Consider the following 72,089-nt stretch of genomic DNA (forward strand, 5'->3'; position numbering starts at 1 on the left):
CCACACTGGGACACTACAATGTCACAAAATCCCCCGCTGTAAAAACTGCAACATGTGCATTGGGTTAGGGTCATGTTGAACCCAACCCACCCCTTTTGTAAACCTTTTCCCACCCATCATGGAGCATGGTTAATATCAATGCCATAATAACCATGTGAAGCAGTATTTCAGATGCCTGTACAAACTTGGGATCCCTGCAAAGATTTCCAAGGACATAACCTTGCAGGTACAAAAGGAAAATATCACATTTACTAACTCTGAAGTTGAATTTATATTGCAATGAAAATCAAGTGCTAATAATAACAGTACTTTTTTGATTCATTTGTAATATGGTAGGTAAAATTAATCCAGTACTTTCCTGGCTGGCCACCCGACCAGCCTCCACCTTCCGTACAATTCAGCATATGCAAATCTCAGCTGCCCATCTCCTATCCCATTACATTAGCAGGCAGGGGACAGGGTGGGGGCAGTATAAAACCAGGTGGGATGGTGGGGGATGGCACTCATGGGCCTGTTCCCGCTGCTGCTTGTATTTTATCAGCTGCAGATGGGCACTTTATCATCTAGGGAGGCTGCCCAGTTAAACCTGGCAGCGTCCATGGGGGTTGGGGTGGGATCTTTCCTGATTGGATACCCTGTGCCCCACGATGGCCACCCCCAGCAGCACAGGCTGCCCCCACAGGAAGCGCCCCCCCACCCTCCCCCCGCCACGATCAACCAGGGCTGGGGATTGGCCCCAATGAGCGCAGACCCCACTTAGCTTCTTCCTGACCTCCATTGCTGGCTGGGTCTGGGGCCTGCTGCAGTTCCAGCAGTGGCCACCACTCCCAGTGGTGCTGCTGGGACTGAAGAGCAGCCTGATCTCTGATTCACCAGCAGCTTTGAAGGCGGGCATCCTGCCTCAGAAAGGCAGAAGCCACAACTTCAGGCAATTAATTGCCTGAGCCACACAAAATAACGACATGGCTTTCAGGGCTGGTAGAGGTGGGCTCGCCCCCTACTTTCCAGTCAGTGGGTGGGGCCGCCACTTCCTCGTTAAATCCTGGCCATTGATTTTGCAACAACTTGCATTTCAATAGTGTCTTCAATGTAGAAAAATGTACCTGTTGTGAGTACATGTTGGTGACTGCTTGTTGCTACATCTCTCTTTGGCCTCCTTATCTCGAGAGACAATGGATACGTGCCTGGAGGTGGTCAGTGGTTTGTGAAGCAGCGCCTGGACATACATAATAGTATACCTGTTGTTGCGCACCTGTTGATTAGAGGAAGTTTAGTGTGTACTTTTTAAAAAAATCTTTCATTTTATTTTTCATTTTTTTATTACTTTCTTTCATGGCATGTGGACGTCATTGCCCATCCCTCATTGCCCTTGACAATTGAGTGGCTTGCTCGGCCATTTTGGAGGGCACTTAAAAGACAACCACATTGCTGTGGGCCTGGTGTCACATGTAGGCCAGACCAGGTAAGGATTGTAGATTTCCTTCCTAAAGGACATTAGTGAACCTGCTGGTGGATTTATGTTGGTCTGTGATTTGGTGAATACTTATTAATGAGTACCTGTTATTGCCTACCTGTTTTTGTGTACCTTTTGGTTTATACTTGTTCATGAGCACTTGTTCTCACCTGTTAGTGTGTTTGTGTTAGTGTGTATCTGACGTTACTTATTGGTACATACCTGCTCGGGCTTGCCTGTTGGTTGATAGTGAGTAATTGTTGGTGTGTAGGTGAGGACCTGTTACACAGTATTTGTGAGGGAGTAATTGTTCGTGAATTTCTGTTAGTGAGTACATGTTAGTGAGTACACTTTAATTTCTGATTGTTGGTGCATACCTGCTGTTAAGTAACTATTAATTTACCATTTAGTAATACTGAACTGCAGCAAATTCCATTGTTGAATCTGACAGCACTCCTCTTGTAATATCTTTTGTTGATTTGTACTATTTATGGGAGAGATTTATGGACACTGAAGGTATAAACCTTTGCTGTCTGTATCACTTTAATCTGCAACAACTTTTTAAATAAAGACAGAGGTAACAGAAAAACTTGTTTGCCACCATAGAGTTGCTGAAATCTTCCTCCTCCTGTAAAAGTACTAACTCACCAACCTGTAACAGAACTTGCCTAGCAAATGGAAAAAGAAACCCCGTTAGTGTATTGCATGGCAATGTGCCAATTTCTTTAACTGTTCATATATGTCTACCTGTTTGTGTAAACATGATTATCCCCAATAGTTTATTATTTTTCAAACTTTTAATTCTGCTTATGCCTTATCACGGAATCTTGTCGCACTAAAGCTAATTTTTCATTTAAATATATGGTTATTCATATCATTTCCTCATTCTTACTTTTACACATTTAACCTCTGAATTGTTCATGGCAGCTAGTTAATTTAAGATCTCCTTACTGAGTATCATTGTTTCTAGTCAGTCTAATCACATTCTAAGCAGTGCTAAGCTGTCTTATCAATATTAATGGAAAATTGCCTTTGTCGAAATAAATTAATTTTGGATTGATGTATAATTTGATTTCAAAATTGGATTGCTTCTGTTTTAGGACCCAGGGGTCGTGATTTGTGATTGGCCCACACCCAATCCCATTGAAGCTGGCATCATGCAAACTTTGTGCTGCCTCCTCATTTGAGTGCACATCAACCGTGCGCGACCTGAAGAGTCAACAGGGGGCCCAGTTGCATGCATGGCTAGCACATGTTTCAGCTAGCCTGCAACTCTCAAAGGCTGCCTTCACTCCTTAAAGGGGAGCTACGCATTACACAGAAGCTGCTGCTGACCGTCTGGAGTGCAAGAGCTGTAAGGAGAAGGACACCATATGAAACTGCCAAGAGAGAGAGATCTCAGGTTCTTGGATGTAGCGCTGGAGGCATTGGACCAGGAGGCCAACGGGAGTGAGGCTATGCTCCCATGGTTGGCCAGGAGGTTCTCAAGGAATGCCCTCAGGAAGGAATGGTAGCAGGTGGCCGTGGAAGTCAATCCCAAAAGTCTGGCCCTGAGAACCTGGCAGCAGTACCAGAAGAGGTCTAACGATGTCAGTGAATGCATCTTCAAAATACATCTCCTACCCATTGTACCACCTCTCACATTGCTCAATGCACCACACTCACATCACTCATCCAATAGTTGTCCCTAGCAGTCAGGACTCAGGCCGAACATTCAGATGCTCCACTTTACCCTCACACGCCTACCAATGTGGTCAGCCTCACACCCACCTCTCGCAGCTTCCACATATCCTAAGCTATTCAGCTATGGTAGACACATCATCCAAACACATTGCAACAGACTCACTGACATTCTTTCTTCTCTCTTGCAGGACAAAGTGGCCCATAACTGCAGGGAGTAGAGCAGAACTGATGGGAACAGAGACAGTTGCATTACCTAAGCCCATTAGAGAAGACTGTGCTCCACATCACGGAGCCTGCTATGACAGACGCTGTTGCATCCGGTTCTGCCAAGAACATTCAGGATGATGGTATATTCCTGCCTCATGGCTCTTCTTAAATCACACCTCACCCTCATCCTGCTCTGTGGCATCATGAGCAAGCTGCAGATCATATGACCAAAGGCCTCTTGTTTTCCACCTCACCCAACTCTCTTCTTCTGGTATCCTGCTTTCAGATACACAAGACCTGCTACCTGGCCAGCCACTGTAGCCTCATGAGCAACAGTAAGACCTGCGCCGCACCTCTGATGAAGGAGCACCGTCACTTGATCTTACACTCGCAGCCAGTAGCTCAGATACTGGCAGTGTGTGTACCCTAGAGGCTGGTATAGTGCCAGGATCTGCATGTGGTGAGTCCCAGGTAAAAGTGAGTTGCAGCTGGGCCAGGGGAATAGGACCAGCTCTCTGGAGGGTGAAGTTGCAGACAGGTTTGGCTACAGAAGACTCAGTGAGGATGCTTTACAGGAGAACACTGATGAACATGCACGCTGAGATGCTTGGTCATTGGCAGGCCTGCCAGATAGATTGTTTATGACTGACAATGAGCATGGTGGAGTCTAGCTCCAAATTGGCATGGGGCTTCATGCAGAGCTGAGTGGCCACTGTCTCAGCTTCCACTGCAGCACAGGTAGAAGGCATCAAAGGTCTCAGTGCTGCAGTGGAGATGTACCTCTCCACATTTACATAAGGGGATGGCAGAGCCACAAGAATGCAGTCAATGGCTCCCTGCACCATTAGGAATCCCACTACCCTGGTAAAGCCTCATGCCCACTCCTCCTACTTCTCTCTGGTTAGGGAGATGATAATGAAGTCTCCTCTCTTGGCATATGGAGCCTCTGTCACCTCTCAAATGCAGAAATGGCTGGCAAACTGGGAAATGTTGCAATATCTCCTACTTCCACCTGGAAGGATCCAATTGCATAGATGTTGAGAGCAACGGTGACCTTGATGGCCACTGGCAGTGCTGTCCTCACTCTGCTGTGAACCTGTTAGTCCTGTTGAAGAAGATGGCACAGTTTTCTGACCATCTCCTTGGTGAATCACAGGCACCTCAGGCTGAGGTGGAGGTAGGAGAAATGTTTTCTGTAGGGCCTAATGTGGAGGATTATCCTCCTCCTCTTCCCTCTTGGCACAGCTTACACTTTCTGCAGTCTCAGCTCCATTTCCCTGTCATGTTCAAACAGAACTTTCAACCAATAGAGGAATCTACAGACACCTCAGGCCTGCAACAAAAGTGAACTTGACCTCCAAGAGAATTCAACAGGTTTATCGTGAACCCCGAAACCCTACCTCACTTCAAGCCACTTACCTCTTTCACCTCGATGTGTCTTTTCGGGTGTGTGTGTGCATTTATTTTATTAATTCATGGGATGTGGGCGTCGGTGACTAGGCCAGCATTTATTGCCCATCCCTAATTTCCCTTGAGAAGGTGGTGGTGAGCTGCCTTCCTGAACCGCTGCAGTCTATGTGAGGTAGGTACACCCACAGTGCTGTTAGGAAGGGAGTGCCAGAATTTTGACCCAGTGACAGTGAAGGAACGGTGATATAGTTCCAAGTCAGGATGGTGTGTGACTTGGAGGGGAACTTGCAGGTGGTGGTGTTCCTATGCATTTGCTGCCCTTGTCCTTCTAGTTGGTAGAGGTCATGGGTTTGGAAGGTGCTGTCTAAGGAGCCTTGGTGCTTTGCTGCGGTGTATCTTGTAGATGGTACACACTGCTGTCACTGTGCGTCGGTGGTGGAGGGAGTGAATGTTTGTAGATGGGGTGCCTATCAAACGGGCTGCTTTGTCCTGGATGGTGTTGAGCTTCTTGAGTGTTGTTGGAGCTGCACCCATCCAGGCAAGTGGAGAGTATTCCATCACACTCCTGACTTGTGCCTTGTAGATGCTGGACAGGCTTTAGGGAGTCAGGAGGTGAGTTACTTGCCGCAGGATTCCGAGCCTCTGACCTGCTCTTGTAGCCACGGTATTTATATGGCTACTCCAGTTTAGTTTCTGGTCAATGGTGGCCCCTAGAATGTTGATAGTGGGGAATTCAGTGATGGTAATGCCATTGAATGACAAGGGGAGATGGTTAAATCCTCTCTTACTGGAGATGGTCATTGCCTGCCACTTGTGTGGCGCGAATGTTACTTGCCACTTATCAGCCCAAGTCTGGATATTGTCCAGGTCTTGCTACATTTCTACACGGACTGCTTCAGTACCTGAGGAATCGCGAATGGTGCTGAACATTGTGCAATCATCAGCGACCATCCCCACCTCTGACCTAATGATTGAAGGAAGGTCATTGATAAACAGCTGAAGATGGTTGGGCCTAGGACACTACCCTGAGGAACTCCTGCAGTGATGTCCTGGGGCTCAGAAGATTGACATCCAACAACCACAACCATCTTCCTTTGTGCGAGGTATGACTCCAACCAGCGGAGAGTTTTCCCCTTGATTCCCATTGACTTCAGTTTTGCTAGGGCTCCTTGATGCCGTACTCAGTCAAATGCTGCCTTGATGTCAAGGGCAGTCACTCTCACCTCACTTCTTGAGTTTAGCTCTTTTGTCCGTATTTGAACCAAGGATGTAATGAGGTCTGGAGCTGAGTGGCACTGGCAGAACCCAAACTGAGCATCACTGAGCAGGTTATTTCTAAGCAAGTGCTGCTTGATGGCACTGTTAATGACACCTTCCATCACTTTACTGATGATTTAGAGTAGACTGATGGGGCGATAATTGGCCGGGTTGGACTTGTCCTGCTTTTTGTGTACAGGACATACCTGGGCAATTTTCCACATTGCCGGGTAGATGCCAATGTTGTAGCTGTACTGGAACAGCTTGGCTAGGGGCCCGGCAAGTTCCGGAGCACAGGTCTTCAGTACTATTGCCAGAATAGTTTCAGGGCCCATAGCCTTTGCAGCATCCAGTGCCTTCAGTCGTTTCATGATATCACGCGTGAGTGAATGCGTGAGAGGGTGCAGTTGCGACAATTTTGGGATAAGACATATTGCTCAATAAATAATTAATCTTGTTTCAAGCTTACATGAATACCTGTCGTTGTCTGTTTATTTGACAGATAAAACACCAAGGGGTTAAAACCCACTAACAAACATACTTGCTGCAGTCAGGTGGGAGTTGAACAGTGGGAACCACCCACACCCCTCACCATGTGGCTGTAACAATAGCTTCACCTCACCCTCACACACGTAGTACTGCTGCAGGCCTCATACCCACACCTCACAGCTTGCACACACTGCCAACTATTCAACCATGTTAGCCAGATCACCCAAACACACTGCACCACACTCACTGACGCACCTCCCCCCTGTTATAGAACAAGGTGGTGCATAACTGAAGGTAGCAGTATCTGACTGGAGAAGGATAGGCACCTGTGGCATGTTCTCACCCCGATTGAGGAAACGATGCTTATTATCATTGGAGTGGCCAGGGCTGAGGCTGTGGCTAGCAGCAGGACTGAAACCATCAAAGATGGCAATATTCTCACACCTAATCCTCCTTCTCACATCCTATTTATCACTCATCACACGACTTGATTTACAAGCTGCAGATGTTGTACGCGTGCACCTCTTGCTTCCTCCACCCCCTCATCCCTTCCCCTCACCACAACTCTACTGTTATTCCTTTCTTCTTTCATACACCCAAAAACTGTAACCTGGCCAGGCAGTAGTGGAAGACCAAAAGGTGGAAGAGCATTCAGTGATGAAGAAGAAATCCCAGGTGAGACACTGGGCATGAATGACTTGTAGCCAGGGCAGGGGCCAGCGTCCCAAAGAGACCAGCTTGAAAGTGAGCGAGATCGCACATGAGTTCTTTTAAAGAGAACTCAAATGAGGATTTCAATGTGGTGGCCTACAGAAGAAGGCTGATGAGCATGCACACTGAAATGCATGGTGCATTGTCAGGCCTGTCAGAAAGCATGCAGTCAACATCCAGGATCATGGAGGAATCCAATATTAACTTGGCACAGGAGGTTGTGCAGAGCTTGGAGCCTGTCCTTTCCAGCGTGGAAGTGGAAGGCACCTTCATTAGCAATCTTGTGGACCCAACCTTGATGCAGCTTCTGATGGACAATGTCTCAGCTTCAATTGCAGGACAAACAGAAGCCATCCAGTGTCTGGGTATTGCAGTGGAAGCACAGACTTCAGTTATGCAAGATTAGCTTACCTGCGATGCAATCTCAGATTGCTGCCATCACAGCTGTGGGTGCAAGTGTTCAAAAGGGTTTACAGGGTATCACAGCAGTCCAGCAATCTTTTTACAAACAGATTACTATGATTGCTGAGATGCTGCTCCAGAGAAGTGGCAGTGTCACCATGGAATATGACCTAGTCAGCAGTTGTCCTCCTATTACTGTCATTCTGTCAGTGCCCTTGCTATTGCCTGTCAGCCACCCAGCCCAGACTGCTGCCTCCCATGTCAAGCTTTTGCAGTCCAAAGCTGAGCCTTATCGAGCAAGAGCTGCTCAAGGCCATCCTGCAAGGCTATCTGCAGTCTATTCCACCAGCCATGTTGCAGGCACTGTGTAGGAGTACTAGGACAGGCAAATGCACATGGAAGACAGGCAATAAGGGAAAGCGCAAAGTTGATTCATTGATGGCTGTATGCGATATGGCATGGTTTGATTTATAAATTTGGTCTGGATTATTTATTTGTGATGATTTTTATTTTAGCATTGTGACCAAGCGGACACTGTGATGGTCAGTAACACAGGGATGTTAAGGTGTGGGACTGTTGGTGAATGGGGAATTATAGATTCATAGAGAGATACAGAACTGAAACCGTCCCTTCGGCCCACCGACAATCAACCACCCATTTATACTAATCCTACATTAATCCCATATTCCCTACCACATCCCCACAATTCTCCTACCACCTGCCTACACTAGGGGCAATTTACAATGGCCAATTTACCTATCAACCTGCAAGTCTTTGGCTGTGGGAGGAAACCAGAGCACCCGGTAGAAACCCACGCGGTCACAGGGAGAACTTGCAAACTCCACACAGGCAGTACCCAGAACTGAACCCTGGTCACTGGAGCTGTGAGGCTGCGGTGTTAACCACTGCGCCACTGTGTCACCCCAATTGGAGATGTGTTTACTGGTATTGTAGTCAGATGAGTAGGTCAAAGACAGCCAGGCCAGAAAGGGGCTGTGTTCGTTTCCTTTTCCCTTTCTCTTCATCATCCTCTTCCTCCTGTCCTCCTCCTTCTCAACTGATCACCATATGGCTAGTGGCAAGGGCTGTACTATCACGATGGTGAGATTGTGCAGCATGCAGCAGAAGTGATTCTTGACACCCACTCTACCATGTACTACAGGTCTCCTCCAGAGTGGTCCAGGCAGCAGCAGCTTTGTTTAAGCACCCTCTCTATCACATTTCTTGCTGCACCATAACTTTCATTGATGCATGCTGCCTACATGTTTGCAGGTTGCACAAAGGAGTTATGAATCCATAGACACACTCTGGTTTGTTGCAGTGGCTCCAAAGTAGATGATATGAAGATGGAGGGCATCATGACTGCTGCTAGGAAACTAAGCACTGATCTGCATATTATGCAGCATATGGTCGCACAACAACTGGATGTTGAGGGAATGGAATCCCTTTGGGTTGCAGTACATCACAGAGTTGACATGTGCAAAGCAACATACCTGCAAAGCATCATGAGGAAGCCTGCAATCTTCACGAAACTGCGTGCTTGTTCCGCCTGCTTCTTTCTGACAAGATGGGTTGAAATGTATTTAGTTCTCTAGGAATACTGAGACTCAGTAACCTCCCATATGCAACAGTCAATGGCAAACTGCATGATATTGCAAATATTGCCTGTTCTAGTCTGGAAGGAGCTAGACACACATAAAGTTTCATGGCCATGGCCACCTTCACAGCCACTGGCAGTGCCATCTTTGCCCTGCTCTGAGGCTGCAGCACATGTAAGATTTCAGTGAGGACCTCCTTAGTGAAGCAGAGTCACTTGGTACACTTGATCTGAGGTTCAGGTAGGGGAATTACTCCTTGAACACTGGGAGGATAGGGCCCCTTGTTGCGAGCCTTTCTTCCTCTCCTTCTACTCCCTCTTTCAGCAGTTTGTCTGGCTCTGTGTCATGTCTGCTCATTCTCTCTGTCTTGCTGTAGTACAAGGGGATTGCAAATTACTGCACCCATGTCTGGGAGTAGATGGTTTGTACAGAATCGTTGAAGTCAGGAAAACGTCCTTCGGCACTTGCTACACAACTCCCTGTAGCATTTAACAACTTTAAACAACACTGAAAAGCACCAAAGACTTCTACAATAGCATCAAGAGCCTGCAGAAATCAATCAGCAGCTAACCTCTAAGAAAGTACTTGATGTTCCTTTAAATAGCACTGGTGGGCAGTCCCTCCTGCTGCTGAATGCATGTTCAGCTGTGTGAGGCTAAGAAACATAGAAAATAGGAGCAGGAGTAGGCCATTTGGCACTTCGAGCCTGCTCCGCCATTCATTATGATCATGGCTGATCATCCAACTTAGTAGCCTGTTCTGGCTTTCGTCCAATACCGTTTGATCCCTTTAGACCCAAGAGCTATATCTAACTCCTTTTTGAAAACATTCAATGTTTTGGCCTCAACTGCTTTCTGTGGTAGCAAATTCCACAGGCTCACCACTCTCTGGGTGAAGTAATTTCTCCTCACCTCTAAGAGAGGACATTAGCTGGAGAATTGATCTTCAAATGGTAGCATGTTGTCAAACCAGCATTGCACACTGATTGACGTCATGATCTGCCTACTCTGCATACTTCTGGCAGATGCTCCCTGTGTACACACTCGGGCCTTCACCAAAATGGCATCCTCTGCAGTTTGCATCAGAAGTGTGCGCACACGCTGCGGATGCAATTTTGGCAGCAAAACCTCATTTGTTCATTGAAAAGCTGGGCACTAAGGAACTGAATTTTGTGGTCAGAGTTAAAGCATGAAATGAGAAGCACACACTTTAGTTAGCTTCAAGTCCTTTATTTCACATAATGTATGTCAGCTGTGGCTCAGTAGGTAGCACTTTTACCTCTGAATCACAAGGTTCTGGGTTTGAGTCCCATTCCAGGACTTGAGCACAAAAATCACGCTCCAGTGCAGTACTGAGAGAGTGCTGCAATGTCGGGGGATATGTTATTCGGATGAGATGTTAAGCTGAGCCCTCATCTGACCTCTCGGGTGGATGTAAAGGATCCCATGGCACTATTTTGAAGAACAGCTGTGGTGTTAACCCTGGTGTCCTGGCTAATATTTATCCCTCAATCACAATCACAAAAACAGATTATTTGGCCATTACCACATTGCTGTTTGTGGGAGCTTGCTGTGTGCAAATTGGCTGCCACGTTTCTGACATTACAACAGTAATGACACTTCAAAAGTACTTCATTGCCTGTAAAGCTCTTTGAGACATCTGGTGGTCATTAGAGGTGTTATATAAATGCAAGTCTTTCTTGTAATACCTGCTGAATTGTGTGAAAGAGTCTTGGAACATGGTACAGAATTAGCAAATTCTACATTTATTTTTAAATGAATGTTTTTGCTCTGCTTTCTTTCCATTGACAGGCGAGAATTGTGAGTTTGTTTTTAGAATGTTCCTCTCTTTTTTTCTGACAGCCAGGAATGTGGATTTATCTTCAGAATGTCGCTTTTTGTTCTACTTCATTGTGTTGACTTTGTAAGAATTCAGAATTTATCCTTCATTCCGAAGGCCCTGACCAGGATTAATGACTGCTGATCTAAATTTTGGGGGCCCAAGTCTGAAAGAGACAGTTGCGAGATGGTGACAGAGAAGGGAAAAGTCTGTGCGGCAAAACACTTCAAATGATCTCAGTACTGCACCAGGCAGTCCTTAGGGAAAAGTCTGTGCAGCAAAACATATTCCAATGATCTCAATGCTGCGCCAGGCAGTCCTTATGCCAGTCAAACAGGCAGCGATAGAGAGAACAATACTGGTGAGCAAGCTTCAGAATTCCCAACTTGCTGACAACAGGAAAAGTGCTGCAAATTATTGACCAACAGGACACTCTGGAGAGTTTACAGAGCTCAATGAATTCCTGAAGATCAAGAGGCACTCAGCAGAGGTCAGTCACCTAAAGAAGGATTATTTATAAGGAAGCAGGTTGAATCCATACAAAAGGATTTGTTGCAAGAAAAATAAAGCCCAAAATAATGCAAAGAACCTGGAAATAGAGAAGTGATCTTTTTCCTCCTTCTCAGCTTTCCTATAAATTGGGAGTCATAAACACCTTGTGATTCTGGTACAATTATTTTGGAAAACCAATAAAGGACAAAAACGTGGGTTGCAAATGGCCTTGCAATGACTATTGTTTTTTTGTTTTGAAAGATATTCCCTTAGATTCAACTCTAGCATATTGCACATCATTATCATCATCATCATTTAGGCTGTGTTCATCCACTGTAGGATGTCACCCTCATACCTTTTCCATTTATCTCTCATTTGCTGTTCTTGCCCATGTAGTCCCTAAGTGTGACATTATGTCATCTCCCTATCATCTTCTCGGTCTCCCCCTTCTTTTTCCTGCCACTCCACCTGTTATCATTTCTTCGAGTGACATGCCCACCCTATCTACAATTGGCTTCTTTTATCTTCTGAATGATGTTCTTTACTCTGGTTTTCGGGCATATGTCATTACACCTGATTTTATCACGAATGGAGATGTGTAACATTTGCCTTTCCATTGCTGTCTGAGCTGTACGCAGGTTTTGTTCCATATATTTTGTAGTTGTCCAGGATTCGGCCCCATATGTCATGGTCAGTAGCATATATTGATCAAACACACACTCCTTAATGCCAGTGGTATTTTCTTATCACACAGAATATCTCTGTATCTCCTGAAACAACTTCATCCTACCCTAATCCTACTCAGTACCTCTTCATTTGTAAAATCCTCCATCTTAAATATTTGGCCCAGATATTTATATTCAGTCACTTTTTCAATTTCTTGGTCTTCAATTTGTATGGTATCTTCTGCCTTAAATTTCGTCATATACTTTGTTTTTCCTTTGTGCATTTCAGTCCAAAATTTTACTCTTTTTATTCAGGTTATTTAGTTGTACTTCCAAGTCTTCAACAAATAATATCATACACTATAAGGTAAATTTAATGCTGAGAAAGTTGTGATCTCAAACCTGATTCTCCTCATAACTCAAGTGATGAATATCTGAGAGTAAACTGGAAGTTTCTAATCGAATTAAAGGAGACAGCTAATGTTCATATGTGTTATCTGAACCCTGATCTTAGGTTACCTTCTTTAACTCGCTGTCCTTAATTTACATATAACATATACTTTATGCAAAAGCTGATAGTGCCCATTTGGAAAATACCCTGATATGCCAGCATATTCTTAATACTATGAGTTGGCAACATTTTAGACTTCAGCAGAAATTCATCACCTATATATATTGTATATATTATATTTTGTTACAATCAGAAAATATAGAGGATAGATTGCTTCTACACATTGGAGGCTGAATTTTTCTGCACTGTCCTGTGCACAATCCAGTGGTGAAGCCATCTGTAGGCTTCAATGAACTTCAATGTCTCTCCCTCTGGCCAGTCAACCCTTTTCCACCTGCCATATGAAAATGCCAGTGGGTTCCTGTCTGATTTGTATCCTTACCTCTATTAACTCTGTCACTCCCAAAGAATGCCAGGAGAAGGATGGTGATAAGCTCTGGGGCAGTAGCAGTAGGCCATCCAAGTCAGTGCACAGAGGGAGAAAGATTAGTAGCAGCCTCCTCTCCTTTCTTCAGGCCTCAAATGCCCAGCACTGCCGCACTCTCACTCCCACACCTCACAGCTTGGACACATTGCCAGCTATTAATCATGACGGTCACATCACCCAAACACATTGCACCACACTCACTGACACATTTCCCTCTCTTTTGCAGGACAAGGTGGCTCATAAGTGGAGACAGCAGCGCCTAACTGGTCGGGGACAGGCACAACTACATGTCCATAGCCCCAAGGAGAAGATGATGGCCATTATTGGAGTGGCCAAGACTGAGGCCGTGGCCAGAGGTGGGATTGAAATCATGGAAGATGATGGTATGCTTATACCTAATCATCCATCTCACCTCCCACTCCCCCCTTACCCCACAATCTCTTATTTATTTATTTATTTATTTATTTATACAGCACTGAAACAGGCCCTTCGGCCCACCGAGTCTGTGCCGACCATCAACTACCCAGTTATACTAATCCTACATTAATCCCAGATTCCGACCACATCCCCACCTTCCCTCAATTCCCCTACCACCTACCTATACTAGGTACAATTTATAATGGCCAATTTACCTATCAACCTGCAAGTCTTTGGCTGTGGGAGGAAACCGGAGCACCCGGCGAAAACCCACGCAGTCACAGGGAGAACTTGCAAACTCCACACAGGCAGTACCCAGAATTGAACCCGGGTCGCTGGAGCTGTGAGGCTGCGGTGCTAACAAGCTGCAGATGGTGTAGGCATGCACATCTTGCTCTCAACCATCCTCTCACCACAACCCTACCTAGAATCATAGAATGGTTACAGCACAGAAGGAGGCCATCATGTCCATGCTGGCTCTCTGCAAGAGCAACTCAGCTCGTCCCACTCCCCTGCCCTTTCACAGTAGCCGTGCAATTTTTTTTGTTGTCAGATACTGAAGAACTGAGAACTGGCCAGGCAGTGGTGGGAGAGAGAAAAGTCAAAGCTCAGGAAGACAGCGATAAAGAAGAAACACTAATACTCGCTGTCACACTCGCAGTCACCAGCTCAGATACTGACACTGTGTGTAGAAAATAGCATAGAGATGGAATCTGAACTTGGTGAGATACTGGGCACAAGTGGGCTGCAGCCAGACCAGAAGACAAGGGTAGCACAGGTGCCAGCTCACTGCAGTGGGAGGCCACACACGAGTTTTGTTGCAGAGCACTTAGATGAGGACTTCGATGGGGTAGCCTGCAGAAGAAGGCTGATGGGTATGTGTAAATGCTTGGTTATTGGCAAAAAGTGGTTAATGCCAAGGAGCATGGAGGAAATTGGCATCACAGGGCTTTGTGCAGATCTTGGAGCCCACCCTCTCCAATTGCTGAAGTGGTGACCAACGCCATGAGAACACTTGTTGACCCATATCATGCAGCATCAGAAAGCTGAAGTCTCAGATTTCATTACAGTGCAAGCAGAAGCCCATCCACTGTCTAGCTGCTGCAATGGAAGCTCAGACTGTTCTCATGCAAGCTCGGCTTGCTGCCATGAAGGCTCAGACTGCTGCCATCATAGCTGCAGGTACCAGTGTTCAAAGGGCCTTGCAGGATGTTGCAGCAGCCCAGCAATCTGTCATCTAACACATTACTAGGATTGCTGAGATACCGCCCAGAGGAGTGGTAGTGGCTCCATGGAGCATGAATCTGTCCTCCTCTCTCAGGATGGCAGCATTCGGCCTCCCACAATGCCCTTGCCCAGACTGCTGCCACCCATGCCAAACTGGTGCATTCCAAAGTCAGGCATTCTAGGGCCAGAGCTGCTTGAGGTTGTGCTGCAAGGACATTTGCAGCCTCCCGCATTAGAAGTCAGCAGCCTTCCCCCAGCCATGCTGCAACCACTGCTATAGGGTTTATGACACTTACCTTGGATTGTCACATCTTCAAATAAATCAAACATATTCAAAACAGGATCTTCCCTGCTCAAAGACTTGTTGATTGCTGTTTATGAGGTTCTTGTTGTACAGTTAATCCTCAATCTAATCCTGATAAATTCTATTATTTTATATGGAATTGAATTAATTCTAAAAGGCCTACAGTTCCGAAGAAGGGTCACTGACCCGAAACGTTAACTCTGCTTCTCTTTCCACAGATGCTGCCAGACCTGCTGAGTGATTCCAGCATTTCTTGTTTTTGTTTCAGATTTCCAGCATCCGCAGTATTTTGCTTTTACTACAGTTAGCTATGTTTGTTTGTCATCCATTTTCGAATATGCGTACCGCATTAGACTATTTTCAATCCATTGCTGCATCTTCAGTCTCCACTAACACTCTCATAATGACTGTCAGTGCTTTTCAAATCTTCTCGCTAATCTCTTTTAACATAGGGAAGAAATACCATTTAACTGTGGAGGTTCATTTGTTTTGAACCTCTTTAACTTGTCTAGGACTTCAAGGTCATTTATATCAAAGTCTTGAATTTTGTCTTGGTGCTCTTGTTTTGTATTGTTCATGTCTTTCCTTTTGAATATTTCAACAACAACAACTTGTACCAGGCTTCCTTAAAGTATAAAAACATTCCAAGGTGTTTCACAAAAGCGTAATCAGTTAAAACATGACACTGAGCCCAAGAAAGAGATATTAGATGGGGTGACTAAAAATTTGGACAAAGAGGTTCTTAAAGAAGCTTTAAAAGAGTTCAGGGAGAAAGGTTTAGGGAGGGAATTCCAGGGCACAAGGCTGACATGGCTGAAGGTAAGGCTGCCGGTGGTCGGTTGAAAGGAATGGGGAATGCATAAGAGGCCGCGGTTGGAGGCATGCGTTATCGGAGGGTTGTAGAGCTGGAGATAGTTTCAAAGGAAGGGAGGGACAAGCTAATGAAGGGATTTAAACATGAGGGTGAGTATTTTAAATTGAAGGTGTTGGAAATAGGAGACAATGTAGGTGAGTGAGCACATGGGCGGTGGGTGAGCATCATCAGCAGAGCTTTGCATAAGCTAAAGTTTATGTAGGGTGGCAATGGGAGGATGGCCAGGAAAGCACTACTGCAGTTCAAGGTCATTTTAACTTATATCAGCCAGTAAAAAGCGGGGAAAGAAAATTGGGCAAGGTGTAAAATACACTGTCAATTCACTATCATGTGTTTTGCCCAGCAATAACAGTTAAAATAAAGCCCATTGCACCTGAGAGGTGACAATGGCATGAATGAAGGTTTCGGGTTATAGCTGGGCTGAGTTAAAGGCAGAGACTGATGATGTTGTGGAGGTGGAAGTAGGTAGTCTTTGTGACATGGAGGATGTTGAGTTGGGAGTTCAACTCAATGTCAAATAAGACGACAAGGCTGCAAACAGTCTGATTCAATCTGAGAAAGTGGAGGGCGTTGGCATTGATGCACTCACCATTAATTTCAAATCCATTTGCACCTTTAATGGTCTCATCTCTTTTCTGATAGTCCGCTTGCTACTGTTGTACTAAAATAATCTTTTACTGTTATGTTTTGCCTCTGCAGCTGTGCTTCTTTTCTCAGTCTCTCTCTTAGCTCTCCTGATTCCCCTTTTTAAATTGTTTAGAGATCCTATATCCTATATGTAAACTCCTTCGCCTTCCTCCCTGCAAGATTTGTAGTGGACATTTTTCATCATTAATTCACTTTTAGTTTGTTTGTTAATCCATTTAGAGTCACAGTTGTTTAGTCTGAGCTTGCTGATTATGGTATGTACTTGCCTTGTATGTCCAGCATTGTTCTTTTAGAGGTGTTCCACTCTGCTGAGGCGAGCTCCCTACTCATGGCTGGGATCCTACTGAGAGCCTACTCTGCTTACCATGTAACCAACTGACTCTCAAAAATGGCAGCATCAAAGCAGCAGGCAGAAGTCCCGCCCTGCTCTACTCCACGACAAAGAGGGGAATCTAGCCCAATGTGCAATGAAATTGTAAATGCATTCTTTATAGACAGGTTTATTAATTCCTTACACATAACCCACAGGGGAAATCTTCCCCCTTAGTTACTTTTCACATTTGGCTGTAGATCAACATTTTCTGTAACGTTCAGTAAAAAAAAAACATGGCTGCTATTAGGTAATGTAGGCCGAGAAAGCTGGAGTTAACAAAATTGGCGGGTGCATATCTATGGCCTGTTCCGGTGTAGTCCACCAAGCCTGCCATCCTGGTAAGAGCGCTAACGTGAGCATGCTGTGTGTGTGCACTGGAAGCTTTGACAGTGGGCAGACTGTGGCGTCAAACAGCCTCTTAGGCTAAAATCAGAACAGAAAATTCTGGAAATACTCAGCAGGTCAGGCAGCATCTGTGGAGAAAGAAACAGTTAACGTTTCAGATCGATGACCTTTCATCAGGTTCTGCAGCAGAACTCATCAGTGACCTCACCATCTGGGGAGCTGGTACATGTGCTATCCTTTCCCCCTGGTCTGGCTGCAGCCCACTCGTGCCCGGTGACTAACCATGTGCAGATCCTGACTCTTTACTACGCACTGTGCCAGTATCTGAGCTGGGGCTGTGATTGTCAGATAAGTGATGGTGCTGCTTCTATAGAGTTCTGTAGCAGCTCTCACACTTCCTCAACAGGCTGCATTGGTTGGCCAAGTGGTAGTTCTTGGGTATCTGAAAGCATAAATGCAGAAGGGAAGGATTGGGGTAAGAGAAGGGTGTGGGGTGGAATAGAAGAAGTCCATGGTGATACCAGCTGCAGCTTCCATTTCATGCCAAATAGCAGGATGAGGGTGAGGTGGAATTTGAGAAGGTGCATAAAGCAGGAACAATCTGTCACCCTGAATATGCTTAGTGACGGCAGATGCAATGGGATCTGTCAATGCTGGCCCCATGATGCAGAGCACTGACTCCTCCAGAGGGCTTAGGTGATGCAGTTGTGCCCATCCCTCTCTAGTTCTACTTTCTCTTCCCTCTGTTGTAGGCCACCTTGACCTGCAAGAAAGAAAGAAGCATGTCAGTAATTGGGTTGGGTGATATACCTGACATAGCTAAATAGCTAGTAGTACGTGGAAGCAACAAGAGGCGACTGTGAGGCTGGCAGCATTGGAAGGTGTGTTAGGATGAGTTGGAGTATCTGAATGTTAGGCCTGAGGCCTAATTGCTAGTGATGGCTGTTGGGTGAGTGATGGGGGTGTGATGCACTGAGCAGCATTAGAGGTTGGTGATGTGGTAGATAGGAGATGTCATGTGAACATGCGTTCACTGACCTTGATCACCCATTTGAGATCATTGAACTTTTTGCAGCACTGCTGCCAGATCCTCGGGGCCAGATTCCGGGAATTGACCTCCCTGCCCACCTGCTCCCATTCCCTTCTCAGGGTTTGCCTTGAGGGCCTCCTAGCCCCCTGCAGAAACTTCTCTCCTTCTTTCCACCTCCTGCACTAATGCCTCCAGCACTGCATTGGAAAACCTAACAGCTCTCTCTTTTGATCCATTTAGGGTGGTTCTCCATGCAGCGAATTCCAGTCAGCAGCAGCTTCCTTACATGACTGTAGCTGCCTTTTAAGAGGTGCAGGTTAGCTGAAATATGTGCAAGCCACGCACGCTGCTGGGTCCCCTGTTGAGCGTGCAACCAACCAGCAGTGCGTTTTAGCCATCACAAATGCTGCAAGGGCATTCGGCATTTAAAGGGATAAAGATTCTTCAAGTTTATCAGTTTTGCACATTTTTCAGGGTTAGCTTTCAGTGTAATTCTTGGGGCTAAATTCAGGTGAAAATAAGCTGTCAATGAAAAATTGGCCTCATTAAAAATGAAATTTTACTTATATGTTTTACATACTGTGACAGAGTCAATGCTTTCAAATTCCTGATCCAAATGAGGTGCTGATGTATTTTTAGCAGTTTTGTTATGTGCAAATAAACATAACCTTTGCCTATATAAATAAAAGATAATGGGGGCTAAATTGGGCTGTGTAGCATCCATATTTTAGGCACCACATGGCCACCTAATGCTCAAAAATGGGGTCCGAGATGTACTCGTACACTTCTGAAGGGATGTGCGCCAGACGCCTGCTTGGAAAAGGGGTTTGCATGTGCTCACATAACAATCGCTGGCAGCATGCGGAGCTGGCAGGTTATGACATCAATCCATGTGTAATACTAATTTGATGCCAGCAATGCATTTTCCAACTTCACACTCCAGCCTACGTCCTGTGTTAACCTCACAAAAACAGAACATGATATTAAAGAATGAAGGTGCTCCCACCAGTGTTATTTAAATGGATCATGAACTACTTACTGGATTGTTTCTTTTGGTTTCTGTCGCAATCTTATGTGTTTTTGGATCTTTTCGATAATTGGCTAACATTTAAACAGTCTGCAGGCTATTGGTGTTGAAATATTTCTGTTAATTTAAAAGTTTGTGCTGAAACAAGAGGCTTACAGACATGGGTGGCCTGATTGGACTGCCTCAGGAAATTCAACATGAGTGGGAGAATGAAGAGAGGCCATGCAGAGGAGGACAAGGTGCTAGAACAGGGAGGAGGAGGATGGGGAGAAGGGCCATCAGCAGGAGGCCATATCTGACATGGATCTTTATAGGGACCAATTCTCTTAGCTCAGCTTCAGCAAGGACCAATGCTCGAAATGTCTTTGCCTCACAAAAGAGGTTGTGACTGAAATCTGCCAAATGCTGCAGCCACAACTGCAACCTCAAAACAGGGCAGGACTACATTGTCGTGGCTGTCAAGGTGACTGTAGCTCTTAACTTTTATGCGCCTGGCTGCTTCCAGGTTGCCACTGGAGATATAAGCAACATGTCTCAGTTTGCAGTACACTGCTGCATAAGGGGATCTCTATGCACAGAGAAATGGCTTCATCTCATTCCCTTTTGCCAGTGACAAGTAGGCAGTGGGAGAACAAGGGTTTGCATGGATTGCAGGATTCCGCATGGTTCAGGGTACAATTGACAACACGCATATTGTGTCGCGTGCGTTGGGTACAGCATGGGTAGTGGACAGCTGCTGACCTTCAATTGAGGAGACTACAGTTAACTTTGGAGGGCAACCTTGAGCAGCTGTGGGCCTGGAAGGCATGACTTCAGACGGCACCAGCTCGGTCTGGGCGGCAGCAATCTGGGTTGGATGATGCTGGTGGAGTGGCACTCTCATGGGGCGGCACCTCAGCAATTCTATTAATCTTTTGGAGAACAGATTGCTATACTGTTGTCATGCCTTGGAAGCCCCCTTTGAACAGTGGTACCCAAAGACACAATGATATGACCAAAAGGAATTTTACTCCCTCAATTTTCAGCTGGTGCACAACCACAGGTAGCGCATCATGCAGGTCAATACCCATTACCCTGGCAGCATTCAGAATTCCTTCATTCTGCAGCAATCCTCTGTGCCAGCTTTACTCAGCAGGAATGTCAAAGGCTTTACTGGGCAATAAGGATTAGCCACTCATGAAATGGCTCAAGACTTCAGTCAGGAACCTATGCACACGTGCACAGCAAACCTACGATGAGAGACATGCTGCTACAAGGAATATTATAGAGCACACCATCGGCATCCTCAAGCAACAGTTCTGCTGCCAGGGTTGCTCTGGAGGAGCCCTGCAGTACTTAGCTGAGTGGGTATCAAGATTTGCAGTATGCTACATGCTGCACATCCTGGGCATTCTGAGGGAACAGCCCTTACTGCCACATTTCAGGCAAGAAGTTGAGCAGCAGGACCAAGAGGAAGAGCAGTAAGTGAGGGTAAAGAAAGTGCCACAGAAAATGAAGGAACAAGAAGAAGAAGGGAGGCTACAAAGTATACAGCCTCTTTCTGTCTCAGCTTTACATGATCAAATATTTCATGAGTGATACCAGTAACCTCAACCATACCTCTCCATTCATCAACAATCTCACGTTCCTTACCATACCTTTATCATTGACCATCACATCACTTACTGACAGCACAAAAATAAACTCCACCACCAAATGGGAATACAAATCCAATTTTATAAATTCACTCATTGAATAATGCATACAAAAATAAACTACTCACCCTTGTATATTCCCTTAGTCCCTGTCTCCCGTATGCCTTTGCCTGTCCTAGTGTTTCTACGAGGTTCTTCCCCAGTGGTTGCAGCAAGGCTGCTGACCTCCAATTGAGGAAATGCAGATAGCCTTGGAGGGTGACTTCAAGCAGCTCTGGGCCTAGAAGGATGGCTGACATGTAATAAAAAGGGCATTGGTAGAATGCAGGGGTGTAGCTGGAATACAGTCACCCTGAGAGAGAAAAGCAGGTACGTGTTCCATGGACCCACTGCCATTCTCCCAGGATGGCTCCTCAGCAAACCTACTGAACTGTTGGAGAACAGAATAATGAACTGCTGTAACAGCCTAGAAGCCCCTTTGAACTGTGGTATCCAGAGCCATGATGGCAAGCAGTCTGAGTTTGCTAGGCAGCAGTTTGTGGTTCCACTACAGCACTCAATGAAGATGTTTGTGTTGCAATGGAAGCTCAGTTCAGCAATGAAAGCTGTGATATCAGGCAACAGATGGTGCATCATGGTGGGGTCTACAAGTGTGCTGATGGAGGTGACCATACATTCCATGTAGAAAAGGATGGGCTCCAAGCTCTGCACAAAGCCTTGTGTCAAGTTGGTTTTGGACTCTTCCATGAGGTTCAGTTGCATAGTGGTTATGTTACTGGACTTCTAATCCAAGTTCAAATTCCTTTGTGAATTTGAATTCAGTTAATTAAATAAATCTGGAATAAAAGGCTAGTATTCATCCAAGGGACCATGAGGTTATCAGATTCATTCAATCTTGGTCTGATAAGTGGCAAGCAACACTCGCGCCATACAAGTGCCAGGCAATGACCATCTACAACAAGAGAGAATCTAAACATCTCCCTTTGACATTCAACAGCATTACCATTGCTAAAGCCCCCACCATCAACATCCTGGGCATTACCATTGACCAGAAACTGAACTGAACCTGTCATATAAGTACTGTTGCTACAAGAACAGGTCAGAGACTGGGAATTCAGCGGCGAATAACTCCATAATCCATAAAAAGGAGAACAAATTCAATCCAACAAATTACTGCCCCCTCAGTCCACTCTCAATCATCAGCAAAGTGATGGAAAGTGTCATTGACAGTATCACCCAGCAGTGTATACCAATAACCTGCTTACTGATGCTCAGTTGGGTTCCTCAAGGAGCGCTTAGTTCCAGAGCTTATTACAACTTTGGTCGAAAACAGTTGAATTCCAGAGGTGAGGTAAGAGTGACAGCCCTTGACAACAACGTAACATTTGACCAAGAGTCGCATCAAGGAGCCCTGGTAAAATTGAAGTTAATGGGAATCATGTGGAAAACACTCCATTGGTTGGTTGGAGTCATACAAGCACAAAGGAAGATGTTTGGGGTTTTTGGAGACCAACCATCTCAGCCAAGAGTTCTTCAGGGCATTTTCCTAAGCCGAACCATCTTCAGCTGCTTCATCAATGACCTCCCCTGCATCTTAAAATCAGAAGTTGGGATGTTCATTGATGATTGCACAATGTTCAGTTCCATTCGCAACTCCTTCGATAATTAAGTGGTTGTTGCCCGCATGCAGCAAGTCCTTGACAACATTCATTCTTCAGCTGATAAGTGACAAGTAAAATTTGTGCCACACAAGTGCCAGGAAATGACATCTCCAATAAGAGAAAGTCTAACCACCTATCTTTGACATTCAATGGCAGTAACATCCTCAAATCTTCCAGCAACACCCTAGGGGTGTTGAGCAATTGACCATCACTGACCAGAAACTTAACTGAACAAACCACTTAAATACTGTGGCTACAAGAGAAGGCCAAGGGCTGGGTATTCTGTGACGAGTAAGTCATCTCCTGACTCCCCAAAGCCTGTCCACCACCTGAGGAGTCTCTGAGGAGAGGGATGGAATACTCCCCACTTGCCTGGATGAGTGCAGCTCCAACAACAATTGATAGTATCCAGGATAAAGCAGCCCACTAGATCAGTACCCTATCCACCACCTTATATATTCACTTTGTCTACCACTGGCGAAATGCGGTGGCAGTGTGTATCATCTATAAAATGCACTCCAGCAACTCACCAAGGCTTTGACGACAGGACCTCTCAAACCTGTGATCTCTACCACCCAGAAGAACAAGGGCAGGAGACACAGGGAACAGCAGCACCTCCAAGCTCTCCTCCAAGCCATGCACCATCCTGACTTGGAAATACATCATTGTTTCCTCATTGTCGCTGGGCCAAAATCCTTGAAGTCCCTCCCGAACAGCACTGTGGGTGTATCTTAACCACATGGACAGCAGTAGTTCAAGAAGGCAACACACCATCACCTTCTCAAACGCAATAGGGATGGGCAATAAATGCAGCAAGTTCAGCTATGTTGCCTTGCCAGCAACACCCACATGCTGGCCGGCACAGTGGCGCAGTGGTTAGCACTGCAGCCTCACAGCTCCAGCGACCCGGGTTCGGTTATGGGTACTGCCTGTCTGGAGTTTGCAAGTCCTCCCTGTGACTCTGTGGGTTTCTGTTGGGTGCTCTGGTTTCCTCCCACAGCCAAAGACTTGTAGGTTGATAGATAAGTTGGTCATTGTAAATTGCCCCTAGTGTAGGTAAGTGGTAGGAGAATTGAGGGAAGGTAGGGAATGTGGGATTAATGTAGGATTAGTATAAATGGGTGGTTGATGGTTGGCACAGACTCAGTGGGCCGAAGGGCCTGTTTCAGTGCTGTATCTCTCTATGACTCTATCCTGTGAGCGAATACATACTGCCTGCAATACAATTAAATGTGCATCATGATCCCCACCCATTTCTGGGGGTTAATCAATTTAATAACCAATGAATACAGAGGAAGTGGCATTATTAAACCTACAGCAGGCAATTTACAAGTTAGAAACAATTCCCATATGAACATAAAAACAAGAAATGCTGGAAATACTCAGCAGGTCTGGCAGCATTCTGAAGAAGGGTCACAGACCTGAAACGTTAACTCTGCTTCTCTCTCCACAGATGCTCCCAGACCTGCTGAGTATTTCCAGCATTTCTTGTTTTTATTTCAGATTTCCAGCATCTGCAGTATTTTGCTTTTATTCCTATACGAACATAATTTGTTTTCTAATGAAACTCTTTGATATTAAAAGAAATTAGCTGTATTACTTTTTGCATGCTGGATTACGTTCATGTTTCACTTAAGGGGCTACATTTTAATGAGCAGGAGTGGGTGGATTTGGGAGTGGGTGGGGCTTTCAAACCAGGAAAATTGACAGCATGTCAGGAAGCCAGCTCCACCTCACCGACTTCCACATTTAACTGCAGTGCATTAGGCTGTGAGTGAGTAAGCCCCTTGGGAGAAGTGAGCTGCCAATTTATATCTGTTAAATCATTAACAGCTTTTTTAACAGGGGTTTTTAATTTTAACTGTGGGTGCAGAGGTTTCCCGGGCTTCCTGGAACCTGCCAATGAAAGCAAGGCAAGAAAACAGCAACCATTGAGCGGGATGAAGATTTGACAGGGAAATATACCAATAAGTACTAACACCTCACGGCAGATTTCTTGCCTGCCTGTGTGAAAGGTATTCTTCACAGTGCTTGCGCTGAGAGGCTACTTTACATACTTTGAAGCTCATTATGACATCTTTGGAAGTTATTTTGACAACTTCAGGGTGGCACAGTGGCGCAGTGGTTAGCACTGCAGCCTCACAGCTCCAGGGACCCGGGTTCGATTCTGGGTACTGCCTGTGCGGAATTTTGCAAGTTCTCCCTGTGTCTGCGTGGGTTTCCTCCGGGTGCTCCGGTTTCCTCCCACATGCCAAAAGACTTGCAGGTTGATAGGTTAATTGGCCATTATAAATTGTCACTAGTATAGGTAGATGGTAGGGAAATATATAGAGACAGTTGGGGATGTGACAGGAATATGGGATTAGTGTAGGATTTGTATAAAATGGGTGGTTAATGGTCGGCACAGACTCGGTGGGCCGAAGGGCCTGTTTCAGTGCTGTATCTCTAAAACTAAAACTAAAAAACTAAAAACTTTGGAGGTTGTAGCACCAGCAGGATCAGGAGCAGCAGGAAGAGCACCAGCAGCATCAGGAGCAGCACCAGCAGCAATAGCCTGCTCCTCATAGAGCTGCAGCTCAACAGGAGAGAGGGGACCAACAGAGAGGTATAGCTTACAGAAGGCCATACCATCAGGTGGTGGCAGACATTTGCAGCCTGTTATAACAAGTCCTGCTGGCCCTTGTGGCCACACTGTACCAGTGGCTGTTAAGGTAACCAATGCCTTCAACTCTTTGCCTCTGGATCCTTCAGGAGAGATTTGTGTGATCTCATAGGCAACAGCACACAAATGCATAAGACAGGTGATTGATGACTTTTTTGCCAGGACAGACAATTATGTCAACTTTGCCACCAATGATGCCAGTCAGAATGAGCAGGTGCTCCGGTTTGCAGCTCTGGCTTGTTTCGCACAGGTTCAGGGCATCATTGACTGCACACAGATGGCAATTAAGGCACTCCCAGATCAACCGCAAGGGCTTTCACGGCATTAATATGCAACTGATATAATGTGCAGAGGGAGATGGTGGTGTAGCGATAATGTCACTGAACTAGTAATCCAGAGGCCCAGGCTAATGCCCTGGGGACATGGGTTCAAATCCCACATGGCAGCTGGTGGAATTTAAATTTAATTAATAAATTCAGTTAATTAATAAAAATCTGGAATTGAAAGCTAGTCAGCAATTGTTGTAAAAACCCATCTGGTTCACTAAAATCCTTTAGGGAAGGTAATCTTTTATCCTTCCCTGCTCTGGTCTACATGTGACTCCAGACTCACAGCAATGTGGTTGACTCTTAACTGCCCTCTGAAATGGCCTAACGAGCCACTCAGTTGTCAAGGGCAATTAGGGATGGGCACCAATTGCTGGCCTTGCCAGCGACACCCACATCCCATGAAAGAATTAAAAAAACACACAAAAAGATCTTTACGTAGGTGTGTCCAAAACTAGCAGGCAGTTTCCTTGAGCCTGTGGCAGTCCAAGTTCTCACTTCTCTTTGCAGACTTACTGGCTTGCTGCTCAGAAACAAGTGATACCTGCTTAAAATGTGGCTAATGACATCCACGAGGAATCCAACTAATGAAGTCCCCTAGTGATACAATGAAAGCCATATGACAACAAAATGCATCATTGGGCAAGCAATTGGTGTGCTGAAGATATCCATCAAATGCCTGGACAAATGCATCAGCAGCAGCACGCATGGTTGCTTGTCATTCCCTCATTATTGCGAGGTTCACTTAGGTTCCACCAGTACATCCATGTGATAACGACATGCAAAAGCCACTTTGCCCCCCGACCACCCCTCAATTCCCCCAACACAAAACAGTCCTGCAAACAAGCAGGCATCCCATTCAGAACAACCCCCACCCCCCTCATAGTTCAGCATCAATCATGCCGTACCATCACCACAAGTGAAAAGACCACTTGCCAGGTAGCAATAAAAAAGAAGCATAACGAACTAACATTGTGCAATAGACCCATGCGCATACCCTTGTGTGCAACTACCAATCTTTACTCTTCCTCTTCCTAGTACTTCTATGTGATGCAACCCCTATAGCTTCAGCAAAGCTGGAACCAGGCTCCTTAGATCCTGCTGAGACTGCTGAGAAGCTTTTGGCCAACTCCTCTGTGCTTTGGAGCCTCTGAGTGCCCTTCCAAAGACTGCTCAATCATTTTTTGTGCAGGGCCAGACTCAACCATCAGGACACAAAGCAGCATGCAGGTAGTGATTAAAGGGAGGGTGGAGATGTTTGAGAAGTGGAAACGCTTTGAGTAAGTCCTCACTTCCATGTTCCCTTTCATCATTATCCCTCTCTTGGCACAACAGCACTACCCTACTAGCAATGAACTGAAAAACACTTTTCTACAGATCAGTGGGGTGATGAACGGCCAAGGCTATGGTATCATTCATCCTATTTAAGGTGACATTCAGAGGGCTGGATTTAATGGGTCCACCCTGGAGACACGCTAGGAGGGGGGGTTTGGGGGGAGCCCATAGAATTGCAGCAGGAGGCAGGGGGATGGAGTGCCCATACCTTCCCATCGCACTGCAATTTAGTCAAGGGTGGCAAAGGCTGATAACAGCCTTCCTGCCCAGAGGCCAATTGAGGTCCTTAAGAGGCCTATTCTTAGTCACTTAAGAGCCTCTTCCTGCCACCGCGAAAATTAAGCCAGCAGCGGGGATGGCACCAGTAAAATGAGGCAACCTTCTTGCGATCTTGGTGGGGGTTGGGGGGGGGAGGGTGGGGGCCTCCTTCGTGAGCAATCAGTGGCCCATGGTCGGCCCCTGGCAGAAAACAATCCCCTGAACCATCCCCACCCCTGCACCCATCGCCCAGCCTCCCTCCCCTGTTCACTGGGGCTTGCCGGACTGGCCCAGGCAACCCCACCTCACTTACCTGGGGTCTAGGTCTCCAACGCTGGGCCCGGTTCTAAGGCCTCCTGCAGTACCGGCAATGGCCACTGCTTCCGGTAGCGCTGCTGATACTACTGAGCTGCCGATCCTCTGATTGGCCGGCAGCTCTTGAAGGCGGGATCACAATCTTTAAAGGAATGGGGATCCCGGCGTCGGGCAGTTCTTTGCCTGAACACCGGTAATTAGAGCTGAGGCAGGGTTCCTAAAGCCTTTTCAGCCCAGCACCGGGAGCCTCAGTGGCTCCACTAAATCTAGCCCATAGCGTGCAAGCTATTTGGTTGCCCCGTTTAATGCTCTATGTAGTTGGCCACCCTTTTCATAGATGAAGACATCATCACAAAGGCGTGCAACCTCATGCAATTCATGCTTGAGAAGACTCCTCCAATCTTGCAAGCAAGCACATTGTAGCTGGACTGTCTGCCACTACTTCACAAATTCTTTGCTGCTGCTGTAGGAATATTTTTGTTAACAGCCCCTGAGGTATGGCATCTGTGTCCAGCTGAGCAGAGCTTGGAGCATCCTGCAGCTCTGGTCCATCATCTGCTCTTGATCACTTGTGATGTATGAGTCAACAGGTGAAAATCTAGCTATCTTCCTGACCAATCCCACCAAAGTGTGAATTCTACATAAACAGTTAAAGATAGTATCAAACTTAAAGAAAAAGCCTATAATTGCGCAAAGATGGGAGGCAGGTCAGAAGATTGGACAGAATATAAAAAACAACAAAGAATGACTAAAAGATTGATAAGGAAGGTAAAATTAGTGTATGAGAGAAATCTCGCTCGAAATATAAAGACAGATAGTAAGAGTTTCTACAGATATTTAAAAAAGAAAAAAGTTAACAAAGTGAGTGTTGGTCCTATAGAAAGTGAGTCTGGGGAATTCATAATAAACATAGCAGATGAACTGAACAGATATTTTGCATCGGTCTTCACTATTGAGGATACAAGTAACATCCCAGTATTAGCTGTAAGTCAGGAAATGGAAAGGAGGGAGGAACTGAAGAAAATTACAATCACCAGGGAAGTGGTACTGAACAAATTGTTGGAGCTGTTGGCTGCCAAGTCCCTGGGTCCTGATGGACTTTATCCCAGGGTGTTAAAAGAAGTGGCTAGTGAGATAGTTGATGGGTTAGTTTTAATTTTCCAAAATTCCCTAGATTCGGGGAAGGTTCCGTTCAATTGGAAAATAGCAAATGTAACTCCTTTATTCAAAAAGGGAGAGAGACAGAAAGCAGGAAACTACAGGCCTGTTAGCTTAACATCTGTCTTAGGGAAAATGTTAGAAGCTATTATTAAAGACTTTATAGCAGGGCATTTAGAAAAATTCAAGGTAATCAGGCAGAGTCAACATGGTTTTGTAAAAAGGAAATCATGTTTAACCAATTTATTGGAGTTCTTTGAAGGAGTTGCATGTGCTTTGGATAAAAGGGAACTGGTGGATGTATTATACTTAGATTTCCAGAAGGCATATGATAAGGTGCCACATCAAAGGTTATTGCAGAAAATAAAAGCTCATGTGTAGGGGGTAACATATTGGTATGAGTAGAAGATTGGCTAGCTAACAGGAAACAGAGAGTAGGCATAAATGGGTCGATTTCTGGTTGGCAAGATGTAACGACTGGTGTGCCACAGTGCTGGGGCCTCAACATTTTCCAATTTATATAAATGACTTAGATGAAGGGACCAAAGGTGTGGTTGCTAAATTTGCTGATGACACAAAGATAAGTAGGAATGTAACTTGTGAAGAGGACATAAGGGGGCTGCAAAGGGATATAGATAGGTTAAGTGAGTGGGCAAAGATCTGGCACATGGAGTATAATGTGGGCAAGTGTGAAATTGTCCACTTTGGCAGGAGGAATAAAAAAGAAGCATATTACATAAATGGTGAGAGAATGCAGAGCTCTGAAATGCAGAGGGATCTGGGTGTCCTAGTGCATGAATTGCAAAAGGTTAGTATGTAGGTCCAACATGTAATTAGGAAAGCTAATAGAATGTCATTGTTTATCGTGAGGAGAATTGAATACAAAAGTAGGGAGGTTATGCTTCAGCTATACATGGCATTGGTGAGGCCACATCTGGAGTACTGTGTACAGTATTGGTCTCCTTATTTAAGGAAGGATGTAAATGCGTTGGAGGCAGTGCAGAGAAGGTTTACTAGACTAATACCTCGAACAGGCGGGCTGCCTTGCGAGGAAAGATTGGACAGGCTAGGCCTGTATCTGCTGGAATTTAGAAGAGTAAGAGGCAACTTGATTGAAGCATATAAGATCCTGAGGGGTCTTGACAGGGTGGATGTGTAAAGGATGTTTCCCCTTGTGGGAGAATCTAGAATTAGGGGTCACTGTTTAAAAATAAGGGGTCACCCATTTAAGACAGAGATGAGGAGAACTTTTTTCTCTCATAGGATCGTGGGTCTTTGGAATTCTCTTCCTCAAAAGGCGGTGGAAGAAAAATCTTTGATTATTTGTAAGGCAGAGGTAGATAGATTTTTGATAAGCAAGGGGGTGGAAGGTTATCGGGGTAGGTGGAAATGTGGAGTAATCATTTCAGCCATGAACTTATTGAATGGCGGGGCAGGCTCAAAGGGCTGAGTGGCCTACTCCTGCTCTTAATTCGTATGCTCGTATGTTCGTATGAGATTTGGAACAAAATTTAGACTGAGGAGGATTCAGAACTCCTGCAGCTCAAAATGGTTGACATTTTTCAAAATAAATGGACTCTATTTGGTTTATGAAATGCTTAAAGTAATGACAGAGTCTAACCTCCTCTTTATACTTTATTAGCTTATATTTTCCCCAAGGTATTCTTACCACAGATGGTCTTTTCCTTGTCAAACAAGGTTAGGCTGCCACACCAATATGAATTACACTGCTCCCTGCAGTACCATTTACCTCCCATTTTCATCCATAATACAATTTGATAAATCCTTTTTGTGCAATTTGAAAATGAAAGGTGACCACCCTTTCATTGACCCACAGAACCTGTGCTCTGCAATCATATAAGTTAGTGTCCCAGTTTCCCAAGAGACCCAAAGGATTCTGGGTATCAGCCTAACAAGTTGAATTTAATTACATAAAATCAGCAGAAGAAAGTACAGATACTTAGCAAAAGCAACAATGTGCTTCATATCTAAGATATTTCTTTTTGCAAAAGACATTCAAATAAGCCCAGTTAGAGTGCAGATTGAAACACAGCTAAAAATGAATCCAGAGTTCCACATTCACATACATTGCATTTGACCATTTGGAACTTAAATTTTTTTTCTCCAACTTTCCCTTTCTTATCCTCTCCTGAAGGTGTTAACTCCTGCACTATACAATCCTAATGGTGCCAGCTGCTCTCAAGTGTGAACCTAAACAGCGAGTGAAAGCAAGCTATTGGATGGTGGAAGCATCACACCACAGCATGCCATCCACACTATGCAATTTGCAGAAGGGTTTACTGGACAGCTACCAAAACCAAGAACACTGACTGATTTGCCCCTTCCTACCCGAGAGGTGTTAAAACTACTGTGACATCCCTATCGGTGCTCAAACTCAGATCAGCTAATAGAGCAGGTGGAGATTGGATCGTGAATGATTTGAATGGTATGTGCCAGTTACATGCTGGGGAATACATTTATTATGGACTGAGACTTTTTGCTTGGAATCTGCCTGTTTTGACTGCTCGCAGGGTATTAACAGGAAGAAAATGTGGTGGAGAGGCTTTCCATCTATTCCCACCCAAAATAATGCCTCAGAGACACACCCCCTGTCCTTTTGGGGGCTAATTTTTCCTGCTATGCATCCTCACTATGCTGCAAGCAAATGACAGTATGGGTAGCAGTAGGTGGGGTGGCAAGTGGGTGGTCGTGGTTTGCTGCAGAGCTCCATTTCCAACCCTTACTGTCCAGTGACTGCCAACAAGCAAAAACACCCCATTGGAAGAAGTCCTGAGGCCCAACCAGTGCCAACGTGGACCTCAAGACCACAAGAGAGCCGGAACAAACTGCAGCTAAGTATTTTCAGAGTATATTTTAGGTCTAGTTAGATTTTTAAAAATATATTTAAGTTTCTTTTAATAATTTCTTGAAGCATTTTTAAAGTATATGTTGAAGTTTGAACATCTGTATAGCAGCTGGCACAACTCAGTTATTCAAGGGGAGTACAATCTTCTGAAACATTGCTAAGGGGTCACGGTGAAGTAGCCCTGCCTGAAGATGAAGAGGTGTTAGAGGTATCAGCAGAAAGTAACCACAGGCCCTGTGTGGCCCTGGCATCTCTGAGTAGGTCCTCCTGTTCTGGCATTTTCCCCCTTTTCAGAACACAGGAACAGGGGATGATTAAAGGGAAACCCCACTGGTTCCCAAAGCCCAGGCCTCAAAGTTGCTGAGTTTGCAAAACAATTAGAAACACTCTATATTGTACAGGAGAAGGAGGTAGTCGCTCTGCAGCTAAAGAGGAATAATGAGACAGAGGAAAGAATGTAAGGAACCATCTTCTGGGGGAAAGGATGGCTCAGATAGAGGCCGTGCAGGAAACTCTTGTGCGTTCGGAAGCTGTCTACTGAGTACACAATGTTGGGTATGTGCGATGCAGATGACAATGGTGACTCAAGGCAAGGACATCATGAGCAAAGCCTTGAGGCAAAAAGCAATTCAAAGAGAAAGCTAAATGCAACAAAGGATTGGTAAAAAGAAATTTAGTGGTGAGTGGAGTAGACAACCATCTCTGTAACTGTACATGTCAGCTCTGAATGACATATTGTCTCCCAGGTGCCAGGGCAGGGGAAATAATGAAGCAGGTGCAGAAGTTCATGAAAAGCTTGGTGAAAAGAAAATGGTGTACAGTGTAAAATGAATTCCAATTCACTACTGCCCGATTTGCGCTACCACCCATGGCAAATTTGACCACTTTTGACTCAAGGATATTTGAATTATACTGCAAAAGAAAAATGATAGATCAAAGGTCTTTCATAAGAGGACTCAGGAGAAATTCTATATTGGGTTTTGAAGATGCCAGTCAATCCAGTTTTAGAAATGAATTGCTAAGTATGTCTGAGACAAAATAAGATTGAAGAAAATAGAAAAAGAAATGAGCATCTGGAGTTAAGGCGTTGGTGGTAGGAAAAAGAACCTCTGGCAAATGCCTCCCTAAGAGTATGAAGAGTTATTGAACCTGATGGAACACTGAAAGTGGAGGAAAAATAGCAAGAGAGCAGATAAAGCCAAAGAGTGGGCCGCTACCACAGATGCAGCAATGAAATCAACAGAACAGATCACCCCCTCAGAGAGGAACTCATCTGTTTTAATGTGTAAGAAAATTATTGAAGGTTTGTTTAGAGTGAACAATAAAACCATATTTTTAACCATCAAGATAAGAGAGCTGGATATAGCAATGTAAACATGGGGAGTCTGTGTTTGGGCACAACTTCCCCAATGCAAAATAAATAATTGTTAGAGTAAACATTCTTCCTTTTTATTCCCAGTCACCTAGTCACATTTAAATGACTGCTGAGCAATGTTTGGAGCAGAGATGGAGTCATGGTCAGTCACTCGGGCACTACATAGTGATCACATGGTGGTGGTGAAGGGCACTAAAATTGGCCTTCATATCCCTGAGTTAAGGAGGAGAAAGTCATCAGGGGTGTTCACACCAAATCCTTCTGCAATGACCCTTGTTGTAAGGGCACGTGTACAGACATTGGGTTCAGCATTGAAACCATTGGGTAATCAGAGATACTAGCATCCCTTGTCTACCTCAGTGCTGTAAGAGACATCACACAGCACCACTCACCAAACAATACTACTGTGGTTCCAACATTATCCATTTCAAGCACCCACTTTCAGCACTTCCAAGATGCAATGTAAATCTACTTGTATTATAAGCTGTTCCTCAGATGAGCACCCCTTGGTGAAACAATAGAACATTTTTCCACTTCCCGCATCAGCTGTCCTGTGAGCTCTTTGATTGAGATTGTCAATGTAGTGGCAGAGAATACTTTTATCCTATTAATTTGGCCTAAAGGTGAAAGGTAAGTATTAGCCCACTACACCACTTTCATTTTCAGAGAGGTCGCTCTTACATTTTAGTCTGAGGATTTCTATTTTAACTTAATATAAAGACAGCTCATACTGCTTCATGTCCTGGAGCAACATTGTTTTCCCAATTACGATGATGGTAGTATCTCTTCAACCGCACATTTTAGAGGTCAGTGGTGCCAAATTTATCTTGTTAAGCTAATTAACTTGACTATTTGCAGCTTACTTTTCACTGACTTGCACTTAAAAACCGTTTGGCAGAATTATCACCACCATATCAAGGGAATGTTCTGCTGAAATGAAATAGAAGTCAGTAGACTTACCATCAAGATATCATCAGGCACAAAAAAGAAAATCTAGCCCTCTGCATTGTTCAAATGAGGGGGTAAATTGAACTTGATGTACTGAATAGTCCCAGTTTAGAGCTCTAGATCTGCATTCATTAAGCTAGCCCAAACTCAAAGATTTGCTCCTGAAGTAGCGCTTTGCCTGCTGGGAGTGCACAATGAGAAATTGTGGGATTGTCATTTGGGAGTGCACATTGAAACAAATTTCCCCTTTCCAATAGACGGGAAGAGACTTTCAAAGTGTCAAATCTGAGTTTAACCAAAGATGAAATGCTAGTGTTCTAACTTGCTATCATTTAATCTCCAATTTGTAAAGAATTTTCAATTTAAGATCTGATTATTCAGTAATATATATTTAGTAATGCTTTGCATTTTCAGCTTAAACATATACAGTTTTCTTATAATGTGAGAAATAATGTACAATGCACATCAGAACTTTCATGTAGAGACCTGTGGTTACAGAGATATGTAGGGAACACATGAATATAAGAACTCTAATGCAAGAATTAAAACATATCATAAACTATTACACTAATCATACTGAGTGATTCAATTGTATATACACACATATAAACCTCTGTTGTTTCCCCAGAATGAGAAATTTAATTTACTCGACTAGGAGACTAATGTTGAGGAAAGTACAACGGAAGACTGGCACTAAGAGAGAATAGAATAAAATATACATCTTGTAGGGTGCACAGAACATATTTCTTCTTTCTTTTCAATTATGCCTGGTTTAGAATAAAAGGCAATGTACAAGAAGAATGCAAATGATACTTTTAGCACTCTTCTTGCTGACTGTAATCACTTAAATTGCAGCTCAGTCATAACCTTGGAGGTATAGTTGACTAGTCCAGCATCCAGAGCACAGTGGCTGGAATTTTATGTTGGGCGGGAGGCCCTGCCCACCGGCCAAAAAGTCAGGGACGAGCCCACCTCGGCCAGGCCTTAATTGGCATTAGGCAGGACTTCTGCCCCCTGAGGCAGGAAATCCTGCCGAATGGAGCTGCTGGCCAATAAGCGGGCTAACAGCTCTCAGTCCCAGCAGCGCCACTGGGAGCCGTGGCCACTGCTGGGACTGTTTCCAGCCACAGCAGGATCATGGACACCAGCCCAGAAAAAAAGTAAGTCTTGGGGACCTCGCCGAGGACGACGGCAACCCAGCGAGGCAAGGGGGGTTCGGTTGGGGGGATAAGTGTTCTGCAGTGGGGTGGTTGGGCTGGGGGGCCCTCTGTGGGGCACAGGGTGCCCAATCAGGAGGGCAACCCCCCAGCCTGCAAGAAGGCCGCCATGTTTTACTTGGTGGCCTCCTGGAGGGCCTGAGCCGCCTATCCGCTGCTGGTAAAATACCATTGGCTGCGGGAGGAGGCTCTTAAGTGGCAGTTAATTGGCCACTTAAGGGCTTTGATTGGTCTGGGGTGGGTAGGCCATTTCTTGTCACCGCTGCCCCTCATAAAATTGCAGCAGGGGTGACAATTTTACAACCCACCTGCCCGCCACCAGCACACTCCTGCGGGCGTGCTTAAAATTCCGGCCAGTGAGCTGGATCCTTGCTTAGAATCCAGGACCGGCATGTTCCTGTGAGGAAGAAGGATACGTTTGGCAAGTTTCGGGAACCTTGGATAACGAAAGATATTGTGAGCCTAGTCAAAAAGAAAAAGGAAGCATTCGTAAGGGCTAGAAGGCTGGGAACAGACGAAGCCCCTGAGGAATATAAAGAAAGTAGGAAGGAATTTAAGCAAGGAGTCAGGAGGGCTAAAAGGGGTCATGAAAAGTCATTGGCAAACAGGATTAAGGAAAATCCCAAGGCTTTTTATACGTATATAAAGAGCAAGAGGGTAACCAGGGAAAGGGTTGGCCCACTCAAGGACAGAGGAGGGAATCTATGCGTGGAGCCAGAGGAAATGGGTGAGGTACTAAATGAGTACTTTGCATCAGTATTCACCGAAGAGAAGCACTTGGTGGATGATGGGTCTAGGGAAGGGAGTGTAGATAGTCTGGGTCATGTCGATATCAAAAAGGAGGAGGTGTTGGGCATCTTGAAAAACATTAAGGTAGATAAGTCCCCAGGGCCTGATAGGATCTATCCCAGAATACTGAGGGAGGCAAGGGAGGAAATTGCTGGGCCCTTGACAGAAATCTTTGTATCCTCATTGGCTACAGGTGAGGTCCCGGAGGACTGGAGAATAGCCAATGTTGTTCCTTTGTTTAAGAAGGGTAGCAAGGATAATCCAGGAAATTATAGGCCGGTGAGCCTTACGTCAGTGGTAGGGAAATTATTAGAGAGGATTCTTCGGGACCGGATTTACTCCCATTTGGAAACAAATGAACATATTAGCGAGAGGCAGCATGGTTTTGTGAAGGGGAGGTCATGTCTCACTAACTTGATCGAGTTTTTTGAGGAAGTGACGAAGATGATTGATGAAGGAAGGGCAGTGGATGTTGTCTACATGGACTTCAGTAAAACCTTTGACAAGGTCCCTCATGGCAGACTGGTACAAAAGGTGAAGTCACACGGGATCAGAGGTGAGCTGGCAAGATGGATACAGAACTGGCTCGGTCATAGAAGACAGGTAGCAGTGGAAGGGTGCTTTTCTGAATGGAGGGCTGTGACTAGTGGTGTTCCGCAGTGATCAGTGCTGGGACCTTTGCTGTTTGTAGTATATATAAATGATTTGGAGGAAATTGTAGCTGGTCTGATTAGTAAGTTTGCGGACGACACAAAGGTTGGTGGAGTTGCAGATAGTGACGAGGATTGTCAGAGGGTACAGCAGGATATAGTTCGGTTGGAGACTTGGGCGGAGAAATGGCAGATGGAGTTTAATCCGGACAAATGTGAGGTAATGCATTTTGGAAGGTCTAATACAGGTGGGAAGTATACAGTAAAAGGCAGAACCCTTAGGAGTATTGACAGGCAGAGAGATCTGGGCGTACAGGTCCACAGATCACTGAAAGTGGCAACGCAGGTGGATAAGGTAGTCAAGAAGGCATACGGCATGCTTGCCTTCATCGGTCGGGGCATAGAGTATAAAAATTGGCAAGTCATGCTGCAGCTGTTCAGAACCTTAGTTAGGCCACACTTAGAATATTGCGTGCAATTCTGGTCGCCACACTACCAGAAGGATGTGGAGGATTTGGAGAGGGTACAGAAGAGGTTTACCAGGATGTTGCCTGGTCTGGAGTGTATTAGCTATGAGGAGAGGTTGGATAAACTCAGATTGTTTTCACTGGAACGACGGAGGTGCAGGGGCGACATGATAGAGGTTTACAAAGTTATGAGTGGCATGGACAGAGTGGATAGTCAGAAGCTTTTTCCCAGGGTGGAAGAGTCAGTTACTCGGGGACATAGATTTAAGGTGCGAGGGGCAAACTTTAGAGGGGATGTGTGAGGCAAGTTTTTTACACAGAGGGTGGTGAGTGCCTGGAACTTGCTGCCAGGGGAGGTGGTGGAAGCAGGTACGATAGCGACGTTTAAGAGGCATCTTGACAAAGACATGAATAGGATGGGAATATAGAAATACGGACCCCGCAAGTGCAGAAGGTTTTCGTTTGGACAGGCATCAAGATCAGAGCAGGCTTGGAGGGCTGAATGGCCTGTTCCTGTGTTGTCCTGTTCTTTGTTTTTTGTTCTTTGTTCTATAATCCCCACCTACAATACTTACATATTGTACTCGTGTATAAGACAAACTTCCCACTATTTTTAACAACAAACAGCAGCATAAATTGCATAACCTATATGCAAACATACATGGTTGTGACTTTAACTTTCAAGGAAAACACGATCAAATATGTAATACTCATCGAATTATATTCAAAACGAATCATTAGAAACCGTTTGTCATTGTAGTGAGTAATGACAGAATTACAAACTGCTCTTAAATCTATCGCAATACCCTAATAGCCCACAATCCTAGTCCATTGTAATGCAATGACAGTGCAGGACGTCCCATGTGCTGAAAACTAGCTTGTCTGTCCAATATTGACCCTGCTAGGTCCCTGCTGCTCCGATTGTGCCCTAAATCCGTTAAAACCTTTTGGATTTTTGAGAGCATTATACTTTTATGCTGATGCAGAACATCAGGAAGACTGAAACCAGTATCTTTGGTTCTTGCCTTAAAGTACACTCCCTCATCACTGACATCACTCCCTTCCCATGGTCATTTGCTCAGGCCAAACCAGACCCTCAGTTGAGCTTTAAAACTCATTTTTCTCACCCAAGCTCAGCCATCTATTCCACAATAATACCTGTTCACCTATCCTTTGTGGTCTACATTGGCCCACTGGGGGTGTGAGTGGGTGCGAGTATAATCTGAAGAGCACATTCTCGGAGGTAGGCACTTCGCAACGCTCTGTAACATGAAGCCATTTTTAAAGGGACACTGGGGGGTGGCGGAGGTAATGGCATTCCCACACACCTCCAATTAAGTGCCTGTTGAGCTCATTGAGGAGCTCTTTAACAGGCTTGTCAGCAGCAGTTTGGGATTTTCAAAGGAAACGAATGTGGAAAATGCCATGTCTGGAACACAGCAGGGTGTACAAGTCGTGAAGACTGCGAGGGATCATGAAGGCTATGGGAAGGGTTGCTTAACGGAATGCAGAGACACAAAATAAAGCTCAGCTACTCCAAAAGTGCCACAGAGCAACCATTGCTGGAGCTGAATGACTTGCTTTTCTCAGTGGTGAGCAATAGGAATCTGGAGAGGGATGTGAGGCTGCTGGCATCATTTGGCCAGCTGGGTTAGCAGGCAAAAGCCTGTTGAATGCACAAAGTCTAGCTGAGGGAGTTCAGATAGGAACGGGTTACTCTGACATTGGGACAGAACAGCCAGGATGATCTTCAGCAGATTCAACCTCCTGGACAGCAGGTGGCCAGAGGAGCACAGTGGGAGGCTGCAAGGGGAAGAAGGCACTACCCAAGACATCAGGTCTACTGCCCAAGAGTCAGCTACCTGCAAATGATAGAGTGCCAGTCCTGCAGGAGGCTATGCCTGTCCAGGCAGATGGTTCCAGACATTTGTGCTCTGATCCACAATAACCTGAGAACTCACGGTCCCCTTGGCAGTCCCTTACCTGCAGCTGTCAAGGTCACCATTGCCCTGCATTTCTATTCAACCAGATTGTTCCAGGGATCAGCTGCAGACCGAGGTGGCATCTCACAGTTTGCAGCTCATCACGCCATCAGGTGGGTCACGGATGTCATATTCTGAAGAACAGGGGATTACATCCACCTTAACACAGATGGGCCTGGGCAGGCACAGAGGGCTTTAGGCTTTTCCACCATCGATGGATTCCCTCATGTCCAGGGCAACATCAATTGCCTCCATGTAGCCATCAAGGCACTGACAAACCAACCAGTCAGATTCCTCAACAGAAAGGACGACCACTCATTGAATATCCAGCTGGTCTGTTATCACAGGATGTGGATCGTGAGGGTCTGCACCCCTTCCTGGGCAGCTGTCATGATTTCATTATCTTTCAAGGATCCCAGGTGCCACACCTCTTCAGGCCCACATCCAGACACCATGGGTGGCTGCTGGGGAATAATGGTTATCCCCTAAGGAGGTGGTTCTTGACGCCCATTCGGAATGCAAACTCAGATGGAGAAAGGCGCTATAACTGGAGCCATCTCCTAGCACAGACCTGTATTGAACAGACCATGGCCTCTTGAAGATGCACTTCCGGTGCCTTAACTAGTCAAGTGGTTCCCTCCAGTATGAACCAGCCAGAGTGCCCCGTGTGATGGTTGTCTGCTGCGCACTGCTCAACATGACAATGCAAAGAGACCTGGAGATGGATGAAGAGGAGGAGCTGGAACGCCACTCCATCTTGGAGGAGAACTGGGAGGAAGGAAGAGATGGCCAATTCCTTGCCAGCAGATGACACCTGTCAATGTTGTCCCAGACCTCAGGGTGAACTGCAGGCTGACATGGCAGCAACACTGATTCAGCAGTGCTTCACCTGATCACCCCCAATCCCTTGCAGCTGAAGACCCCTAAACTCGCCTTCCAGCATAGAGAGCTATTTTACCACTATGGCCCTTAATTGCGATGTCCTTTTGGTAGCCATGAGCATGCAGATGGAGGGTTCCTTCAGCAACATTGTCCAACGCGATAAGTCATGATTACATATCATTCTCAGGGCTTCACGCCTCCACCACCAGCCCCACAAAGCAACGTCTACCTTTTGAGATGACATTAATAACACACCTGTCAGAGTGGTGAAGTAAAGAAGTTATACTGTGAGGTGAATGAAATAACAGACAGATGTAGATAATAGCACCCAGGTGACTCATTAAGTGAATTCAATGGCGTGGCATCTTCCTCTCCCTAACACTTCTATGGGGTGCTCCCTCTGTGGGAGAGGATGAGGTGGAGGCAGCCTGCTCTCTACTCTCTGCCTCTGGCTGAGATGCCAATGGCTTCCATCCTCGACTTTGAGGTGCCTTGGAGGCTCCTCCAAAGGCTACCACATCTGTGTCATGGCAGGGGCAGCCTTTATCACAGGGCACTGGCACACAGATAGCTCCTGCGTGAGTCGAGGGGGTGAGCGGCCAAAGGGTGACACCGGTGCCTCCTGAGGGGTGGCCCCATCGTCTGCTGCTATGACCATCTCAGCCCTTTCATGATGCCTGTGGATGCTGGATGCAGGCACCAACTAGGATGCAGCTGGCATCTACTCTGAGTACCTCTGCGCCATCAGCAACACTGAGCGATCGATGCTACAGAGAGTTTCACTCTTTCTGTGCATACCAGCATGCTGCTCCTGCACCCACTCAGAGTGGTGCTGCATATGGCTCTCCAAGAGGTTGCTCAATCTCTCAATGGAGGAGCTCATGCAATCAAATCCCTGAGTCACGATGGGGCAAAAGTGCAGCAAGGGCTCCTCCATTGTCTGCCCTGGCTCCTCAAAGCCTCAGGGAACGCCGACAAATATGAACCTATCTGCCTCTGGTTCTCGAGAAAGAATGCCCTTGTCTGTGACACCCAGGCCCAGCATCTCCATCCAGTGAAGCATTGTGATATCTGTCCTCCATCCTCCGAGGGAGACTGCCCACAGCTGACTCTGCCTCCCCCTCCTTCTTTTGCTCGTGCATGCTGTAAGGTTCACCCAGTACTCATCTTTCTACGCTAATCTGTGACCCAACTGAGGTGAGTGTGTCTACGCTGGTGGAAGGTGCCAAGGTATGATGTGATGGTGCAGGTTCCATTGACTCCCCTTGCTGAGGATGGCAGCATCCATTGGCCATTGCACTTAACTCACCCTCTGCAACTGGCCCTGTGAGAGAGACAAGAAAATGGTACTGAGAACTAATCCTACTCAACAAGTGCCCCAGCACAACCAACCCCACAGATGACAGCGGTCTAAGATCCATAGCTCGCATTTGACAGGTGTCTCTTCATGCCCTTCTCCTCAAGAAGCAGCCATCCAATCACACTGTTACTAATGGCCTCCCGTCTCGGCATCTCCCACTGAATGCATTGATGGCATCCTCACAATCTCCAGCAATGCCTCCTCCACTGATATGAGAGTGTGGAGCTGGGCCACTCCACCTCCCGTTTTGGCCATCTCCTGTGCATTATGGGTTCTCTTCTCCTGCAGGATGAGAGAAGAATGATTCATAAGTAGGTTGCCCTCCCTCATCTCTTCCAGCATGACATGCGCAAGGGCTGATGTTTCTCTCAGTTATGTTCCTATCTGAATGTCGTCTCCATATGTGAGGGTGGCTGTGTCTCAGTGTAATGACCATTACCTCCGACATTCTGTGAGGTCAGCTCCTTTGCATTCTGGTGCTTAGAGAGTTGGTGCCTAATGAACCGAGTGCCATTACCAGACCGCAAGAGGTCATTGAACCTTTTTCTATACTGGACCCAGGTCCTTCTCATAGGTCCCCAGCTGCTGACCTCCGTGGCCACCTCCATCCACACCCTCTTGGTCTCGCTGGACAGATTTCTCCTTCTTGAGGCTGGGAAGAACAGCTCTCTCCTCTGTGATACTGCATCATTGGGTGCCTCTAGGGAGGCTTCAGAGAAATGGGGTGCCACCTGTTGACACATGTCCATGCCCACACAGCCCTCCAATCTCCCTGGTGCTGCATCACTGAAGGCAATGGCAAGCAGTCAGGGCTGCCACTTGCCTTTTAAAGTTGCCCTGTTCCTACCTCCAGTGCGAAATAGCAAATAGGTGGAACTAACAATATAAAAGGGACACCAATAGATAAAATCATGAATGATTGATAGAAAAACATTAGTACTTGTAAAAAATGACATCAACCGAGAAATGACTATAAGTGTTGACAATAAGTAATATAGGCTCACATCAGTTCCAAAGGTTCACGCATAAAGTAGTCACTGCAGTTCCATTTGAAGATCACATCGCATCACTGAAGCTGGCACGGCGTGAGGTCGGGACCCTGAAATGTTCCGGGCATCGGTTTGCCGACCACATAACGAAAATCCCAACATATTTAATTTAAAATTTCTTGTCCTTCTCCTCAAATTTCTCCATGGCCTCACTGTCCCCTATTTCTGCAAGCCTTACATTCCTTCTATTATCCTCTGCATTCTGAATTTCGCCTTTTTTGCATTCTCCTTTTCCTTTGTCCCAGCATAGATAGCAGTGACTTCAACCACCTCAGCCTCACTTTCTGGAAGTTCTTCACCAAACTCCTTCACCTCTCAGTCACTCTCTTCATCTTTAAAAACCTTCCCAAAGCCTGTCTTTTTAAATAAACTTTGGATCACTCATCCTAATCTCTCAGTCATGGTGCTGGTTATGTTCCTTTTAGATATTTGGGTCCTCTTTTTCTCCCCTCTCTTAAAACATATAAATTCAAGTTGTTGATGTTTTATAGTCATCACAGACCTCAAAATCTCAATAAATTTGTAAAAATGCCGTTTTGTCCCAGATCACAACAAGCACTGAAGGTCTTTGTGGGTTGAAGATAAATACTAGTGCTGTTGCAGGAATGTCAAAAAAGGAGCATAGAGTCTATCAAGAATCACTGAATTGGTTAAGTAACTAAAGTAATAATGATTCATTCACCACAGCCAATGCATCCTAAGGTCAAACTAAATACAAAGCATATTATTCAGCAATAATGCATACCTTTCATTGATTTATACTTAATATGAAGATATTTTATGAATCTATTACCTACCTAAATTAAGTTACTTTGCAAAGTACATGAGGACCAAGCTGTTTAGCTTCCTCTTGAGAAAAGCACATAATTATATGTGGTTTTGATTGAATGTTTGGCTAGTTTTGATTGCAAATGGTTGACTGGTCTATTCTACAGACAACTGTGGTTTGTTTTGCTAGACTATCGGTCATGTAATTGAATTAATGTTTCTTTTCTTAATTCCTCGGCTGTTTTTAAAAGACACGTGGCATAATATTCTGGTATTTATTTTCTGCATGCATACTGGGGTTTATGGCCATGTTTTCAATGTAACAATTAAGGATTTAAAGTTTCAAGTACTAAACAGGCAATTTTTTGAACTTTATGCGTGAACCTTTGTAACTGATGTGAGCCTATATTACTTATTATCAGCATTTATAGTCACTTCTTGGTTGACGTCATTTATTTACAAGTACTTTTTAACTATAATTCATCATTTTATATTTTGGTGTTCCTTTTATATTGCTAGTTCCACCTATTTGCTATATAAAATTAGCATCCACAACCTTATCTTATCATTTCTTTCTCATACACATCAAATGGAATTGCTCAAAGCTCACTAAATGGGCATTACAATCAAAATAGCCAGAAAATACCCGTAACTGTTGCTGCTAGAGAGTGATTGGCTCATTTTCTCATGATTTCTCATGATATTCACAATCTTCCCCAGAATCAGGATTAATAGCTTTTCTTTTAGCTTTTCTGAAGTAAACCCTCAAACCCATTCTCTCTTTCCTCAACTTCTCCTCACTTCTCAAAGCTCTGATTTCCCCAAGGCCAACAGACTTTTATGACTTCTAACATTTTGATTTGACTTTGTTAAGGGAATATTTGAGGTTACAAATTCAATATGGCAGTTTGCAGGCATGGGGATTGCAATGTGTGATTATCCCATACTCAATCAGGGTGAATCAGGCAGCACGCAAAATCTTGTGCTGCCTGCTCATCTCCATGATTGTGGTGTGCAGCCCAGCACTAAATGTGCCGTTGACTGGCTGTGTGCTCAACAGGGGGACTGGGTTTGTGCGAGGCCAGCAGGAGTAAAAGCTAGCCTGTATTTCTTAAAGCCAGGCTGCACCTTTTAAAGGGGAGGTGCATTCTAGCTGCAGTAGGTGTTGGAACTGTTTCTGAAAGTGTTCTCATCAGGAAGAAAGAGAAACAATAGAGCATCAGGCCAGAGAGAGGGCTCCCAGGTTCTCTGCTGCAGTGTTGGCGGCCTCAGATGACTGGAGGTAGAAAGGAGGAGAGACATCCTGTTTCTGCAGGGCCAGGATGCCTTCCAAGAATACACCAAAAAGAGAATGGGAGCAAGTAGTCACAGAGGTTGATGCAAGGAGTTTGGTCCCAAGGACCTAGTTGCAAAGCTGCAAAAAATTTCAATGACCTCACATGAATGGTCACAGTCAGTAAATTCATCTTCAAATGTCATCTGCTACCCATCGCATCACCAACCTCACACACCATTCAATGTACCACACATCTGTCACTCATCCAGCAACAATCTCTAGCAATCAGGCATCATGCCTAACATTCATACCCTCCACCTCATCCTCACACACTTATCACTGCTGCAAGCCTCATACTCATATCTCACAGCTTCCACAGACATCTAGCTATTCAGCAATGCCACTCACATCATCCAAATGCATTGCAACACATTCATTGACACTCTTTCCTCTCTCTTGCAGGACAAGGTGCCACAGACAGCGAGGGGGCAGCAGAGAACTGACTGGGGACAAGCCAGCTTGCATATCCTGACCCCGTTGGAAGAGAATTGCTACAAATTATTGGCATGGCAGTCACTGAAACTATCCAGGATGACGGTATATTCCTGCCTTATGCACCTTCTCAAATCCCACTTCACTCTTATCCCACAATCTGGCATAAAGTACAAGCTGCAGATGGTGTGATCATGCACCTCTTGCTTTCCAACCCAGCCCAACCTCCTTCCCTCAGATCAACCATCCCCATCTGCATTTATGCTTTCAGAAATCCAAGATGTGTCTCTTGGCCAGCCAGTGCAGCCTCATGATGAATGGTGAGAACAAGAGCAGAGGTCTGTTGAAGAAGCATAGTCACTTTGATCAGACACTCACAGCCACCAGCACAGACACTGGAACTTTGCATATTTTAGAGAGTAATATAGAGGCTGGATCTGCATTTGAGAAGTCACTGGGCATATTTGAGCTGGAGCAAAGCCAGGGAAAAGAATAGCACATGTGCCAGCTCCCTGGAGGGAGAGGTCGCAGACGAGTTTTGCTGAGGACTTTGATGGAACAGCATACAGGAAAAGACTTATGGACATGCATACAGAAATGCTTAGTGCATTGACAGGCCAGCTACAGAGCTGTTGAGAAGGATGGAGAGTCTGGCTCCAATTTGGCACAGGGTTTTGCGCAGAGCTTGGGAGTGTAAAACTGGTAAAACCCATGACAGGGTTTGTGGACACATTTGTGGTGCTGCGTTTGATGGCCAATGCCTTAGCTTTCAAATGTAGCACAGGCAGAAGTCCACCCAATGTCAGAGTGCTGTAGTGGAAGCTCAGGTTAAGATAATGAGACCTCTGCTTGAGTGCCATGCTGCCATTATTGCTGTAGATACCAGTGTTCAAAGGGGATGTCAGGGTCTCAAAACAGTCCAGCAATCTGCGCTGTAGCAGATTAGTATGATTGCTGAGGCACCACCCCGGGCGAGTAGCAGTGGCTCCATGGTGAACAAACCTGCTGTCTTCTCTCAGGATTACAACATTTGTGCTTCCACCAATGTGACTCGACCAGTGCTCCTGCTGTTGCCTGTCAGCCAACCAGCCCAGACTGCTGCTGCCCATGCCGAGGTGGTGCAGTCTGAAGCAAGGCCTTCTGCGCCAGAACTGCTCGAGGGCATCCTGTAAAGCCATCTGAAGTCTCCCCCAGTGAAAGTCAGCAGCCTTCCACCAGCCATTCTGCAGCCACAAGGATAGCACGACATAGGAACAGTAGACCAGGCCAAGACATACGCACTTGGGCAAAGCACAAGGGTGAATAGTTTAGTTTTGTTTGTATTACTGGAAATGTTGTTGGATAAATTGTAATGGAATAGTTTTTCGGTAAGGTGTCTTTCATTTCAGGACCTCGGCCAAGAGGATTCCGTGATGATCCTTAACAGATGGATGGAAAGGTGGGGAACTGTGAGCAATGGTGAAATGGGGATGAGTTTAGGGGAACCAAAGCCTGTCCAGAGTGATGGTATTCCAGATGCCTCTTCCCTTCCTCCTCCTCCACACGAGGTGCTTGCTTAGGCTTGGCAGCAAGAGCTATGCCATCATGATTGTCAGGTTCTGTAGTATGAAACATATCACCACGACCCCCACCCAATAAAACTCTGTGTGGTCTGGACAGCAGAACTGTTGTTTTGGAATGCTGATGGTTTGTTCCATGACGTTCCTCATGGCAGCACGGCTCTCAGTGCACATGCACTGTCCAATTTGGTCAAGTAATGGAGGGGAAACATGAGCCAAGTGTAGAGCAGATAGCTCTGTTCACCAAGCAGTCACCCTGTACTTCATTGTGGCGGCTAGAATACGGTGGGAACGCTGACTGGCGCAGAATAAAATCATCGTGGCTACTGCCAATATAGTAGGTATTCACTGACATTATGTGCGGGGATGAAGGAGCAGTACCTCAGGACATGCACGATGCCAGTATCATCACCCTCTATAAAAACAAAGGTGACCGCGGTGACTGCAACAACCACCGTGGAATCTCCCTGCTCAGCATAGCGGGGAAAGTCTTTGCTCGAGTTGCTTTAAACAGGCTCCAGAAGCTGGCCAAGCGCGTCTACCCTGAGGCACAGTGTGGCTTTCGTGCAGAGAGATCGACCATTGACATGCTGTTCTCCCTTCGTCAGATACAGGAGAAATGCCGCAAACAACAGATGCGCCTCTACGTTGCTTTCATTGAGATCTCACCAAAGCCTTTGACCTCGTCAGCAGACGTGGTCTCTTCAGACTACTAGAAAAGATCGGATGTCCACCAAAGCTACTAAGTATCATCACCTCATTCCATGACAATATGAAAGGCACAATTCAGCATAGCAGCACCTCATCAGACCCCTTTCCTATCCTGAGTGGCGTGAAACAGGGCTGTGTTCTCGCACCCACACTGTTTGAGATTTTCTTCTCCCTGCTGCTCTCACATGCGTTCAAGTCTTCAGAAGAAGGAATTTTCCTCCACACAAGATCAGGGGGCAGGTTGTTCAACCTTGCCCATCTAAGAGCGAAGACCAAAGTATGGAAAGTCCTCATCAGGGAACTCCTCTTTGCTGACGATGCTGCTTTAACATCTCACACAGCAGAGTGTCTGCAGAGTCTCATCGACAGGTTTGCGGCTGCCTGCAACGAATTTAGCCTAACCATCAGCCTCAAGAAAACGAACATCATGGGACAGGACGTCAGAAATGCTCCATCCATCAATATCGGCGACCACGCTCTGGAAATGGTTCAGGAGTTCACCTACCTAGGCTCAACTATCACCAGTAACCTGTCTCTCGATGCAGAAATCAACAAGCGCATGGGAAAGGCTTCCACTGCTATGTCCAGACTGGCCAAGAGAGTGTGGGAAAATGGCGCACTGACATGGAACACAAAAGTCTGAGTGTATCAGGCCTGTGTCCTCAGTACCTTGCTCTATGGCAGCGAGGCCTGGCCAACGTATGTCAGCCAAGAGCGACATCTCAATTCATTCCATCTTCACTGCCTCCGGAGAATCCTTGGCATCAGGTGGCAGGACCGTATCTCCAACACAGAAGTCCTCGAGGCAGCCAACATCCCCAGCTTAGGCACACGACTGAGTCAGTGGCGCTTGAGATGGCTTGGCCATGTGAGCCGCATGGAAGATGGCAGGATCGCCAAAGACACATTGTACAGCGAGCTTGCCACTGGTATCAGACCCACCGGCCATCCATGTCTCCACTTTAAAGACGTCTGCAAACGCGACATGAAATCCTGTGACATTGATCACAAGTCGTGGGAGTCAGTTGCCAGCGATTGCCAGAGCTGGCGGGCAGCCATAAAGACAGGGCTAAAGTGTGGCGAGTCGAAGAGACTTAGCAGTCGGCAGGAAAAAAGACAGAAGCGCAAGGGGAGAGCCAACTGTGTAACAGCCCCGACAAACAATATTTTCTGCAGCACCTGTGGAAGAGTCTGTCACTCTAATATTGGCCTTTATAGCCACTCCAGGTGCTGCTCCACAAACCACTGACCACCTCCAGGCATTTACCCATTGTCTCTCGAGACAAGGAGGCCAAAGAAGAAGATGTTCTGGGTATGATTGCACACCATAGCACATTAAGGGAGTGGAAACCTTTGTGGTTCCAGTTCATCTCCCTTTGAGATGTGACAAATGCGGAGGCACTTGTGTGCAGTAGAAGCATAAATTCATAAAGTCTACCCACCAGTGCTGCATTTCCCTTGAGATGAGAGTCTTTATCTGCTTCAAGAAGGGAAACGAGAAAATGAGCTAACTTGGCACATATCAGAGGTCAATGGGAATCAGGGGAAAACTCTCCACTGGTTGGAGTCATACCTAACACAAAGGAAGATGGTTGTGGTTGTTGGAGGTCAATCATCTCAGTCCCAGGACAACACTGCAGGAGTTTCTCAGGTTAGTGTCCTAGGCCCAACCATCTTCAGCTGCCTCATCAGAAGTGGGGATGTTCGCTGATGATTGCACAATGTTCAGCACCATTTGCAACTCCTCAGATACTGAAGCAGCCCATGTCCATATGCAGCAAGACTTGGGCAATATCCAGGCTTGGGCTGATAAGTGGCAAGTAACATTTGTGCCACACAAGTGCCAGGCAATGTCCATCTCAAACAAGAGAGAATCTAACCATTTCATCTTGATGTTCAATGGCATTACCATCGCTGAATTCCCCACTGTCAACATATTGGGGGTTACCATTGACCAGAGACTGAAATGGACCTGCCACATAAATGCTGCGGCTGCAAGAGCAGGTCAGAGGCTGGGAATTCTGTGGCAAGTAACTCACCTCCTGTCTCCCCAGTGCCTATCCACCATCTGCAAGGCACAAGTCAGGAGTGTGATGGAATACTCTCCACTTGCCTGGATGGTTTTAGCTCCACTCAAGAAGCTCAACATCATCCAGGACAAAGCAGCCAGCTTGATTGGCACCCCATCCACAAGCTTTAGCATTCACTCCCTTCACCACTGACACACAGTGGCAGCAATGTGTACCATCTACAAGATGCACTGCAGCAACTCACCAAGGCTCTTTCGATAACACCTTCCAAGCCCACAACCTTGACCACCTAGAAGGACAAGGGCAGCAGATGCGTGGGAACACCACCACCTGCAAGTTCCCCTCCAAGCCACACACCATCCTGACGTGGGCCAAAATCCTGGAATTTCCTTCCTAACAGCACCATGGGTGTACCTACACTGTAAGGACTGCAGCAGTTCAAGAAGGGAGCTCACCACCACCTTCTCAAAGGCAATTAGGGATGGGCAATAAATGGTGGCCTAGCCATCTATGCCTACATCCATGAACGAATAAAAAAAAAGGTTGAATTCGAACTCTCTTGAGCAATATGAACTAATACTAAACTACAGACTGCCCATCAGGGAAGATTTTTAATTAAAAACAATTAAACCATTCAAAAACACATGTGGATTAACAGGAAAAGTTACAAAGAGAGACTAAACATAGTGTAGAGTTATCTGCACAATTTTCTAATGCTTTGTTATTAATTAAATAGAAAAGTGAATAAGAATTGTATATATAGAATGATGAATAATTCAATATTGCAAGATTTATGGTATAGGGTGTTTTTATTATTTGTGCTTGATGAGCTAATTAAAAGAAAAATAATGGTCAAAATGTAATGGGAGTAAATTTCTGTGTAAGATTTCTCATTCGTCAATCTTAACTTCAGTTGAAAAAGCATGGAAGGCCCAGGGAAACATCATGCGTGCCATCTTTCTAGGGTTTCCATGGCTCTTCTATTAAAGTTACCTTGGATGAGGGGGGGAATTTCCCACAGAAGGTTACATCCATAATTTTTATAATAAAAGAAAAATCAAACATTTATAGATTGACTTTCATTAAAACTTGTTTTAAAACATCTCAAGTGTCCTTTCAGTGAACTTTGTAAAAAAAAAACACATCCATGGAAGCTTTTCAGTTTTAAAACACATGTCCTCAAAAAAAATTAACAAAAAAATGGATACCTCAATGTGATTAGCTGCTTACCCTGCTTGTTGGCATCACTGTTGCTGGCTGTCTGGAGGCTCTAGTGCACTCCTGGCTGATCTCCCACATTTTACTCTCCACAAAATTGATGTCTCCCACATTCTACACTCCACACAATTGAGGTCATCCAAAGCTCTGTTGCCCATGTCTTCACTCGTGTCACGTTCCATTCCCCATTACCCCTGTGCTCGTTGACCTACATTGTCTCTCAGTCAAGAAACATATTGGTTTTAAAATTCTCATCCTTGTTTTCAAATCCCTCTATGTCCTTGCCCCTCCCTATCTCTATAATCTCCTGCAACCCCATATCCACCCAAGATATCTGTGCTTCTCTAATTCTGGCCTCTTGTGCATCCCAGATTTTAATCGCTCCACTATCAGTGGCCATGCCTTCAGTTGCCTCGGCCTTATGCTCTGGAATACCCTCCCTGCACCTCTCTGCCTCTCCACCTTGCTTTCCTCCTTTAAGACACTCCTTAAAACCTACCTCATTGAATGAGCTTTTGGTCAGCTGTTCTAATATCTCTTTTTGTGGCTCAGTATCATGCTTTGATTTAAAATGCTCCTGTAAAGGGCCTTGGATTTTTTATTATGTTAAAGGTGCTATATAATATAAGTTGTTTTTGCTGACAGCGAAATCCGAGCCAATGAGTGCAAGGAATTCCTATCTGAGGGCAGATCTTCAATAGAAGTATTACTTTTTGCTCAAATGTGGTCAAACTGATCATTATTTTGGTTAGCACACAATAACTACATAAATCATTTGTGTACTAATTAAAGGAAAATCTGTTTATGCAACAGATGTTTCTTTTTAGAAGGTGTTATGAAAGTGCTTCCATTTTTTTGTAAATTTTTTTTGAGGACATGTGTTTTAAAACTGAAAAGATTCCATGGATGTGTTCACTGAAAGGACACTTGAGATGTTGTTTTAAAACAACCTTTGCTGGAAATCATGTGTTTAAACTCAATAAACAACAGAAACCTTGGTGTCCTGGAGAAGATGTTTACAGAGAAGCTATATGTCAAGGTTTATAAAGGTCAAGAGGTTGACTTTCTGTTTGGGGTTTTGATATTGTTTTTAATTTGGTTGGGGTGTGAACTGTTTTGAAGACAGTTGGTGTTTTGCCTGCCAAAGAAAAATAAACCCCAGCTCATTTTGCCTGCACCTCTCTGAGTCACCCTGAGAAGGCCAGTGCGTTAGCTCCTCTTTCCTCCTGTCTTTGGGAAAACCCTGCGATTCAAGTGTATGTTGGCTGAAATTCCTGATGCCACATGTCCTGGAAAGCCTACCAGATGATTTCTGGATATCTCCAGAACGAATTGCTTCTGTAAAGATCCCAGTGACCCATCTCCGTATACCTGGACGCTAGATCAAAAAGGACAACTGACTTCCTTCCATATCTTCTCTTTTGTTTTCCAAGAATTAGCAAGTATTTGGTCGTTTTTTTTTGTAACAGGCCTTTGCAGAGAGAATTTCTGCATTTTTTGCAGTGGGGTGGGGGGAATTTAAAAAGTGAACTTTTATATTTCAATCTGTGTTAATGCTTTGCTTCATTACTGAATAAGTCTTGTTTGATAATGAACTTATAATTTTGTTATTTATTTAAGAAACCTGATTGGTGTATTTTATTCTGGGATAATGAGGAGAGTATATAATTGACAGCATTGGTAACTGGGTAAACATTTAAATATATGTTGTGACCAGTCAGAGAAATAGAACTAGAAAAGACAGTGTACTCCTCCCACCTCAGTCGTAACAAAGGGCAGAAAAATACATTTTGAAGAACAGAAGTTCTGAAATTAAACTGAAGAACTTGCAGCTGTTTTCACAGAACCAGTGTCTGAAATTGGGTCACATAACTGCAAAATTTGGCAGCGATCTCAGGATTTCATTAGTCCTGCAAGAACATATGCCATTTTCAGCTGCAAAGTAGTAGTCATAAATGATTACTGAACTTATCTGCAGGTACTATGTGATTTTAATGTTTCTAAGAGTCAAAGTAGAATTAACTTTAAGGCCATAATTGATTCCAATGCACAAGTTCCTGAAGCAAAATCCTCATAACGTTACTGTGTAAAATTGTTATATGTCAGCAATTGAATTGATTCAGGTTTCCAAACCCAAAGTTAAAAGTTTAATGTTCTGTTATGCAAATCATACTCATGAAGTGGTTTCACCTATATGAAGAATGATGGGTAAGGACTGACAGTGCTTGACTTTGAATAACTATTGAGCAGACGTGTCACAAGTACAATGGTTCAACATATTAGAGTACAGTCTGGTTTCATTTGCTTACACAATCACATAACCATGTGACAAAGACCTCATGACTTTTAGATTTCTGGATGCTTCCATTAATCCCAATGTCTTTTGATAGAGATGACTCATTGAGAAGCTCAGTAAGCTACAGTTGGGCCAGAGATCTCAAGCCCTTTGGTAACTGATATATTAATAGACTATATTAATAGTCCCATGTTCTTGCTGTTAAGAGGGCTCATCAGAGACCCCGAAATATCCTCAGAGTCCTAATTAATTGCAGATGGACAACAAATTTGTGGCGGAGAATCTTTGTAAAGAAGAAAATAGGAAATCAACACACCTAAGGAGATGTCTTCAAAATCTCCTGTGGTCATCATACATCTTTCAATACTTCACCATATAGGTAAACTGTAAGTTGTTTTCTTAACAGAGACTTTTATTTTCCATAACTGCAACATTGATGATAGAACAATCAATTTTTCTAAGTATTTTGGTATGTCAGTGTAATCTGTTGTTCAAGACAGAAGAGCATGTATATTATCAAACCTCTACCTCTCTCCAATTTCCTGAATTAAAATGTGAAGCTGATATAGTGTATAAAAGAAACGTTATATGTTTACTCAAGTACATGGCTTTGCCTGTATCAAAAATTCTCTATGATGGGAGAGAATGGATGTTAGTTTGACTTAATGAAGATCAATTGTGGAATCCAAATTCTGTATGGAGTAGGTGCAGTGCATTTGTTTGAGGATTAATATAGGTATCAATCTCATTATATGGGCAATCCTGCTTTACAAAACGATTAGCAGAGCAGAAGTGATACATGCATAATGTAACCATCCTTTTTATGAAGGAAGTTAATTAAAACATAAATCCAAATTCTCGCTGGATAACAATTGCTTTTTTTGATATGCTGGGTCCAGTTAATGAAGTTAATATATTTGTGCAACAGTGTCATTGGCCTAAAATTTCTTGTTGAGCAGATGCTGGAAGATTATGCTAACACAACTCTAGTCATTTCCATATGTTATGTTCTACATGTAGAACATTGTGAAGGAATCTATCGGGAACCCAGAGAAATCCCTTATCAATATATTGTAGCAGGATGTTTGTAAAACTCCCTGAACAGTCATCTTTGCCTCACTCAGCCAAACAAAATGAAAACAAAGCCTGTGTTAATGTAAAATATTTTCAAGATTTCTATAATGGAAAGGTGGTAGTAGAACAATTAATGTATTTAATATAAGATGCTTTTACACTCGGTGCTTCTATTATCAGGTCACGGTACGGTGATGTCTGTGCGCTGGCTCTCCTGCATTCATATTCCTTAAATCAGCTCTCACCTTGAAGTCATAGACGTGTGAAAATGAAACTCTGGTGGGGGAGGGGGATGTAATTTTAACCCCAAAAATCGTAGGGTTGGAGTCAGTTTTGGTGCAAAAGTTGTAAAAAAATTCACACCCCACCACAACCTGCCTCCAACCCTGCCACTTCCAAGTTTAAAAGAGGTGGCATGAGGACAGATAGCCAACTCACTGCCCGGTAGCAGGTTGGCCATGTAAATATTATAAACAGAAAATGTTGAGAATGTTCAGCAGGCGTGGCAGCATCTGTGGAGACAAAGCAGAGTTAAGAGCAGGAATTTTCCTGGCCTTGTGGAAACAGGTTCGGAGGTGGGACAGGTCAGGAAGTAAGCGGAAACTCAGTTGGACTGGCTCCCTGATGCTGTCCCCTCTCCGGGCGCATTTCCCGGCTGGGCGACCATGGGAATCGGCAACCCATTCCAGAGAGGTAGGCAACCAATTAGGCCAATTATGGCCCCATCTTAGGGGCCATTTTCAGACACCAAAGGCATTTTCCCAGCATCGGACAAGCCCGGAGGCTGGCAGCAACTTGGAGGCGGCAGGCCGATGGGCTATCAGTAACTCATCTCACTGGCACAATGAATGAGCTGAAAGTATGAAAAGGCAGCAGCCACGGCCAAAACCATTCCTGTGGAGGGGTTTCTCCTCTACAAGGACGGCCTTCTTTAATTATAAATTTTCAGTAGGTTTCTGACAGTGCCTCCATTTTGAGGTTTGCTTGCACGTGCCTTTCTGCCTCAGCAGCACCCACCTCTCCCGGTGGGGCTGCCAACCAGCCAGTGCTGTTGTCCTTCTCATTGGGCTTCCCGCCTCGGGAACCTGCCTGCCATCCTTAATTAGACAAAGGACATGGAGGCAGCCAATTAGGAGCCCACTTCACATAAAGTTGTACGATGGGCGCCTTGACGAAAAGCATGGGCTTGGGACCCGCATATGGTCCTGTCTTCAGGTTCCCAATGGCTGCAGGAAAATTTAGCCCGATATTTCAGCTCGATGTCCTTTCTCTGAAATTCTGACAATAGGTCAGCAACCTGAATCATTGGGTAGACATTTTCAGTCCTCGTCCCTCCCAAAATTGCGGAAGCTGTTTGATTAATTAACCGGTTTTGCTGAGGGTCTGTCACTGATCGATCAGGGCAGGATGAGGCTCCGAAACATTTACTGCACAATCTCTATTTAACAGGACCCCGGGAGGAGTCACCATCGCAGTAGTGAATGCGGCAGCAAATGTACCAGTGGAAAGGAGGAAACTGCTGCAGGTTGGAAGCAAGATGTGGGAAGGCTGCCCCCAACACCCCACCCCAGTTTTTGGGCTCATTTGTGGAGGTAATGATGAATTCAATCAGGGCCAGGAGAGAAGTCCTCTTTCCTGAGGACAGGAGGACGAGGCCAGCCAGTCTCACCAAGCAGGCATGGCTGCAAGTAGCAGAGGCGATGAGCAGGATGAGTGTGGTTCCCAGAGCCTGGATCCAGTGCTGCAATAGGTTTAATGGCCTCAAAGGTCTGACAAGGTGAGATCCTGCAACTCTCAGCTGGCAGGCATCACTCTCTCCCACCTTGCATTCTCTGGCACTGCACTCCTCTGACCAACACACCTTGCTGTCACACACACCCCTTTCTCCCCAGCATCCTCAAATCTCCATCTCAGTGGAGAGAACTCACCCTCACCCTCATCCTATTGCCCTCGGCAACCATTCCTCCTCGTCACCCTCCTCAAATGTTCACCATCCATCCTCAGCACTCATTTCACTTTTCACACTCATAAGTCCCTGCTTTTAATCATTGCAGGAGAGAACAGCCCACAATTCAGGGAGAGGCAGAGAACTGAGGTGGACCTACATTTCACCCTGACCGCGTTGGAGGAGGAAGATGCTCTTGAGATTGGCAGGGTGGCACAAACACTGTCTGTTGGCAATGGAAAGATGGGGGTTGCCTAGAGACCTGGTGAGAGCCAAGAGATGAAGCACTTGGCACTGAACTGTCACTCATGTTGAACTGATGTCATCAATACATGAGATATCATGATCTGCTATGCTAAGTGTATGCCCTATTTCACTTACTTTCAGCACTAACTCATGTCTTCCATCTCCCACAGTTCCATCGTGGGTCCTGACGAAGGAGATGAGGGGGGTACCTGAGGAGTCCTCAGAGGAGGACCAGCACTCTGAGGATGCACTGTCACATGATTCCTGTGCATCCTCTACCAGCGCAGATACACACACCTTGGTGGGTCCTCCATTATAGATAAAGAAGGTGGCCCATAGTTAGGCACACACCACTTGTGAGCAGGAGCAGGGGTTGGAAACAGGGATAACAATGGAGTGTCCACGTAGGAGGGCTCAGGATACACAAAGCTCTGCTCAGCTGGATGCAGATGCTGAACCTCATACACAAAAAAAGGAATTTGTGGAGGAGCAACAGGAATTGTGCATGCTTCTGTCAGCACTTCCATAAGCAATGCATACCCTTGCAGAGAGAATTGAGGAGCCCATCTCAAGCATCAGTGCCATGATGTCTCAGGCATATGCGTTGATGACTGACTCCATTGAAAAAGTGGCCAACCCCATGGAGAATCAGATGCAGCAGGCCATCAAGTGCCTGCTGGCTCAGACCAATGACCTGGACATGCTAGCTGCCAGCTTACAGAGGATTGAGCAAAGCATCGTGTTGCTGACTGAACGGCACACTGACATCCAGCCAAGTGCTCTCCTGCTCTTGACTAGCAGGGAAGTGCCGGTGGTCCCTGAGAGGGAAGATGGAGACAGGGCACATGGCAGTGGGGGGTCTTCTCAAGGTACCCCAACTTCTCGGCCCTTGTTTTCCCCCCTCACACACTGCCTCCTGCCCTAATGACTAAGTCTGCCCCTTTACAGGTACGGGTGGGGCAGCCTTTGGTGGGTCTCACTGGTTCTGAAATCCAGAGGATGTCTGCCACAGGCATCTCATGTCAGAGCAGGAGAACAAGCAGCCTGCCTCCAGTCAGCTGAAGCCACAGCAGTAGCATCACACGGAAGTAATAGAAAGCATAAGAGGAAGACGTCTTAGTTGCACAAAACGATTCACTTGGGTGCTTATAACAATGTTCATGTTTCATTAATGGTCTCTATTTCAATGGGAGCATGCTTTGATGTGAAGTCTTCATTCTCATGGCCTCTACTTTGTTGCATCCCTCAATGACCCTGGTCCATTTCATTCTGCTAAATGGGTAATCAGGCTTGATGGTTGGCAGCTTAACCATCGGAAGAAGGCATATTGGGGTCTTGTACAGGGCTCTTGATGGAAAGCGCAGATTGCTGCAAGCATACTTTTCAAGTAAAGAATACCTAGAAGAGTCCATCACGAGCTTTTCTGACAACCAGGTGTGCATTCGCAGGCACCAACAGCACATCAGGACACTCCTTGTTCTCCTCCTTTGAGGATGCTGGGCACTCTCCACTTTGTTTTTATGCCAACTCCAGTCCTCTCTATAGCACCATGTTGTGAAGAGCACAGCCTGGTAGTGACATGGCTTCTGTTATACCTCTCCTGTGTCTCTGTGGTGGGCTTCCTCACTGGTGTCATCTCCAGGTCTTCAGTTTGTATCTTTTGTCTCCGAGGCGCCAACCCTGCGAAACTTAAGACTGCTGAAGGATGAAAGAGTCGCAGCAGCTCCCTGGATACCTGGCACAGACTTGCATTATGTTCTTCTGGTGGTCATAAACCAAATGCACATTAAGGGAGTGGAAGCCCTTTCAATTAATGAAGATGCCTGGTTGGTCTGATGGCGTCTTGATTGAATGCACTCATGTGGCAATCACCCCCTGGACCTGTAGAAATCCTGAGTGAAGCTAAGCCTCTTGTTTTGACTCACCTCATCTGTGTCAAAGTGGATTTAGTTGGCGGCCTTGGCAAACAAGGTATCGGTGACCTGGGTGATGCAGTTGTGGCCTGCAGATTGCGAGATCCTACTGATATCACCAACAGATTCGTGGAAGGACCTGGATGCAAAGAAATTGAGGGTTGTGGACATCTTGACAGCTACGGACAATGCATGGCCACCTGGTCCTCTTGGGCAGAGGTCTGCTTCCAGAAGGCTACAAATGTCTGCTACTACTTGCCGTGAGGGCCTAAGCCTTCTGAGGCACTGTTATTGAGGAAGATGATCCTTGTCTTGTGCTAGAGGTATTGCCTCCTTCAAGGTGGAGCTCCGTGTCTATCACCTCTGTCCCCTGGAGCTGTGGAGAAGGCAGTTGCTCCTGCTGTCACTGTGGCTGCTGGAATGGACCAAGCTGCTGCTGCTTTTCAGAAGTCCAAGCTACTGCAGCATAGGTAGCTCCCACATTGCAGAGAAATCTGGCAGGCAAGAAGATGAGATTCAGCTTCAGAGACTCCAAAGCACTTGAAAGTTAGTGTACAATGCTACAATTACCAAAGAAAGTAGTGAATTCAGGCTGAAAGAACTACCCCTGCCAGTGCTAGCCTTTCACTGTGGCTAACCACAAGCTTGCCAATTTCAGCCTTTTGACTGTTACTAGCAGGTCAATTTAATTCAACAATGAATTTCCGCTGTCCACTCACCTCCTCCAACCTAGCAAGATGTAGACACTTATCTGGAACCTGTTTACTGGCAGTTAAAGCCAGAATGCTTCAACACTCACTTAATTGCCTATTTGCATTAATTAATAAGTTTTCCAACAGCTGGACAGGGTTTCCCCGCTGGCCTCGGAACCCATGGAGGTGAAAGCTGTAAGAGAACGGGATTATGTCAGGCTCAGGATTTGATGTTACTTTTAGGGATTTAGCTCCCTACAAGCACCCAAACCTGTAATATTACGTGTTCCTTTGATATGTGAGCCATTGTAAGACTCACAGGACTACAAGTCACAAGACCCAAAGAAAATGTGGATTTTTATTCTATTCACTAGCACATATATAAACAAACAGTTAGTGCATGAGTCACATTCAAACACATCTCACGCTGTTGGGCTACACCCACAACTCCATAGTCATGTGTAAGGTAACATCATATCCTCCAGTGACCAACACTTACAGCTACTTAAGGTGATCCGCTTTTAAGGTGGTCCCACAACAAAACCTGTCTCCCCTTGTCTGGGAAAATTCTTGCTCTTAACTCTGTTTCTCTCTCCACAAATGCTGCCAGACCTGCTGAGTATTACCTGTATTTTCTATTTTTATTTCAGATTTCCAGCATCCTCATTATTTTGTTTTTGTATTAGCTTCATCTTTAATATGATTTAAGCCAGGCCAGCCAGTAGTCTTGAACTTCAAGAAACCCATGTGGCTCAAGGGAGGCGAAGACTGCTTCAGGGAAAAGGTAAATGCCCTTACTCTACTGTTTGTAGGCCAGGAGGAGCAGGCGAGTTTCCCCCTGATCCCCCCACCAAGCTGCCTTCTTCCCCACCCACCATGGACCCCCTCCCCACCATTGAGCACACAGCTGCCATCTGGTGCTCCCCCAAGCCATCAGCCCCTCCCCACCATTGGACCTCCCCTATCGTCAGAACCCCCCGCCCCCCAGTATAAAATGATCCCCCACCCCAAGATCAGATCATCTCCCTCAACCTGGGGTCGGGCATTGGGCACCCCATCCCTCCCCTACCCCAACACTCATCAGGAAAACAAGTCTGTTATCAGGCTGACCTGATAGTCATAAAAGTTCTATTTATATAGTGCTTTTTACGACCTCCCAAAGCACTTTACAACCAATGAAGTACTTTTGAAGTGTAGTCACTGTTGTATTAATGTCAGCACCTCCAGCAGCCACAATGCACCTTCTCTTTAGGAGGTGCCGGCTTACTTTAAGCAGTGTACGGTAGCTTTAAGTGTGCTAGCACATAACGATATTGCCCTCTTTGCTGATGTGCACAGCCAATGAACAGCATGATCAGCGCTGGCTGCACACAGGAATTATTATAATGAGATGACAGCACGAAGTTGGCATGCTGCCTGCGTCACACTGAATGGACATGGGCTAATCCCATATCGTGATCCCTGCGCCTGTTTTTGGGGACTATCCAATTTAAACCACAGATGTTTCCGTTCTTTAGAATGTCATCCTTTGCCGAGATGAGAACAAAATCTCAATAAAAAAAAATTAGGAAAACAAATAGGAGAATAGAAATAGGAGAATAGCACAGATGAATGCGTGGCTTAAGAGTTGGTGCAGGAGGGAGGGTTTTAGATTTCTGGACCACTGGGACCGTTTCTGGGGAAGGTGGGACCTATACAAGCGGGACGGTCTACATCTGAACCAGAGGGGGACTAACATCCTTGCTGGCGGGTTTGCTGGTGCTGTTGGGAGGAGTTTAAACTACTTTGGCAGGGGGAGGGGCGCAGACTCCGAGCAGAATAGGGACACAGCTAAACACAGGAAAGCAAACAAGTCAGAGGGAATACAGTGGAAGTAAGTTTCAAGGGAGTAAGACCAGGATGGATGGCCTCTACTTCAATGCCAGGAGTATTACGGGTAAAACGGATGAGTTAAGGGCAAGGATTGACACGTGGAATTGTGATATAGTAGCCATCACGGAGACATGGTTGAGGGAGGTGCAGGATTGGCAGCTCAATATCCAAGGATATAGAATCTTCAGGCGAGACAGAGGACGGGGTAAGAGGAGGGGGCATTGCAATATTAGTTAAGGTGTCAGTTACTGCAGTAAGGAGAGCTGATATCTTGGAGGAGGCATCAAATGAAGCTTGTTGGGTAGAGTTTAGGAATAAAAAAGGGACAGCCACATGGCTCGGTGTTTATTATAGACCCCCAGATAGTCAGCAGAAAATTGAGGTGCAAATATGTGCACAATTTGCAGAGGTGTGTAAAAATAATAATAGGGTAATTATATTAGGTAATTTCAACTTTCCCAACATTAATTGGGATAGTCATCGTGTTAAGGGCTTACATGGAGTGGAGTTCTTAAAGTGTATACAGGAGAATATTTTAGCTCAATATGTAGAGGATCCAACAAGGGAGGGCGCAGTGCTGGACCTAATTCTGGGGAATGACACCGAACAGGTGGTTGATGTGTTGGTGGGGGAACATTTTGGTGATAGCGACCACAACATGGTACAATTTAAACTTGTTCTGGAGAAAGAAATAGACAAGTTGCAAAAAAAAAAAAGGTCTTGGATTGGGGGAGAGCGAATTTTAGTAAAATAAGGCAGGATCTGGCCAAGGTAGACTGGAAAGAGTTACTTGTCGGGAAATCTACAGAAGAGCAGTGGGGGGCATTCAAAAAGGAAATGGGGAGGGTACAGGCCCAACTTGTTCCCTCTAGGGTAATAGGTAGGAGCAACAAGCCCAGAGAACCATGGATGACCAGAAACATTCAGGGTACGATGAGAAGGAAAAGAGAGGCTTCTAGCAAATACAAGGAGAGCAAATCCATGGAAGCATCAGTGGAGTACAGAAAGTGTAGGATGGAGCTTAAGAAAGCAATTAGGAGAGCAAAGTGGGGATATGAGAAAGCTCTGGCTGGTAAATGTAGGGAAAATTCCAAGATATTCTATAAGTATATCAACGGGAAGAGGATAACCAGGGAAAGAGTAGGACCCAATAGGGACCAAGGGGGAAATCTGTGGGTGGAGCCAGAGGACATTGGTAGGGTGTTGAACGAATACTTCACATCTGTCTTCACCCAAGAGAATGAGGATGTAGATATGGAACTCAGAGAGAGAGACTGTGAGGTTCTTGAGCAAATTGCCATAGGGAGTGACAAGGTATTGGAGGTTTTGGCAGGCTTAAAAGTGGACAAATCTCCAGGTCTGGATGATTTGTGTCCCAGGATGCTGTGTGAGGCGATGGTGGAGATTGCAGGGCTTCTGACCCTAATTTTTAATTCCTCTCTGGCCACGGGGGAGGTGCCAGAGGACTGGAGAACAGCTAATGTGGTCCTACTATTTAAGAAAGGTTGTAGAGATAAGCCAGGGAACTACAGACCAGTGAGTCTCACGTCAGTGGTAGGGAAACTATTGCAGAAAATTCTGAAGGAGAGAATCTATCTCCACTTGGAGAGGCAAAATTTGATTAGGAATAGTCAGCATGGCTTTGTCAGAGGGAGGTCATGCCTAACAAATTTGATTGAATTTTTTGAGCATATGACCAGGTGTGTAGATGAGGGTAGTGCAGTTGATGTAGTTACATGGATTTCAGCAAAGTCTTTGACAAGGTCCCAGATGGAAAACTTATCAAGAAAGCAAATGCACATGGGAAATAGGGTAACTTGATAAAGTGGATTCAAAGTTGGCTTAGCTGTAGGAGACAGAGTGATGACAGATGACTGTTTTAGTGACTGGAAGCCAGTGTCCTGTGGCATTCCACAGGGATCTATGCTGGGTCCCCTATTGTTTGTCATTTATATAAACGACATAGATGACTATATGGGGGGGTAGGATCAGTAAGTTTGCGGATGACACAAAGATTGGCCGAGTGGTTAACAGTGAGGCTGAGTGTCTTGGGTTACAGGAAGATATAGACGGGATGGTCAAATGGGCAGAAAAGTGGCAGATGGAATTTAACCCTGAAAAATGTGAGGTGATACACTTTGGAAGGAGTAATGTGACACGGAAGTATTCAATGAATGGCCTGACACTGGGAGCAAAGGGACCTTGGCGTGTTTGTCCATAGATCTCTGAAGGCAGAAGGGCAGGTTAATAGGGTGGTGAAAAAGGCATATGGGACACTTGCCTTTATCAATCGAGGCATAGATTACAAAAGCAGGGAGGTCATGTTGGAGTTGTACAGAACTTTGGTAAGGCCACAGCTGGAGTACTATGTGCAATTCTGGTCACCACATTATAGGAAGGATGTGATTGCACTGGATGGGGTGCAGAGGCGATTCACCAGGATGTTGCCTGGGATGGAACATTTAAGCTATGAAGAGAGGTTGGATAGGCTTGGGTTGTTTTCGCTGGAGCAGAGAAGACTGATCGAGGTGTACACGATTATGAGGGGCATGGACAGGGTGGATAGGGAGCAGCTGTTCCCCTTAGCTGAAGGGTCAGTTACGAGGGGACGCAAGTTTAAGGTAAGGGGCAGGAGGTTTAAGAGGGATTTGAGGAAGAACTTTTTTACCCAGAGGATGGTGACGGTCTGGAATGCACTGCCTGGATGAGCACTTGGCACGTCATAACATTCAAGGCTATGGGCCAAGTGCTGGCAAATGGGATTAGGTAGACAGGTCAGGTGTCTTTAATGCACTGGTGCAGACTCAATGGGCCAAAGGGCCTCTTCTGTGCTGTATTATTCTGTGATTCTGTGAACAAAACAGAACAGAGCAGAAATAAGCAAGCAAACTGATATTGTGTTAATCACATTTTTTTCATCGTTTGTTTGCAAAAGTAGCTTTTACGCTCTTGACAATTTTCTCTTCATACTTTTGAGAAGTGATTTAAAAAAAACATTTTAGTGCAGGAGAGTGGAACTCTTAATCACTCATTGTACTCATTAATTACTAGGGAAGGCGTACAGACTGAAGGCTAAGTGCTGTGGCCTGTTCTTCCCCATTAAAGTGTCTTGACTTGAATCTTGGAAGATCACTACCTGCTGCATGAACTTAATTCTTCTGTTTCCCATTGCACCCATTCTTATAATCTCTCCATGAAATTTGTGCTACATTCCTGGCAATTGTTTGCTATGGACTAACTTCTCTCCATTATGTATTGAACCAATATTTCTTAGATTCCTTTTGGCCATCAAAACAATGTAACTTTAACCCATTTATCTTAGCGTTTAAGTTAAAATACAGTGTACTAACCCACTGCACCACTCAATCCCTAAAGAAAAAGCAGCTAAAATGAATAATGATTATTTGAAACTGCTGGATCTTTAAAACCAAGTCATTGATATCAACTTTAAGAATGCAGAGGGAGGAATTTTTATGGTCTCAATGTCCAGTGACATTGCAAATATTTTCATGAGGTTTCCTCCGATCAGTTTATCTAATAAAATCATAAATTGGAAAGTGTTTTGCATTTTTTTTTCCAAATGTTAACTGGAGAACATCTTCTTAAATACATTAATAACATTGTTACATATTGTAACCAAAGCAAAGCTTTTCCTATACTCAAAGTCAATTTTTTAGCCTTTTGAAATTTCAGGTTTACTTCCCGTTTCAGCTTTCGCTTCTGAAACCCTAAAACATGTGAAACTGGGCTGATCCAGCTAACCCACAGTAGAACATACGTCTCCCTTGACTTACTGGGAATGTGAACATGTTCTCCTCCATCACTAGATTGGCTAGAATTGGACAACTATGACTCATTAACAGATGCTTAACCACAACCAAGTTCCTGGACTGCAAACATCAACAGAAGTATGGATGCATACAGATCAATGGACCACCATTGTTACTCAGACTGGTAAAAGGTGGAAAGTGTTGTTCCACAAAGAACAGTGCTAGAAACATTGTTGTTCACATTTTTAAAAATGATTTAGATTCAAGAATCGAAAGTACAATTTCAACATTTGTGGACAACACCAAATTGGGGGCCATAGTTAATACAGAGGAGGACTGCAACAACATTCAAGATGATATTAGTAAACTGTCAGAATGGATGTGTAATTGGCAAATGATCTACAACATTGTTATGGTCAGGTGAGGAGGGGTCAAAGGGCTTCCCTCTTTTTCCTCTCCTTGTTTGATCACAGCAGGTTTAATTCTTTCTTAAAGTGGATGTACTGGCCAATTCAGTAGGTGTATGATTACTTACTTGATCATAACAAGAACCAATCGGACAAGTTTTCTTGAGTTTAAAAAAGAAAGAGGTTAACTTTATTGTACTTAAACTGAACTAATGAAAATAATAAATGCGCCAATTTTCACTCACTCACACACACACACAAGAGGTTTATACACACACAAATAGGTTATAGAGTGGGGAAAGGTAGATTGCTTGAGTTATAGTCCATCAAAAAAATAGGTATACAGTCTGTGGGGTTTGGTGATTCAACTGGCTTCTAGCTGAATTCAGTGGTCCTGAGGCTTTTAGTTTGAAGAGGTAGATGACTGGTTTGGTGGGTCTTTTGGAGACAGCAATGTGGATGCTTTCCTTAAACAGGGTTTCTGATTGTAGCCAGAGTATGCAAAGGTAGTCAGTCAACAGGCAGAGTTCAAAGGCTTGTAAGCTGAAATGGAGAAAAAGAGAGAGGGATCCCCACTTGGGTCTGCATATGTCAGAGTCCAAAATCTTCTCCTTGTTGCTGCAGAAAAACACAAGCTTAAAACCACAGATGGGGAGGGGCTTGTCACATGACAGTCACCCATTGATTCAAACATGGTAGCAATGCTTCTCCTCTTGCTCAGAAGAACAGGTAGTTCCCTTAAAGTTCCTGGGTTTTGATTCTTGCTGGGATGAGCAGCCATTTAATCTTCACCTCACAGGCCTTGTAATGTAAAATATAGTGTTGCAAATTAGGTGGCCATCCTAAGCTGCCAGCAAAATCACCCTTTATCTGTTCTTTCTTAAATTTCTTCAAAAAATATAAATTCAGATCTCCAGTCAGTGGACTAAAAAAAAATTACCATTCAACAAAGCAAGTTGGCGTGACAATATAGATAAGTCTGAGATGGTACAATTTGGTAGGAAGAATAAGGAGGCCACTTACTTCTTGGAAAATTAGTGGCTAATTGGGGTAGAGTAACTGAGAAATCTGGGGGTACAATTAGACAAATCACTGAAAGTAGTTACATGGGTTCATGTAACCATAAAAAAAAACAAAGCACTGGGGTTAATTTCTAGAGGGAATCGATTTGAAAAGCAGAGAAGTTGTGATAAACTTGTAAAGAACTTTGATTAGACCTCACTTGGAGTACTGTAAACAGTTCATGGGTGTTAAATTAGATAACCCCCTCAAAATGGGCACAGGGATTACAAAGGTTGATTAACCCACACACATTGAATGAAATGCAGACAGGACGCCAACTTCAAGCTGCCATGTATTTGCATGATTTCTGCATACAGGCTGCCCTTCCCAGCTGTTGATTGGCTGCACATATCAGCAGGGGGCCCAATATTGTCACTGCCTGGCACTAATAAAGCTAGTCTCAACTTTTTTAAACTAGCCAGCACCTCTTAATGTGAGGGTGCATTGTGCCTGCTGGAGGTGCTGACATCACTGAGAATAGTGCTGTGTAAGAATCAACAATGGATGACCATAGTACAGAGTTTGCACCAAGCTTTACTGACACTGCACTGGAGGTCTTGGTGGAGGAGGTAGAAAGAAGGAGCGATGTTCTGTAGCCACATAAATGAGACAATAATGGGAACAGATAATGGCAGATGTTAATGCCAGGACTATAGCTGCAAGAACATGTATGTAGAGTCATAGAGTCATAGAGAGATACAGCACTGAAACAGGCCCTTAGGCCCCCATGTAGTGTAGGAAGAAGTTTAACGATCACTCACAAATGGTCAAGGTTAGTGAACGTATCTTTAAATGCCATTTCCTACTAACTGCACTACTAGCCTCAGCCACTGCTCAAGTCACTGTGTCCCCATCACCCATCTACCAACAATGTCTGTCAATCCTGACTCACACCTAACATTCATACACTTTACCTCACCCTCACACACTTAGCATTGTTGCAAACCTTACACCCACATCTCACATCCTGCGCAAGCTACCAGCTATTCAACCATGCCAGCCACTTCATCCAAACATATTGCATGACACTGACAGACTTCCCTCTTTCTTGTTGGACAAGGTGGCGCACTGTCGAAGGCAGCAGGAACTAACTGGAAGGGGAGAGGTGTGCCTGTATGTTCTAACCCCTGTGGAGATTACAGTCCTGGTCATTATGGGAAGGGCCATTGTTGAGGCTGCGGCCATTGGCAGGGCTGAATCCATACCTAATTCTCCTTGTCACATTCAACGATCCCTCATCCAACAATTTCTTCTGACTTGAGAGCCACAAATGGTGTAAACATGCACTTCTTACTTTACCCCACCAGCACCAGCAACCCTCCCCCAACCCACCCTGACACCACAACCTGGCCTTTGTCCTTTTTTTCTTTCAGATATCGAAGAACTGTTCAGATACTGGTGGAAGACCAAGAAGCCAGCGAAGGTGAAGACACACCACAAACTGATTTCACAATCATAGCCACCAGCTCAGATACTGATACTGTGTGTAATTTAAAGGAGAGCATAGAGGCGGAATCTGCATATGGTGAGGCACCTTTAACAAGATCAATGATCTTCCTCCACTGCCTCTCTGCTGTGGTTCACATCTGTGGAAATTCCCTCTCGTGTATCTTGATGTAGCCATCTTCTATAATAGCTTTGCCTCCTGTATTGGCACAACAACCACTGAAGTGCTCTTAGATTTTATTATTGGCTTCCTCTTCTTCCTCAACAAATGTTGCCCATACCCATCTTCTCTACTACCAGCCTTGATTACACAACTGCTCAACTGTTCCTTTGACGTCAAGTTGTGGATCAACCAAAGCTTCTGCAGCTAACAGAATTAAAATTTTCTGTGCAAACAAAGGGTTACCTGAGAGCCATTGGATTGCTGGTGCTTTGCCCACTGGTAAGGCCTGTATTTCAACATTAGAATACTGTGTCAGAGACTGAGTTTTTCATGTTGAACTTAGTCTTCAGTTCAGTTAGCTGAAAAATTGCCTTTGAAGCTAGTTTTAGCAAATTAAAGGCCAATGTTTTTGGATGTTCACCTGATATACAAACTGAATAAAGGGATCTAGGAAGCAGTGATGAATGGTAAAGAAAGCATTTGACATTTTTTAAAGAAAAAGTTTATAATGGTTACAAAAGAACTTAATTGAAATAATAAAATTAGAAGAAAGTGGGTAGAGCATAAAGATGAAGTCAAATGTTTATTATTTTTATGGACATTTATTTCCTTAGTGTTGCTCCTGCTTTGCCACTAATAATTTCTCCGGACCCGTGTTCACCAAATAAATGGCATTTTGCAACAAAGTTAAGGCACATGGAGTGGGAACAGCGCCACACAGATTTCTGGCACTTTTTTTTTAGTACAGGTATAATGCTAAAGTAATAAAGTTACTTCTGAATAACTTCATTACTGTAGTAACAATGGTTACTTTAACATCATATGTTACAAGTTGAAAATGTTAAAAAAAGATGGAGGCCTATAAATTCGGCAGTAACCTGCCTAATAAACCAAAAAATATGGTGGGCAGGAAGCATGCACGCATTTCCATCTGGAAGTATTACGTCTGACAGATAGAAAAAGGAAAAAAAGGTACATGTTTGCAAATGAAAATAACAGGTCTAACATCTATTTTGATGTTCCCACTCAGTAAAACCAGACCTTGGGACTGCCAGCTACTACAAAGGTACATTTTTGAAATTTCTTGTCTGCATGCAAAACCAGGAGGAGCGGGAGTGCTCCTTCTAAAACCCCATTTATAGAATGCAGTCTCCCTCGCCACATCGCTGATGCACCCCCGACTTCAGATTCCCCCTCCTGGATCAGTCTCCTCGACTTCTATTTCTCTTCTTTGGCCCTCATTTACCTGTTGATGATTGAGGCTTGATGTTAATGAGGCACCAGACCCAATATCAGGGGTTCTTCCAGTGACACCATTCAGGCACAGGCTGGTATCCTTCCCAAATTTTCACCCCGTTGAGTCCAAGGAGCCTTGAATTTCTTTGTATGTGGAAGCATGTTGTGAAATAAATAGGACTTCCTACTCTACAATGCATGGTCACATTCTGCTTTCTCACAGGGCTTGAGGGACATAAATGTGATGTTCTATTTAGGAAAATGATCAACAGTAATGGAAGAGATTTGCATTCTCCAAAAAATGGTCTGTCCAGTAAATGTTCACTCGTGTTAATCACAGTTTAGGTATTATAGTTCATGACTATATAAGGAAGGATATTACACTGTGTTAGTTCTTGCAATCTCAGCAATGCAAAAAAAGTGATTAATTTTTCTTTATAACATTTCTTACATTACAATGCTCTCAAATATTATATTAAATGTGATCATTTCATATGATTGATTAAAATGTTTCACAGTACTTTTGTTTATTTTAGTTCCCCAAATGTTTACGTGAAGAATATTTTTGTGAGTCAGTGAGATGCTAAGTGAATAGTTTGCTCGGAGACCCTAACCAATGCTGCTTTCTGCCAATTGCTAGATTATGTGGGAACGGCCATGCAATTACTCAATGGCCTAGAAATTTGATGGCACCATGTCTGTTTTTCAGTGGCTAAATGAACACCTAGGCCTCTAATATTGTGTTCAGGAAGTGCATGTTGGTTATGAAATGGTTATGAGTGTGCCAGCCGCCATGTTTATGTAAGCAAAAAAAAAGCCCCCTGGGGACAAACAGGCATTAAGCCCATTGCACATGCAAATAAGGGGCCTAAATCCTGTTTGAGGTTACTTGTGCAAAATTGATTGCCCCTGCAAGCTGTGTGCAGGAAAGTCAGGTAAATATGTGGCCTAATCAGCAGTCTGTAATAAGTTTGCTGCTGGCCGCCACTAAAAAAATGTATGTTTTTAAAAATACTTATCTGACTGCTGCTCCCAGCTCCATTGCGCTCCTGCAGATCATTGTCAGCCCCCCCATCGCAGCCTCTCTCCCAGTCATCCTCCTTCCTGATTGCCACTCCCACACCTTCCTTTCCAGTGACTCCCTCCTGATCACCTGCCTTCCTGATTACACCCCTCCATTGCCTTCCTTCCCAGTGACCTCTGATCACCTTCCTTCCTGAATGGCCCCCTCTCCCAATATACTTAATTCCCAGTGATTTCCTGATCACCTTTCTCCCCAGTTGGATCCCTCTCAATCATCTCCAATCCAGTTACCTTTTTTCCCTAGCGCCATTCCTTTATGTACCTATCTGAGTGCCGCTAACGGCAGCATAGTGGTCTGAAATTCCAAGCCTATTCAAAAACATGCTGTCTGGGGGCGCCCGGCAGGTGTCCACAGCCCCTCGGTCTCTTTCAAACAAGGTGCCTTGGGTCTACCCATTCAGGTGCAGGGACCAATCCCAGATCAGCGCAAACAAATTCCTAAGTCACTTTCTCTTTGTTTCCCCAGGTGGGAAGATTACTGGCCTCTGCTTCCTACTCTTCCCCTCAATTCTGTGACTGAGAGCTCAGTAGACTGAATTTAGTGAGCCTGTCGCAGATCCCGGCAGCAGACCCGGAAGTGAGCACATTGCCGCTCGTCACTTGTGCAGCCGGCTGATCACAATCACACACAGCGGGTGGCCACATATCATAAGGGAGGTGCAGGGCGCATTCAATTATGTGACAGAAGTGGGCTCCAAGGCACTGATTATGGCGTCAGACGACTCCGGAGCAGGTGCAGGTGCCATTTTTAAAGCCCTGCCAGCCCTGCTTGCATTATAGCCTTTGAGTGATTTACTGTTTGCTGATTGCTGCTGGAACTGATGTGGTAGTAAACCCTGGACCACCCCCTCTAACTCCCCTGAGAAGGACAGCGCACTATAGCAGAGGCAAGACACAGGGTGGCCCCATGGTTCAGCGATACCTCCCTGGAGGTTCTCCTCCAGACTGCAAGGGAATGGCAGGAGGTCCTCTTCTCCAGGGATGGCAAGAACAGATCCTCCTGCCTGACCAAGCAAGCCTGGATGGAGATCGAAGAGCAGGTAAGCAGCTGTGGCGTCACCCCCACCAAACATGGCTGCAGTGCAGGAAGAGAGTCAATGACCTCTTTCATTCTGCCAAGGTGACACCTCCATACCTCTGTCCTCCTTAGGGCTTGCACATGGCTATGCGGGAGGCAGTGCAACATAGGGAGGGAGTGACAACAAAGGCACTGGCAAGGTGGGTTAGGCATCACCATATCATCCCAGATGTATGGCTGCATCTCGGCCACAGGCCACCTTCTTTCACAGCTCAACCCAATTAACTTCCCTAAGAGTGGACATGGGGAAAAGCAAGGGGCTGCCATTAGAAGAACTGTTGTCTCGCTCTTCCTGCAAAGTCTTACTATCTCCCTCTTTCCACTTTTAGGACAAACAGGCCCATAACAACAGGGAGACCTCAAGGACTGGCAGAGGAACTCAAGATATATGGCCTCTGTTGACGGCTGAGGAGGAAGCACTGGAAATAGCAGGGAGCCAAGGCGGCCACTCAAAGCGAATGGGGAGACTGGAGTCTCTGAGCAAGAGAGTGCGAATTGTCTTCATTCGACATCCAACATACTTCTGGAGATCCACATCATGCACGGCTGGCATGATGAGATCCGCACTGCCGAACCCACACATGTTTATGTTCTCTCATGCAGGTCGGCATCCACAGGAGGCTCCAACTGAAGCCGGACAGCCGAAAACCTCCGAGGAGGAACAATCACATGATGCACCGTCAAATGACTCTCCTGCATCTTCCACCAGCACAGGTACGTTCACCTCGATGGGTTTCTGCTTGGCTTTAGAATCAGAGTCACAAGCTGGTGAGAGGACCGTACACATGCCCGAGCAGCTGACTGAGACTGAGACAGCCGAGGCCACTGACAGTCAGAGGACAGTGGGTGGCCAGGCCCAAGCTGAGGCCCAGTCTGATGATGAGTCTCTGGTGTCGACAGCACAGGGCATGCTGGAGTTGCAGAGAGAGATAAGGTAACACCTGGAAGAGATACCAGAGGCCATCCGCAGCCAGAGGCGGACGATGGAGGAGTCCATCCATGCCATGCTGTCATGTCTCAGGCATGTGAGCGCATGGCTTCCTCCATCGAGAGGTTGGAAACTCTCATGGAGAGCCAGATCCCACAAATGTGCGTCGATTTGCATACCTGCCTTGGCCACAAGCTCGACGCAGCAGTCACAAGATGAAAGAAGAACGAGACACTTGGAGTCTTCTCCAGCTCCTTGTCCTTCTCAGGTCAGCGGGGATGTTCAAGTGAGCATTGAAAGAGAGGAAGAGAGGCTGCTGTCCAGAGCTGGGGTCTCCCCTTTGGGTGGTCCATCGGTTCCTCAGCCCCTCCGCCAATGATCCCAACTCCAGTAGCCACTACGCCTGAGGAGAGTCCTGCACTATGCAGGAAGCCCTCAGGCAGCTGGGGCCTTCCAGGCCTCTGGCAGCCACAGGACGGTCGCCGAAGTCATCGCAAGCCA

This window comes from Heterodontus francisci, chromosome 2, assembly GCF_036365525.1.
Source record: "Heterodontus francisci isolate sHetFra1 chromosome 2, sHetFra1.hap1, whole genome shotgun sequence".
NCBI lineage: Eukaryota > Metazoa > Chordata > Chondrichthyes > Heterodontiformes > Heterodontidae > Heterodontus > Heterodontus francisci.